The sequence below is a fragment of the Henckelia pumila genome, chromosome 4 (assembly GCF_033568475.1).
Source record: "Henckelia pumila isolate YLH828 chromosome 4, ASM3356847v2, whole genome shotgun sequence".
Taxonomy (NCBI): domain Eukaryota; kingdom Viridiplantae; phylum Streptophyta; class Magnoliopsida; order Lamiales; family Gesneriaceae; genus Henckelia; species Henckelia pumila.
Genome location: NC_133123.1, coordinates 70,232,145 through 70,293,813, shown reverse-complemented (window position 1 = coordinate 70,293,813; position 61,669 = coordinate 70,232,145). Strand labels below are relative to the sequence as shown.

At 33.2% G+C, this 61,669-nt stretch overlaps 1 protein-coding gene and 1 long non-coding RNA gene across 8 annotated transcripts; both read left to right on the top strand.

The window, feature by feature from the left end:
* The first annotated feature begins 1,890 nt into the window (after positions 1-1,890).
* LOC140866279 (TIP41-like protein) lies at positions 1,891-6,334 on the top strand. Its single transcript, XM_073271240.1, has 8 exons — positions 1,891-2,053; positions 3,283-3,468; positions 4,326-4,413; positions 4,871-4,984; positions 5,089-5,148; positions 5,234-5,275; positions 5,510-5,638; positions 5,903-6,334. The coding sequence occupies exons 1-8, from the start codon at positions 1,914-1,916 to the stop codon at positions 5,996-5,998; spliced, it is 855 nt and encodes a 284-aa protein (XP_073127341.1). The 5' UTR covers positions 1,891-1,913; the 3' UTR covers positions 5,999-6,334.
* A 1,914-nt stretch (positions 6,335-8,248) lies between these two features.
* Positions 8,249-57,314, top strand: LOC140865632 (uncharacterized). 7 transcript variants are annotated; one of them, XR_012144667.1, is made up of 9 exons: positions 8,249-8,740; positions 8,853-8,960; positions 9,067-9,192; positions 9,276-9,381; positions 9,477-9,634; positions 9,952-10,076; positions 10,724-10,821; positions 11,175-11,268; positions 57,295-57,314. It is a non-coding gene; the product is annotated as an uncharacterized lncRNA (long non-coding RNA). The 7 variants fall into 7 exon arrangements; XR_012144666.1 differs by lacking the exon at positions 57,295-57,314 and adding an exon at positions 44,862-44,887; XR_012144665.1 differs by lacking the exon at positions 57,295-57,314 and adding an exon at positions 20,688-20,801.
* Positions 57,315-61,669: the final 4,355 nt, after the last annotated feature.

Below are 61,669 nucleotides of genomic sequence, written 5' to 3'. Positions count from 1 at the left end.
ATTTAAAATATCAAGGTGATCATTACAATTCCAAATGAGCATAATATTTAGTGAAATCCCTTAAACGTCTTATAAATACATCAACGTTCACACATAAACTATTAGTAGTATAAAAATAATCACACTTGCGGATTTTATCGCTTTGTTTCCCAAATCTTAAACCAATGCATTAATAATCCAGTGAAAAGAAATCAATTTAATAAATGTCAATAACCATTTGCTTTTTCTAAATTTTTTTATGGCTATAAAAAAGTTAGCATTTCAATCATTAGCACCATCAAACATTTTCAAAGAAGCAAATTAAACATGCCAAGTGTCTCCTCTCTCTCTCTTACTTCTTATTGGGTTCTTGGTTTTTTTAAGTCCATGCTTCGCTCAAATTATAAATCGAGATTTAACATTTTTGGATTCTACTAAAAAAAATATCAAATCGAAGAAAATGATGATATAATGTGGAGCATCACTAATGGTGGACACCACCATTCTCCGTCGCCTCACCACCACAGCCACCATGCTCATCCGCCCCATCACGGCCACAAAGGGCACAATCCTTTTGCCCCTCCACCAGCCTGCCGAACCTCCGAAATATAAGCATCACCATGCTCCTCCACCACATCATTATGCTTGAGCATTTCAAAACTAGCTAGCTAGATAGCTTCTATTTCATATATATGATTAATTCTCTTGATATAATAATATAATTTCATATGCAATATGTTTAAGTGGAATATTTATATATTTCGTTGGTTTTCTTATTATTCTATGATTCATCATCCAAATATATATCGATAAGCCTGTGGTTTCCCGGCCCCCATCAATTAGTGGTATATTTCCGGTAGTTGTTGACGATGGAATTAATATAAATATTTTTCTTTGTTTGCATTTATTGTTGTGTGTTCTTAATGCATTGATGATTTATCTTATATTTGTTGGCAAATGTTAGAAAATATGAGGAATATCATTCAAACACAGGTTATCAATTAAAAATCGCGATCGAGATTTGTCATGAATTTTTATTTTTATTTTTTTGTGACGTGGGAACCCGCAGCCGCTACCTAAGATGCGCACTGGGTAAACCCCCAGACTAACGCAATAACCTGCAAACTACGTTAGTTAGGTAAACCACACTAGACAAGTCATGTGTGACAGGCTAGTCCAAGAAGGTGTTGGTAGGGGAAATCGAACTCCTGACTTCTGGCCAAGAGTTCACCTACTCCACCAATTTGAATACCCCTTTAGGGGCAAATTTGTCATGAATTTGTATATATATATAATCTAAGTGTTACTTTTTATCATATACACACAGAACCAAAAAAGAAAACTCACATAAACATTTATAATATAATTTAGTATATATCTCAAGATATTCTCGATGCATAAATTAATGCTAATGCAATTGTTTTATTCGGGGAAGATAGTTTGTTTAGTGATTACAAATATTCGCTTCCTAAAGCACAACTACGTTTCAAAACAGGGATTTTTTTTTTAACAAAAAAAACATTGAATGGATCTAAAAAGTGCAAATTGCTCAAAAATCTCTAATGCAAACATGTTTTGTTCTGCACTCCCTAGCCACTTTTTTGTACCATATTTTTTTGTTAATTTGTACCATATCTTGTATGGTTTTGTACCACATATTGTATTGTTTTGTACCACATTTTATGACTAGGAACTCCAAAACAAAACATGTTTGCATTTGGGGATTTTTGAGCAAATTGCCCATCTAAAAATCAACAAAATTAAAAATTACAGGACTAAATAACAATTTTGACAATCCGGGCCAATCGGATCCGAATACACTGGACCAGATTTTGTCCCGAGGGTCCCGGGTACGGGTTGGGCCACGAAGTCAAAATAGAGTTGGGAGTTTATCAAAGACACAGAAATCACTTAGCTGAATATATTTGCCCGATATGGAATGGCAAAGCGACGACAAGGAGCTTAAGGCCGCCGGCGCCGAGATTCTTGGCGGCGGACGCGTCGGAATTCGCCTCCGCGGCTGGGAGATCGAGTCCTTCAAGCGTTCGATTCTTAGCTCCTCCCTGGCTCAACAGTACTAATTTGTCTTCCCTCCCTTAGTGTTTGTACATATGATTAATATTACTGATTTTGTAGTGTGTTTGCTTGTTTGTGTGATTAATTGCGTATGTTGGACCACTGGTTTAGAAAAAGTAGTTTGTATGACTGCTGATGAACTTTTAAGGATGAATTGGAAGTTGGAACGTGATTTGTTGAGAGATAATTATTTATCTGCTATTGGAATCCTCGGAAAAAAAAAGTAGGGAGATTATTGACGGAAATAAACAAAAAAATAGTCTAGTTTTGTTATCTGTTAGCTGATCTTATGTCAATGCCGAGGGGAAAAGGTTCAGACTTTGATTCCTCAAGGTGCTGTTTTTCTACAGAAAAATAATCTTGTTGCAGTTTCTCATCCATCTTTCCTCGGCTGGAAATAAATGTTAAAAAATTTAAGGGATGTAATACTGATACACTTTGTTTGGATGACATGGGGTAAACTTAAAAGGGATAACTCCATACGAAGGGAAACAAAGAATAGTTAGATAAAGGGGTTCGAAAGTCATGCTCTTTTGTTGGATGTTAGAATAGGAAGGAACATCTTTGAAAAGAAATCTTTTCTTCTCCTGATTCTACAGTTTCCGTCGTTTGATCTGCCTGCATGCCAGATTTCAGTTATTCTAAATTCCTTTCATTCCTCTGCAACCCGTTTGAAGTTTGTTAAGTGTTTCTTGTTAGTAAGCAGCTGGAAAAATTGCAATGTTCACGGATATTGGTTTAATCTAGTGTAACTGGTATAATATACTTCGATGTTCTGCTGAAGATCATAAGCCTAAGACATTTGATAGTTAGTTAAAGGCCCCGTTTGGTTTCAAAAGCTAGGCCAAAAAAGCACTTTTTTAAGTGCTTTTCAGTTAACAAGGTGTTTGGTTGACCAAAAAAGTGTTTAAATAAGCACTTTTTAAAGTCAAAATTAGAGCTTTTTCAAAAGCAAAAAATTGTAGCTTTTAAAAGCTCTTATTTTAAAAAATCTCTACAAAATCCAAACGGGCTCAAAGTATCCCTTCATGCAATTTTTTTCTATGTGAATTCAATGAAGTACTCTCTGATCCTCGTCGTGAAATATAATTTGCAACCAAAACTTCGTATTCTTTTGCGGCTTACTAGAAGTTTTTTTGTTTCTTAATGAGTTGAAAATAAATTGGTCGTTTAGCTATGCCTAATACTCTGTCCAGCTTTGTAACCTGTGTATACGTATACCTGCAGGTGGGAAGAGAAGCTTCAAACATCCCACTTGCCAGAGATGGTTTTTGGGGAGAGTTCTTTGGTTCTTAAGCATGTAAATAGTGGTATTAAAATTTATTTCAATGCATTCGATGCTCTATGTGGATGGAAGCAGGAGGCATTACCTCCGGTTGAAGTTCCTGCAGCTGCTCAATGGAAATTTCGAAAGTATTATGCACCAAATTTTTATCATTTTTACTGAACTTTATTACTAATGTGTAAATTGTTTGACACTAAAACTTCAACAAAATTATATGATTTTGTATTAGTTTCTGAGGAATGTGGAATTTGAAGTATGTGTATTACCCTAGTGACTTGTGGATGTTAAAAATGATTTAAGCATACTATTCTTATGCTGGTGGGTACGACAGTTATACGCACATATGCACGATCATAAATTTTTAATGGACGTGTCTCACCGTTTTATTTTAGTTACCACCCTTTAGTTTGTATGCATTCTTATATGTCAGTTACCTATTCGTGGTTCAGTCAAAAATAATATTGTTTTCTCACAATGTTAATTTAAGATAGAAGATATGATTTCTCAAACGACGTCTTAAATCAAGGGCATTTCCTCTAACCGAGTCTTGTTCTAGAAAAGAAGCTTATTCATGGGTACAAGTTTTCCTTTTTTATTTTTCTCTAATTTTTCCTCGCTACTTTTAATATTTCGATGTCAGTATTTTAGAGTCGATTCTGTGTTTTTCCCTGTTTCCAGGAGAAAATCACACTTTTAAGGCATATTCTAGTATTGTGGCTTGCAGCTCTGATTTTCTAGCTGCACCATTCAACGCCACCAAATCAAGATGTATGAGATTTTTCAATACTAGTAGGAATCCACCTTGTGCCCTTTGGCGGTCCAATTCTATTTTCATATTCATTAACTTTTATCTTTAGGAGTTGTTATTATACAAAACCATACTTTTTCATTCTTTGGAGGGAATCATATTATCCATAGTATTCGACTTTATCTCTCACCTTCCCTACACCTTTCTCTGATTCTTTTTTAATTTTTAATCTTGCAGCAAGCCTACCGATCAGGTGATACTGGACTATGATTATACCTTCACAACGCCATACTGTGGAAGCACTGGTATCGAAATGAATCCTGAGGTGTGTCTTCTTTCTGTGTTGCGCCCAAGTTTAGTAATAGTTGTTGATAGATCATTTGAGATAAAAGGGTGATCATGTCCAGTGGCTTTATCTTCCCACCCCTTAGGTAGTGTTTGGGAGAGTTTCTAGAAAGCACTTCTCAGCTTCTCGTTAACAAAATTTTGAAATTTTGTTAACGAGAAGCTGAGAAGTGCTTTCTAGAAGCTCTACACTACCTTAATCTGCTATGACTTGACATGTTTGATTTATTGCCCAACTTTTGTTCTACTCTTAACAAAAGTTGGGCAATAAATCAAACATGTCAAGTCATAGCAGATTAAGGTAGTGTAGAGCTTCTAGAAAGCACTTCTACTCTTAACAAAATGAAGGTTTCCACAAATCATGTGTAAGCTGTTTTAACTTTGTTCGGTTGCTGTTTAATTTGAGGTCCTAATGCATGGTTTTATTCATTTACAAGACTGGGAGAAGAGCTTCAGAGGAAAACAACCGCAGCCTGCATTGGAAAGACTGCCAAGAACAGATCGACATGGTTGCTTTGGCAGCTAAAGAGCCAATTCTTTTCTATGATGAGGTTTGTAATCTGTTAATTGGTGATTCCTGAGGCTTTAAGGGACAATCCATTGGTATGCATTTCTTTACCTGGTTTACTTGTTTATGCCATATTTAATATGACAGATCGTGTTGTATGAAGATGAATTGGCTGATAATGGCATCTCTCTTTTGACGGTCAAAGTGGTATATCTTAATTTTTGCTATTTATTTTCTTTTTTCTTGAATGGACTGAGGGCAAAACTTACTCTGTGTTCTGATGATTGTCCAGAGAGTCATGCCCAGTGGTTGGTTTCTCCTCTTGCGCTTCTGGGTGAGTCTTTTGAGTCTCTCTCTTTAAGATATTAATTTTGACAGTTGACATCACTGCTTCCAAATTTTGATCATGATTTTTTCTAATATAATTATATGAAAACCTACCAAAAGGTTATGCATATACTTGATGTTTCCTTATTTTAGTTTTGGAATGTGACAGCGGAAGAGTGATTTTACTCATGTTACAAATCTTTACTTACTACGAGTATTCCTTGTTTGATGTCTCTCACAGCTCAGAGTCGATGGAGTGCTAATGAGACTGAGAGACACCCGAATGCATTGCATTTTCAGGGAGAGTACGAAACCGATTGTACTTCGAGAAAGCTGCTGGAGAGAAGCAACATTTCATGCCTTGTCATCTGTATGTTGTGCATATTATTTCATTTGTCAGATAATTATCCATCTTTTTCCAACTTGGCCTCTAAATTTGGAAATTCCTTAATTCCTAGTCGCTTCATTTTTTCCATCTTTATAGGTTGTTAATTTGTTTTATTTGATTTTTGAGTGCAATTCTTTGTTATACTTGGGTTGTCATCCACATCAACCTGCTACATCTATCAACTCTTTTTCCTCTAAGATCGATTAACTCTATTGATGTGCCTTATATCTTTATTTAATTTTGCAGAAAGGATATCCCAAAGATTCTGCTGCATACAGTGATCCTGGTATCATCAGTGAACGGCTCCCAATTGTGAGGCGCGAAACCCAAAAGCTCCTATAACTGTATATTATTTAAAGAATGGTAGCAATTTGTTATGTGAATGTTATACTGTCATTTCTTGAACCTGAGTAATAGGGACCAAAACAAAAAATGCTCAAAGAAGACGGGAACAAGTTTTTATGTGAGAACTTTGAGTCTTTTGAGACCCATAACTTTGTTTGATTTAATTTTCTAGCCACACCAGCCATCACAAAACTGGATACTTCTCTACCCATTTCAAGAAATTATTGAAAACATGAATCGTTTCAGACGAAATGTTTAATGTCTTGGTAATTCCCCTGTAATGAAGCCTCTTAATAATGCTGGGATCTTTTGACCAAAAACCAACTTGGTCAAGATTTTCATCTCTCCAGCAAACGCTTGCGGTAACACCTCCACGAGCCTTCAGGCCATGAATGATGCCCAACAGTTCTGAGTTTGCTACGATAGCAAAATATGTGAAGCAGAGTTGACTTAAAAATATGCAAGATTGGGTAGGTACTCCTGTTCTTGGCTGGTAAGGCTCTCTATTCTATGGGTACACTTTGTGATGTAAATAGGAAGTGGAATGATGGATATCGTTTGATTAAATGCACGTAAATAGTACTTCAAAACAAATGTACAATGCAGATCCGAACATAAAGGTTTTGGAAATGTTACTCTCGTGCACAAGATGAGTACGAAATCATCGAAATGGCCTGTCAAAACCAGGAACATTCATCCACAAAACACGAGTGAAGGATCTCGTTAGCCCTACGCAAGTATGCAAGAAAAGGTCGATACTACGACCCATAATCCAAACTTGAAGTTTCGAAACTGTATGATCGCATAAATGATTTTGTTCACCTAAATATTAAATGTTGCACTTTTATTTTGCTCTTTTTGACTGCCAGAAAAATATTTAGGAGTTATTGCTTAATTATTTTTTCCTATTGAAATATTTTAAAAAATATTATTATTATTATTGAATATGCCCGACAATTTACCAAATGACCCAATAACTTTAAACATCACCATATTACAATATTTGCAATGTCAAAATAATTTCTCAAGAAATAAAAATGTAAGAACAAGAAACACAACGATATAATTCCTCATATATTAACTAGAGCAAACATAATGCTCTCAAGAAATTAAATTTGCATATAATGATATAAACTATACCAATATTAATATAGGAATACCTTTTTGGTTCAATATATTTTTCTTATTTAAAAAATTCGCATGTGTGTGCGCTGGTCCAACTTTTCACGAAGACGAGGAGCAAGTGCAACATAGAAAATTTGTCGACATTAAGCTTATTGTAAATACTCCATCTCTCCATGCTACAAGAAATCTAGATTTTGTGATAAAAACAAAGTAACTTTTAGATGCCAGTTCTTATGGTACTAGCTGCATCCACTGCATTTAATAAGATTTGCAATGATTGTTGGTTACGATTGAATGGATGTTCTTGAAGTTCATGAATTTACATTCTTTTGTTAAACTCCATGTCAAGTTTAAGATAACAAGAACTTTGTTGAGATTCAAATTTTTGCTTCATATCAACACATTTTTGGGCCACATTTAGGTTGTATTTGAGAGACATGCAAGATTTGGATGGGTAGCGTGATTTGAAGAGGATCTAACTAGCTACAAGGAAATTTTCTTAGTGCATTATATATATTTCACCTTTAGCAGCCTGAAAAAATGATTTCCATGTTTTATAATTTCAGACTCTGAAAATAATTTTTACTCTTTTGCCTTGTGCAGACATAATTGTGATGTAAGGTTGCAGATCCCAATCGTGTTGGACTCAAAGGTTTCAAATTCCTTTTATTGTGTGAAATCGAGGACTAGGTTGATCGTGATGAATGATGATGACACAAACATGGTGAAGATGTTGAAGAAGGAACTGGAGAAGGTGGTGTAGAAAATAGCAAAGAGCACCACAAGTGATGATGGTAGGAAGTATGATTCTTCGGTCCGAGAAATATCTAAATGATAATAGCTCCGAGCATATGGAAGATGTAGAAGACTCTGGATCAATATCGTGAGAAAATAAAGCATGATTCGGATCAAATTTGTCCTAAAGACATTTGTCACGGACCGAAACTTGACACGCCAGTCAAAGAACAATGTTGCACTTAAAGGAGGCTAGAAAGTTCCAATACATTTAAGAACTCAACACAAGGATGTAAACTAATGTCTCTTGCGCATTCTAGCTAGAATTGTGTAGAAAAATTTAAAATATTTTACGCATAACTAGCTAATGCTAGAATAATCTAGAGTATTTTAGCAACTTGCAATACTTTAGAATCATAAAGTTAGTTGTATATGAAAAAAAATATAGTAGAACACACTATAATATCCTCATTTGTGATAAATCTAGAATACATTAGAAACTTAGAATTAGTAGTATAAATAAGCTCGTATACTTAAATAAGTTTCTCAAGTTATATTAAGAACACATTTTCTGACAAAAGCCATTTTTAAATTCTCTTGTGCTTTTGTTTGATTTGATAAAAGTTTATATAATTGATGGCGCTGATTTCTAAAAAGCTATTTAAGCTACATACATATACTTATATACACGTTTTTACCCACACCCCAATCCAAATCCCTACACCTCTCCAAGTTGCGCGACACCTCCCTGCACTGTCGGAAATGGGTCGGTCGAACCACTCACCTAGCCCAGGACCTGTAGCTTGCACTTAGGTTTCGAATCGAAGAAAACGATCTTGATTCGAGGTTGTTCTCGCGAACTTTTCCTGTTCGAGTTAGGTAAGCTTTTCTCTTTCGATTCAGCTGATTTCGGTCTTCTAGATGTTGTTTACTTTGGGTTCTTAGCCTTAGTTAGTACTTGAGGGAGTCCGAATCTTTCCTGTCATTTCAGCTGCTTTTTGGGTTATCCCGCAAGCTGCCGCCGCGCTACCACCACCTCGGAAAGTAGCTGGTCATATTCCAGATCATCTTGGCTCGTTTTCCAGCTAGTTAGTTTGAGGTATAACAGGCTGCCCGGAAATGGGGATTTTACCCGCTTTGATTTTAATTCGATTTCGTCGATTATATCACACCGTTATTGATATATTATGGATTTAATGTTGTAGGTTTGACAGTTGAAGGAATTCGAGTTATATCTTCGTCGACCCATAAATTATGTCGAATTGTTTAGTGCGATAATTGGAAGATGTTAGGGTTGTTTGTCATCGTTGGGATTAATTTAAGGATTTAGAGTAAGTTGTTACTTAATGCAAGTTATTCATTGTCTATTGGTTTCAGTGTTTTCCTAACTTCTCATATGCTTTTCACTTAACAGAAAAAGAAGGGGGAGTGAAGATGGTTCTACTAGAGTTGATAAGAAGGAAAGAACAATCACTATCAGGCCACTAAACATGGAAGATTTTAAGGAAGCCAAAAATCAGGTATGGTAGTTCTAAGTTATCTATTAAAAGAACTTTGAATATATTGTGTGAAATTCGAAAAAGAGCCTTATCAAAACCTGTTGCACCAAACACAGTTTTCATTGCTGCAATTGGGCCTGGCAAAGTTGGTAGTGTCAAGTTTGAGACCCATCAGTAAAGTGTTATTGCCTATTGTGGAGTTTAAGAAAGTGCTTCATGGCAGAACTCGGCCATTCATTCTCCTGTCGTCAATCACCCAAGAATTGGAATTTGTGTATGGATAGTTTTTACATTGTTGATGATAGTATATGAAAAGTCTAAAACTCCGATCCTGAAAATTTTGATATTGTATGCATAAGTTGTTGAATATTGCAAAGATAGATATCCTTCCCTATTCTTTCAAATTTTAGATTGTTCTTACGTACTAGAATCCTTATCAATTTATTTATTTAGTCTGTAAGACTAATACTTTAAAGTTTGAAAAACAGCATAAACCAGTGATAGGAAGCATCTATTCCAGTGTCCAGATTTCTTGATTCCAATTTGTTTTTCATGTGTGATGAACTTTCTACATATTGCCATTTGCCACAGGGTGCAACTATCTTTGCAGCTGAGGGTTCCATAATGAATGAATTGGAGCAATGGAACGAATGCAACGGCGAAGGTGGTTCGAGGAAGAAGGAACAACTATCCTACATCCTGTAATATATGGCCAGGTACAATTTCCTCTCTTCCATGCATGAATGGACATTTTGTTGTGTATTTCTAGATATCTTTTAGGATATGGTTATGGAGATGCCATAATAGTGGAAATCCTGGAAAGCATGTCATCCAAGTCCCTAATAGAAGTAGGTTACTTCTGAAATAAGTAGCGCCGCTGCACTTCAACCCGAAAATATGTTGGTAATTTTGTTTTGTAAAGAGTGCTAAAAACTGTGTACCAAATGTTTGTATGTATTTCACACACCAAGTGCCATGGATGGCATATATCTATAGATGTATAAAGATACTGACAGCAGGGTATGAATTACAGATTTGATTCCATATTTATTCTTTTATTTTCGATGATAATTGTCTCTGCTCAACTACATGAACAATTTCGTGGCTGATTTAGCCACGGAAGTTGCAAAACCGTGGCTAAATTAGCCACGGTTTTAATTACACGGAAGTTGAAAAACCGTGTCTAATTTAGCCATGGTTTTAATTACAGGAAGTTGACAAACCGTGGCTAAAGTTAGCCACGATTTAGCTACGGTTTCAAAAACTGTGGCTAAAACTGAAAAATTCTTCTTGTTTTACTTTTCGAGGTCAATAATTTTGAAAGTTATAAAATTGTGTCTTGATAATATTCTGTGTCTTGTAGCTACATATTCGAGGGATGAAAGTAAAGATACTAGTGGAAGCATCAAGCAAGAGCTTTGCTTTTGTAACCTTGAAAACACAGAAGAAATTATGTAACAGGTATAAGTTGAGACCTTCTATCTTTAACATTATAGAAATAGGTTTGTTTTGGCGGGTTTGTTTTCGTGGTGTAAAGTGCTATTGCATTTGAAAATTCTAATTTGTGGTTTGCTCTTCTTTCTTAATTGTAATTTAACGTTAATTTCGGAAACTAAATATAGAGATTGTTTATTGGTAATGACATGTACCTAAGTTAAAGCCAGAAAAATCATTTAGAGCTCATTAAGATATAACATGGGTTTTTAATAATTATAAACATGTGTCCATTAGTTTGTGAATGCGAATTTGTTTTCTAGTTTATTATGGTTTTGCGTTGTTGATGACAAGAAGCTGGTACTTGTTCATATCTGCAGCACTCATAGCTTTGTGAATTTGCTGGACTGAGGGGAAAAATACCAAGCACTTCTTCCACAAAGAATTCATCATTTCCGTCTTGATTGTTACCTGGTAGGTGCTATTATAAGGAAAATACTAAATCAAAATATACACAATTTATTGTAGTTTGTTTGCTTGCCTAACAAATAGGATTTGGATTTTAAATCTATGGAATTGGAATATGCTACAGGTTGCCAAATAAATTAGATCAAACTACCTGCTTTTTCCTTTCTTAATACAATACCTTAAATTTACTTAAATTACTAAACTCATGTTCATATAAACTTTTATTAGATATCCTACATGGTTGAAATTTCCTTGCTTAATTCACGTGCGCTCTTCGTTGAAGAACGATAGCCCAAACTTGAGAAAGTACTTAGGGTAGCAATCTTGCTTAAAAATGGACAACCTTAAGACCCAAAAATCTAGGAAATTATGCAGTTCATAGTTGATATGACACAGGTAACTAAAAATAATACAATAAGGAGAGCGGAAGGAATTCTTGGATTTGAAAAGGATTGAAAATCAGTTACCTTGCAGAAGTGTCAGCGACCGTGAACCATTGGATCGATATGAAATTTGGTCCGTACATTTAGAAGAGAGAGAACTCGATTGTGAACGGTGGAGATCGGGTTTTGATGACAGAAGCCGATGATTTCTCGCATGGAATATGTACCGTCTGATTTTAAAGTTGTGTTTCATAAATCTAATCGTTGAATTATTAATCAACACTAAAATCCGATAAATGAACATGGGATAAATTAAAGGATTATTATAGTCGATCAGATAAACAATTAATCAAAACTCTAGCAATTAATCAAAACTAAAGCTCGATCAATGAACAAAGGATAATAGGATTATCATAGTTGATCCAATAAACAATTAATCAAAACTCTAGTAATTAATCAAAACTAAAGCCCAACCAAATAAATAGAGGATTATAGCACACGACATGAACAATTACTCGAAATCTTCAGCCCAATCGAATTCAATTCAAAACCGTCGAAAAAATCAACAAATTAAATGATTATTATAGTCGATCCGACAAAAATTAATCAAAACTTTAAGAAATTTATCAAAACTAAAGCCCAATAAAAATAAACAGAGGATTATAGCACAATTACTCGAAACTCAATTAATTAAAACTAAAGTCTAATCGAATCTAATCTAGAACTAAAATCGACGAAACTTAAGCAGATAGTTAGGGAGGAAACTTGAGAAGAGGAGACTTTGCTTTCCGCCAATTTTTTTTGAAATGTTGGATCGGTATATATATATATCCTTATCGATCCAACATTTCAAAATAAATTATATATATATATATATATATATATATATATAAAACAGCTAAGTCTCTCTCCTCTTCTCAAGTTTCGTCCCTACGGATCGACTCTCTCCTCCAAGTTTTGTCGTTTCAATTCTGAATTAAATTCGTTTGGAATTTATTTTTGATTAATTGAGTTTTTGAGTAAATGTGCTATAATCTTCTGTTTACTTTGATTAGGCTTATTTTTTTTATTAATTTCCTAGAGTTTTGGTTAATTTTAATCGGATCGACTATAATAATTATTTAATTTGTTGATTTTTTCGGCGGATTTGAATTGAAGTAATTATAAATATAAAAAGCAAACTTCAACAAACACTACGAGAAATTTAGTTTCTTTTGAGTGTTTTTGCCCAAGAGGGTTGGGTCGTAAGTCCTCGAGTGAAGGCTGTAAATCCTACGAAGTGCTTGGGATTGTAGGGAGAAAGTAGGTTTCAAAAACAAATTTTTTTTATAAATATGGATTCAAGTTTCAGTAGATCTACTTCTTTAAACTCTGCTATTACGAGCTCATATGATTCTAAAAGGATAATTAATACTGAAAAAATTATTATAGAAAATTTTGAAAAATCTATAGATAATTGGGAAATCCCTAGAATTAATAAAGATCAAATTTATAAGCATTCAAGATTTCAACTTTTTAAAACCGACTTTTCTATTAAAACTGAAGAAAGAGATATACAACTTACAAAACCTTTTGAAACAATTAAGTTTATATATGATGGAACATAAAGAAATAATTATAAAGAACTTTAAAAAGTAAACAAATAATGAAAAACACAATGATCAACAAAGAAACATAAAATAATATGATGGTTCTTTTGAAAGGACACCACAAAGCTAGTAATATATATATATATTAAAGCTTAAAATGGTTCCTAATGAAAGGAATCCAATGATAATATATATATATCATAAAATAATATGATGGTTCCTTTGAAAAGACACCACAAAGCTAGTAATATATATATTAAAGCTTAAAATGGTTCCTAATGAAAGGAATCCAATGATAATATATATATATATATATATATATATATATATATATATATATATAATATAGTGCGGAATTTAAATACTGAAATTTAAATATAGTGGGTTTTATAACACCACTGATATATACATATATGTATATATTGCTGGAATTTAAATTGCAAAAATTAAAAGTTGAAATTTAAACGTCTCAGATAATATTGTGGTTCCTCCAGTTTCTGATACATATAATCAAAGATTATATGCAGAGCATACTTTTGCAAAGAACACCACGAATATTAACGGACTCGATTAGGCGGTATAACCGATCATATAATATTTATAGCTATAAGTATACATATAAATATATTTATAGATATATAATATATTTATATATTACTTAGGCGGTAAAACCGTCCATGTGTAATATTTATATAGGTATTTAAATAGATAATATAAACAGCACAAAAATATTGATTAAAAATTCATTACAAACCTTGGAATTTGTACAACACTTGGAATCTTCAAATATTTACAACTTTATTCAAGATCCTTGAAGAACTTGATGCATAATATAAACAAGTTTTTAAAGGTATTTAGAAGGTTGAAGAGATCAAAAAGGTTTTATGAAGAACAAGGATGAGGAAAGAAAAAGAAGAAAGGAAAAGGTATTGAAGAAAGGTTGAAGGAATTTGGAAGAGAGGTTTGAGAGGAATTTAGAAGTGTTGGAGTGTTTTCAAGTGTCTCCAATTTTTTCAAGTGCTTTGTAATGGGGTGATGAGTGCCCTTTTATAGGCAAAGTAAGGGGATGTAGTATAATATTTTATATTATTTTATATTATTTTATATTATATTATATTTTATATATATATATATATATATATATATATATATATATATTACAATTACATACAATTATAAGAAATCAAAATTACATAATATACAAATATTTAAACTTTGCTTTTTTCAATGATCGAGCATTTCTTGTATGAATTCTTCTAAATCGGAATCCACCTTTTCTGGTTCATCACTGTTATAGGGATTAGCTTCATAACCAACCTCTAATTTATCTTGTATGTGTGGTAAGAGGATCTTGAATTTATCCGGCCCAAATATTTGGGTTAAATATGTCTCCGAGATTAACCTGTATTCTGACCAATTAACGAAATAATTATATGGACGTGCTCCGAGTATTTCATAAAATTCATGGCATTCTATATGATTGTATTGCAGCTCTTTTATTGGGAATTGATATCTTCCTCCAACAGCACTATCCATGAATATCCTGTGTCTTGCTGGTTTTATTGAAAACCCTTTTACAGTAGGAATTGTAGAATATACTCTGCAGAGTTGAGTTTTTTGATTTTTAAGGTATGTCGCTTTGTGATATTCATTTAAAACCAATTTAGTTCTATCTCCCAATGATCCAACTGAGAGATATTACTAAATCTAAAAGCATGGACTACTCCGAAGTCCATTAGACGACCAATAGTCATTTTTGAATGATCATAAATAGATAAATCAAGATCGACTGTTAATAGTCCCATAATTTCGATTTTCTCACTGTTTTCAAAATAATATTCATTGAGATCTTGCCAAATGGAAAGTCCGGGAATAGGACTTGTGGCTGCTGAGGCTATGAAATTTTGGATCTCAATTATATCCGAAAAGAAGCTATCAACGAGTTTATATTGTATAACAGTTTTTAATTCAGGCTCGAAAGAAAAGAGTGGATTTAGGGTATCATGGGTTTTTAATATCATTCTGGTTTTTAGATGCTTTTCAGGGATGATTTGTTTTTCATAATTTCCTTGGGCAAGAAGGGAATTATTTTGGGATTTTAAGTATTGGTTCTTTTCATTGAGTTCAGAATATTTTTTGGTTCAAATTTTCAAGTTCTTCACTCAATGATTCAATCTCTTTTTCAAGAGTCGATACCTTTTGGAAAGTATCTTGAGTGTGTGATGTGGATGCACAATCTGTGCTAGCTAAATGATTTTCACAAATTTTTTCTTTACATCTTGGCTGGATATAAAAATTTAAACCAATGGTTTTTCTGCAAGCAGCTAATGCTTCGCTGTAAAAATAGTATCCTTTATATAAAGGATTAGGATAATTTTTTATATTTTTGGCTATTGCTTTCCATTCATGAAACATTCCTAGAATATTTTCAGAAAAAATCACATAATGGCTGAAATTTATTCTTGGAGGATTGTTACTAATTCCATTATATTCTCCAATCATAAAATAATTTGTCAAAGCATTACAAACTTGGAGTTTTGCTGTTCTTTGGTTATCCAAATTCCAAATATTATCCAATATATTTTGCTGAAAATGATTTACGTTTTGTCCAAGACGTAAATTAAATTTATTTTGCTGAAAAATAGGTAATCTAATATCGCATAATTGAATGAAATTACCTCTTCTACCTGGTTGGTAAGGTTCGGCAGTTTCCAATGATCTCATAATTCCTTGGAAAGGAGCTATGTAAGATTTTTGCTTTTTTGAAGGAATTCAATTTTTTGGATTTCTGTGCTGGTCTTTCATCTGTGAATCATTTTTCAAATGATCATTGCTGGTTTCAATATTTTTGTTATTTCTAATTACATTAATACTATTTTTATAAATTGAACAAGCTTTAATTAGATTTACATTTCTAAGTTTAGGTTTTTCAAGATTTCAACTTTTTAAAACCGACTTTTCTATTAAAACTGAAGAAAGAGATATACAACTTACAAAACCTTTTGAAACAATTAAGTTATTATCTCAAAATTCCTTACAAAAATATAAAGATAAAAATTATAAATATATTCATATTGGATTAGTCCAAGTAGGAATAAAACTTTTAACTAAAGAAGGATTGAATACTTCGATCCTTGCTATTTTATGAGATGCCAGATTCACAAATTTTGAAGATTCTTTACTAAGTTCAGTTGAATCTAGTATGTGTACTGGACCAATCTCTTTTGATTGGTATCCTAATTTTTCAGTTTCTTTAAGCGACAAAAATATTTTAAAATCTTTAGTTTTACAAATAAAAACTCACAATTATAACATGCTTAAAGGATCAATTCCAGTGGCAATAATTTTTAGAATCCATTACAAAGATATGATTTTTGATTTTGCTACAAAAGTAAAAAATCATAGTAAAAAAGGTGAAACCCTTTTATTACAAACATATTTAACTAGATCTAATATCGTAATCCCCAAACCAATTCAATGGAGTGATATAAATTTACCAGAAGAATGAGTTTTAGAAGGAGTTGCTAAACCTGAACCAATAGAAGATCCAGAACCAAATACCCAACTAAAAGAAATAACTCAATATCTAGATGTAAAGTTAAAATTTCTTTTGAAAGAAAAAATAATAGTGAAAAATCTGAAAATTCTTCTACCTCAGATACTATAGATTTAGGTAGAGTTTCTCAAATCCCTTCAGTAGTAAACACTCTTGTAAAACTAAACATAGACATTCCACTTCAGATATACCAAATTCAATTATAAGAAATGTTGATTATACTTCAGAAATTCCTAGACCAGTCTATAACAACAGTAGAATAAAAACTTATTCTACTCAAAATAATAATCAAGATCTAGAACCTACTAGCCCTACATTTTCTTCTATCACAGAAAATTTTAATGAATTAAATGTTATAGAAAAAGAGTTTGAAATAAATAAAAACTTCCTGCATAATGATTTTTATGCAAAATATAATTTAAAAAGGAGATTATGGTTTTTTGGAAATTTCCTAGATTCTAGAAAAATTATACAAAAATAGTTTTATGAATTTGTTAATTCAAATAAAATACACATACTTTTCTTTGATTGGTTTGAAATATATGCTTCAAAAAATTTCCTAGATTATCCCTTTTCAAAAAATATAAATCCTCTTACTAAAGAAACAGAATAGGAAACTATTTCTGATTATCGAAAAATTCAATCAAATCATCCTCCTTTACAAGGAATAAAAATAAATATTCAAAATCAACAAATTGAAGCTATTCCAATAAAAACTCCAGGAGATACCGATAAAAATAATATTAAAAATATCATAAAACAAAGTAATTTTACAAATACAAATTTAAATACCATAGGAAAACAATTAGATAGAATAGAAAAACATCTACAGAAACAACCTATAGTTAGTATTGAAAATCTTAAAAAGATGGATATTAAAAATCCAGTTTTTAAACCATTTCAAATTTCAAAAACCAGTGTTAAAAATATTCAAGATAATAAGTCTGAATTTATAAAAATCGTTCAAGATCAGTTGAGTAGAATGACCGCTACAACTAGTAGCTCCAATGAACCAACAGATCTTGTAGCCCCTGATATCCCAATATCTAATCTTAAGAGTAAATGCTTTAAATAATGAATCTGATATTAGTGAAGCTTTAGAACAATTCCAAAATCCTACAAATGTTAATAAAATAACTTGGGATTTATCCATACAACAACCATTACAAATAATCCCTGCTCCAGATCTTGAAATAGTTAAACCTTTAGCACAATATCGCTTCAATGCCTCTTCTGTCTATGATTGGAACATAGATGGAATGACCGAGTATAATATCCTTAGTCTTTTACAACAAATGACTATGGCTGCAAATGTTTATAAAACCCAGATTGGGACTCATGATAAAACCATTGCAGAACTCCTCATAGCAGGATTTTCTGGTCAAATAAAAGGATGGTGGAATTATTATCTCACAAACCAACAACAAGAAGAAATTTTAAATTCTATAAAAATAGATGAAGAGGAAATACCAGTTCTTGATGAAAATGGTAATCCTCAACAAGATGCTGTAGCAACTTTAATTTTAACAATTTTTTTACATTTTATTGGTGATCCTACACATTTAAAAGATAAAAACTCAGAATTATTATCAAATTTAAAATGTTAAAAATTAAGTGATTTTCAAAGGTAAAAAATACTTTCTTAACAAGAATAATGTTAAGAGAAGACTCTAATCAACCTTTTTGGAAAGAAAAATTTCTTGCAGGATTACCCACTCTCTTAGGAAAAAAGGTAAGAAATAAAATTAGAGAAACTAACAATAACCATATAATATCTTATGAAGATTTTTTACTTATGGACAATTAATAAGTTTAACTCAACAAGTAGGATTAAAAATCTGTCAAGATTTAAAATTACAAAAACATTTAAAATGGGAAATGAAAAGAACAAAACAAGAGTTAGGAACTTTTTGTAAACAATTCGATATAAATACCAATAAACCATCTTCTTCAAAATGCATAGGAGATTGTCAAGAAACCTTTAAAAACTCAAATAAAAAACCTTTTAAGAAAACCCAAAAGAATTTTGATAAACCAAAAGAAGAATATTATAAAAAATCATATAAAAAAATTTATAAAAAACCTTTCAAAAAACCAGACAATTCTAAACAAAAAACATCTTTTAAAGATATTGAATGCTATAGATGTCATAAAACAGGTCATACAGCAAATTATTGTAGATTAAACAAAAAACTAAATGAATTAAAATTAAGTGAAGAAATTTTAGATAAAATCTCTAATCTTTTAATAGATTCCTCTGATAAAGATACAGAATTTGAAAATTCTAACCATGATGAATGTTTACAAATTGATGATTTAATCACAACTAGTGAAGAATTTGAAAATCAAATTAATATGCTTTCAAAAGATCAAGTACTTCTAGATGTTTTAAAAAATATTGATGATCCAAATATTTAAAAAGGCTATTTAGAAAAAATTCTAAAAACATTAAAAGGTAAAGAAGAAAATAAAATTTTACCAATTACTACTAAGAAAGCTTACGACTTAACTAATATTTTAGATAAGAAAATAAAAAATAAAAATGTGTCCATTCAAGATATACAAAGAGAGATAAAAAAAATTAAATTAGAAATAAAAGAATTAAAAGAAAATCAAGTTCAAAATACTGATGCAATAAAATTAATTCTTCAAAATATTAATACCGACAATATTTCTGAAACTAAAGAAGAAACACAAGATATTCAAAACATTGAAAAAGTTCCAGAAGATTTTCTTTTTGTATTAAGAGAAATAACTTCTAAAAAATATTTCTTAAAAATAAAAATCGTTTTCTCAGAAAAATTTGAAATTGATACTATAGCTCTTTTTGATGCAGGTGCAGATTTAAATTGCATAAAATCAGGAATTGTGCCTAAAAAATTCCATGAAAAAACTCATGAAAAATTATCTACTGCTAATAATTCAAGATTAAATGTAAATTCTAAAACAGAAGCGTCGATAGTAAAAAATGGTGTTAATATAAAAACTCATGAAAAACCATTGGTTTAAATTTTTATATCCAGCCAGGATGTAAAGAAAAAATTTGTGAAAATCCTTTAGCCAGCACAGATTGTGCATCCACATCACACACTCAAGATACTTCCCAAAAGGTATCGACTCTTGAAAAAGAGATTGAATCATTGAGTGAAGAACTTGAAAATTTGAACCAAAAATATTCTGAACTCAATGAAAAGAACCAATACTTAAAATCCCAAAATAATTCCCTTCTTGCCCAAGGAAATTATGAAAAACAAATCATCCCTGAAAAGCATCTAAAAACCAGAATGATATTAAAAACCCCTGATACCCTAAATCCACTCTTTTCTTTCGAGCCTGAATTAAAAACTGTTATACAATATAAACTCGTTGATAGCTTCTTTTCGGATATAATTGAGATCCAAAATTTCATAGCCTCAGCAGCCACAAGTCCTATTCCCGGACTTTCCATTTGATAAGATCTCAATGAATATTATTTTGAAAACAGTGAGAAAATCGAAATTATGGGACTATTAACAGTCGATCTTGATTTATCTATTTATGATCATTCAAAAATGACTATTGGTCGTCTAATGGACTTCGGAGTAGTCCATGCTTTTAGATTTAATAATATCTCTCAGTTGGAATCATTGGGAGATAGAACTAAATTGGTTTTAAATGAATATCACAAAGCGACGTACCTTAAAAATCAAAAAACTCAACTCTGCAGAGTATATTCTACAATTCCTACTGTAAAAGGGTTTTCAATAAAACCAGCAAGACACAGGATATTTATGGATAGTGCTGTTGGAGGAAGATATCAATTCCCAATAGAAGAGCTGCAATACAATCATATAGAATGCCATGAATTTTATGAAATACTCGGAGCACGTCCATATACTTATTTCGTCAATTGGTCAGATTACAGGTTAATCTCGGAGACATATTTAACCCAAATATTTGGGTCGGATAAATTCAAGATCCTCTTACCACACATACAAGATAAATTAGAGGTTGGTTATGAAGCTAATCCCTATAACAGTGATGAACCAGAAGAGGTGGATTCCGATTTAGAAAAATTCATAAAAGAAATGCTCGATCGTTGAAAAAAGCGAAGTTTAAATATTTGTATATTATGTATTTTTGATTTCCTGTAATTGTATGTAATTGTAATATATATATATATATATATATATATAATATAAAATATAATATAATTTAATATAAAATATTATACTACACTCCCTTACTTTGCCTATAAAAGGGCACTCATCACCCCATTACAAGACACTTGAAAAAATTGGAGACACTTGAAAACACTTCTAAATTTCTCTCAAACCTCTCTTCCAAATTCCCTCAACCTTTCTTCAAAACCTTTTCCTTTCTTCTCTTTCTTTCCTCATCCTTGTTCTTCATAAAACCTTTTTGATCCCTTCAACCTTCTAAATACCTTTAAAAACTTGTTTATATTATGCATCATGTTCTTCAAGGATCTTGAAGAAAGTTGTAAATATTTGAAGATTCCAAGTGTTGTACAAATTCCAAGGTTTGTAATGAATTTTTAATCAATATTCTTGTGTTGTTTATATTATCTATTTAAATACCTATATAAAATATTATACATGGACGGTTTTACCGCCTAAGTACTATATAAATATATTATATATCTATAAATATATTTATATGTATACTTATAGCTATAAATAATATTATATGGTCGGTTATATCGCCTAATCGAGTCCGTTAATATTCGTGGTGTTCTTTGCAAAAGTATGCTCTGCATATAATATTTGATTATATGTATCAGAAACTGGAGGAACCACAATATTATTTGAGACGTTTAAATTCCAGCTTTTAATTTTTGCAATTTAAATTCCAACAATATATACATATATGTATATATCAGTGGTGTTATAAAACCCACTATATTTAAATTTCAGCATTTAAATTCCGCAATATATTATATATATATATATATATATATTATCATTGGATTCCTTTCATTAGGAACCATTTTAAGCTTTAATATATATATTACTAGTTTTGTGGTGTCCTTTCAAAGAAACCATCATATTATTTTATGATATATATATATTATCATTGGATTCCTTTCATTAGGAACCATTTTCAGCTTTAATATATATATATTACTAGCTTTGTGGTGTCCTTTCAAAGGAATCATCATATTATTTTATGTTTCTTTGTTGATCATTTAGTTTCTCCTGAGTGTTTTTGCCCAAGAGGGTTGGGTCGTAAGTCCTCGAGTGAAGGCTGTAAATCCTACGAAGTGGTTGGGATTGTAGGGAGAAAATAGGTTTCAAAAACAAAAATTTTTATAAATATTGTGACGACCCGAGTTCTAATCTCTCATTAATCAAATAATCATAAATAATAGCCAAGAATCAAAGAACTAAATAAAATAATTTTTTTTTAAAGGAGCACCTCGCTCGATCGGTTAAGATCACCCGATCGAGCGAGCCCTACAGCTCAAATTCTCGGGTTAATCAAGTTTTGGCCTCGCTCGATCGGTCAATCTTCACCGATCGAGCGAGCCAAATTTGCTCACTTCTCTGCCTCAGAAATGAAGGCCTCGCTCGATCGGTAGTAATCACCCGATCGAGCGGGCACTTGTCCAGAAGAATAAAAACAGATGTTGTTTTGCTGTCAACTCCTTGCCAATCCTTCTAACATGATCTAGTAATTTCATGGTATAATTGTATATCAACAATTCAATCTTGTAACCACAACTAACATACATCCTAAACATGATATAGTTGAAGAAGAACAAGATCACCATATACTAGAATAAAATCTCATGCTAGAATCACATATCATAAAAGAATCATTGATATACAAGAAGAATTAGACTACAACATGTTGTCTTAAGGATTTACATACATCATCTCAATATGAACATCAACAAGACAAATACTTAATAACCAACAAATCTTGGCATAAGTAACTACAACATGATCATGTCTTTGGACTCAACACAAACATTGACAGCTCAATAAGCATCTAAACTCGGATCACCACTCTATTCTCTCATTCCTTGTTCTTCAAGCTCTCTTCTGCCCTATTCCACTCCCGTCTATTGCCATGACACATACAACACAACAATAGCCGGATAACTCCGGTGAGAGCAACTAAACATGCATATCAATTATATATCAAACTCATGATATAAATTAAAATACAATGCATGTTTTAAAACAAGGTTCACTAAAGAATTCTATCATTTCATCGGTTGGGATCTCGAGAAGAAGATATCATAACTAACCACCGACTCTTCCGATCGAGGTGGAGCTACTTATCTTGCTTCTCTAGACTTTGAAGCCATTATATATGTAAATCAGACGATAGGCTAACTCAACCACCCAGGCCATACATCTATAATCCCTCAAATCATCTAATCGAACGTTTTCGTTCATTTCAAAATCAAAGAACAAGTCTTGCAAAATGAATGTAACATATATCATCATAATAGCATTAATTAACATCAAAGACTCATTCCATAATTCATAGAAAAGCATATAAAAGCAATTAAACAAATAAGTATGTGATTTAGGGAACTCGATACAAACCATCTCGAGTTATAATCCCAATCGAATAATAGTTTACTTTTACCTTTCGATTGTGATGTTTAAGAACAACTTCAAGCTATCCACTGCATTCCAAACTAATCAAACTCTATTGATGAATGACTTCAAACCTTGCTTCAATCTCTATTGGTTCGAAGGCGATGTTCTTGAGATCGATGGTCTTTAAGCATAATCTGAAATGAAGTTTAGAAAGCTCACAACATCAGCTAAGACTCACCAAAATCACAGCTCAATACAAGATAACAAAACAGACTCGAATCACAAATTCGACGGCGTAACGGAATAAAGTCGGCAACCGAAACTCAACTTCAACAGTTCTAACAATCAAATATATCTCATATCCACCAAAACCAGCAATAAGTCCTCACATATCAGCAGATATACTATCGAATAATAAGCTGGAATCATAAGAACACAATCAATAGCCACTCTTCAACCCAACTTCAATATAACCAAAAATACAAGCTCATCAACCATAGTTCAACACAAATATGATCTCTGCCATTTTCGAATTCTCAAATCATGATGAACTAAAAGAAAACTTAAATCAAATCGAAGGTCTCATTGCAAGGATTTCAGAACACTTTTCGGAATCGAAATCGGATAATCGGAACTCAAAATATTGGCATTTAAAGATAAAGAAGAAGCTTGGGGTTTCTTGATCTTTTCTCTCGGTTCCTTCTCTAATGTTTCTGATGAAGTATGGTCACACAGATGTGAATACCTATTTTGCATACCAAGTGTCCACCAAGTTTCAAGTATTTGCATTTTGGCCCTTCAAGTCTTCAATAATTGCAATTTGGTCCTCAGTCTTTCATTTTATTCAATTTCAATCCTAAATAATTTAAGAATATTAGAATTTAAATCAAAACTCTAAATATTCCAAAATTAAATATTCTCAGATTAAAATTAAATAATTCCGGGCGTTACAATTCTCCCCCACTAAGACACGATTTCGTCCTCGAAATCTCAAGTACTAACAGCACATAAGATATATCAGACAACAAAAAGACTAAAGAAGAACTCACATCATTGAAAAATCTCTGGAAATCGTTGCCTCATGTCTGATTCTGTCTCCCAGGTAGCTTCTTCAATACCATGATGACTCCACTGAACTTTCACAAGCGGAATAGTCTTTGTTCGAAGTTGCTTGTCCTTACGATCAAGAATTTGAATTGGCTTCTCAAAATAACTCAAGATTTCGTCGAGTTCAGCCTCATCAGATTGAAGCACGTGAGATTCATCAATACGATATTTTCGAAGCATCGATACATAAAAAACATCATGTATTCCAGATAAAGATGGAGGTAGAGCTAATCGGTAGGCAATATTGCCTATTTTCTCAAGAACTTCATATGGACCGATATAACGTGGAGACAACTTCCCTCGCTTGCCAAATCGTACAGTGCCTCTGAACGGAGAAATCTTCAGAAACACCCTATCCCCCTGTTCAAAAGACAAAGGTCGACGTCGAACATTGGCATACTTCGCTTGTCTGTCTTGAGCTGTCTTCATCCTTCTTTGAATAATCTTCACCTGTTCAGTCATATCTCAAATCATGTCAGGTTCAATGTCAGGTACCTCAGAAATATCATCCCAATACAAAGGAGATCGACACTTTCTTCCATATAAAGCTTCAAACGGAGCCATTTCAATACTCGATTGATAGCTGTTGTTGTACGAGAATTCACAAAGTGGAAGTGAATCTTGCCAACTAGTGCCAAAATCAAGCACTACAGCTCTCAACATGTCCTCCAAGGTCTGAATGGTACGCTCAGACTGTCCATCTGTCTGTGGATGATAGGCTGTGCTCAAGTGTAACTGAGTACCCAAAGCACTCTGTAAACTGTGCCAGAAGTGAGATGTAAATCGAGGATCACGATCTGATACAATAGACTTCGGCACTCCATGCAATCTGACAACTTCTCGGACATAAATCTCTTTCATCTGGTCGTGTCTATACGTCATACGATAAGGAATAAAACATGCCGATTTCGTCAATCTATCAATAATCACCCAGATAGCATCGCAACCTCTGGAAGATCGAGACAGCTTTGTCACAAAGTCCATGAAAATATGATCTCATTTCCATTCAGGCACTGATAAACTCTGTAACAAACCAGGCGGTTTCTTCCTTTCAGCCTTCACCTGTTGGCAATTAAGACATCGAGAAACAAAATCAGTGATATCTGACTTCATTTGTTTCCACCAGTATTGCATCTTCAAATCATTGTACATCTTCCTACCACCAGGATGAATGCTATAACGACTACAATGCGCCTCTTTCAGTAGTTGTCGCACATCAGAAATATCAGACACTACAAGGCGATTGTTTACATATAAAAGATCATCTCGAACCTGGTATTCAGATACATGTCCTGATCGAACTTTTTCAATCGAATTCTGCACATTCTGATCAAGTTTCTGAGCTTCTTTAATTCGCAACAATAACGCTGGTTCAACTTGAATGTGATAAATTCGAAGAGGCTGACAATTCATATCAAATACTAATCCCAAAAAACAACAGTCTTCAATCAAGTGGGATACACCAATCGTCGATAGAGATAAAGAACATACCTTTCGACTCAGTGCATCCGCAGCTGCATTCGATTTTCCCGGATAGTATCTAATCTCACAATCAAAATCTTTAAGCAAATCAAGCCATCTCCGCTGTCTCATATTCAGTTCTGACTGTGAAAACAAATATTTCAAACTCTTGTGATCAGAATAGATCTCAAACTGTTCCCCGTACAGATAATGTCGCCAAATCTTCAAAGCAAATACAATGGCGGCCAATTCAAGATCATGAATCGGATATCTGGTCTCTTGAGGCTTCAGCTGTCTTGAGCCATAAGCAATCACATGCCCTCGCTGCATCAATATACATCCCAAACCTCGATGAGATGCATCACAATAAATAGTGAAACCACCAGTACCTGAAGGAGTCGTCAAGACTGGTGCACTGGTCAGTCGTTTCTTCAACTCAAGAAAACTGGATTCACAAGCTTCAGACCAGATAAAAGGAGCATTCTTTTGAGTTAACTGAGTAATCGGCTTCGCAATGCTGGAAAAATCTTTAATAAACCGGCGATAATACCCAGCCAAACCCATGAAACTACGTATCTCAGGAACAGATGTTGGTCTCGACCAATTGATCACTGCCTCGACTTTACTTGGATCAACAGATATACCATCTCCGGATATGATATGTCCAAGAAAAACAACCTGTTTAAGCCAAAACTCACATTTCGACAATTTAGCATACAGTTTCTCAGATCTTAGAGTCTTCAACACGATTCTCAAATGTTCAGCATGATCAATCAAATTCTTCGAATATATCAGAATTTCATAAATAAAAATTATCACGAAGTCATCGAGATATTTTTGAAAAATACGGTTCATCAAAGCAATAAACACCGCTGGAGCATTCGTCAGACCAAACGGCATAACTATAAACTCATAATGGCCATACCTGGTTCTGAAAGCAGTTTTCGGAATATCAGAATCTCTAACTCTCAGCTGATGGTCAGATCGATCTTGGAATACACAGAAAAACCCTGCAACTGATCAAATAAATCATCAATACGAGGCAAAGGATATTTATTCTTTACCGTTGCCTTGTTCAGTTGTCGGTAGTCGATACATAATCTCATTGAACCGTCTTTCTTTCTAACAAATAATACTGGAGCTCCCCAGGGAGAAACACTGGGTCGAATATATCCCTTGGCCAGTAAATCTTCCAACTGATCTTTCAACTCTTTTAATTCCACTGGTGCCATTTGATAAAGTGCTTTAGAAATCGGTGCAGTACCTGGCATCAGTTCTATGTTGAAATCAATCTCACGATACGGAGGTAGTCCCGGAATCTCATCAGGAAAAACATCTGCAAATTCACTAACCACTGGCAAATCAGCCAGGTTCGGGCTAGCTTTCAGAACATCAACTGTATAAACAAGAAATCCCTTTGCTCCTTTCTGCAAAAGTCGAGTCATAGATAATACTGAAATCAGAGGAATCTTAGCACGTGAACCCTTACCATAGAATTTCCATTCTCCAGCCATCTCAGGTCTGAACCTCACTATCTTCTGGAAACAGTCTACGGTAGCTCTGTACTTGTTTAGCATATCAATCCCGATAATGTAGTCAAAATCAGACAAACCAAGCACAAAACAATCTATTTCTATCTCATTACCATCATACTGTAGCAAACAATTCTTAACTATCTGTATGGAACTAAGACCTTTCCCCAAAGGTAAAGAGACAGATACTACAACAGGTAATGATTCAACATGCAAAACAGGTAATGATGCAAATCGTGTAGAGATAAACGTATGAGATGCACCTGTATCTATCAGTACATATGCAGGATAACCATAAAGAGAACAGTTACCTGCAATAACATCATCTGGTGCTCCCTGTGCCTGTTCCTCCGTCAGTGCAAAGATATAAGCTTGTTGTCTCGGGGGTTGACCACCTGCCTGACTCCCTCCTGGGCTTGACTGTTGCTGTGGATGGGATGGTTGGAAGGAATGGACAGAAGAGGCTTGTCTCGCAGGTTGAGCCACTGATCGGGATGACTCTGCACCTCGTGATTGTTTAGAACCTCTCTGAGGACACACCCTCGCAAAATGGCCAGGCTGATGGCATTTATGGCAAATCCCAAATACACCTCGGCACTGATCCGTCGTATGACATCCACCACAACTGTTACAAACCACTCTAGACTTCGGTTTCGAACCACTTGAACTATATGAACTGCTCCCTGATCTCTTAAATTTTTTCCTCGAGCTTGCCAAAACTTCTTTTTACCACTGCTGCTACCACCGCTTTCAAATCGAGAAGATTGTTGTGAGATTGGAGCTGGAGGTTGTGACTGTCTCGGAGGCTGAGCGATATACGAAGCTCCTTGCTGCTGTATCAAACCAGCTTCCGCTCCTTTGGCATTGTTCAAAGCCTCAGCAAAAGTATTCGGTCGCTTTGTGTTTACTAGAGTAAAGACCTCTAGAGTCAGTCTATTAATGAACTGATCAGCCATTGCCTCGTCACTATCGACAACATGTGGAGCAAAACGTAGTAACGTTAAAAACTTTGCGGCATATTCTTCAATGTTTAAGCTTCCCTGCTTCAGATTAGCAAATTCAGCACCCTTGTCTTTGCGGTAAGACACCGGGAAGAAGCGTTGGTAAAAATCAGTTTTGAAGACTGTCCAGGTGAGTACAGTTCCTCTACGCTCCAAGGCCTTCTTGGTAGTGAACCACCAACTCTTTGCAACCTCATGCAGTTGGTGCCCTATCAACCGAATTCTCCGCTCATCTCCATAATCAAGTGAGTCGAATAACATCTCCATATCATCAAGCCAGCCCTCACATTCAACTGCATTCTCAGTACCCTTTAATGTCGGCGGTTTGTAGGATTGAAAGCATTTGAGCAAAGTTTCCATTGGAGTAGCTGTCATATCTGTCATATCTCGAGAAGTACTTCCCTGTTCATTACTCGGAATCGCAGCTTGAGGCACAGTCGGTGTTACTACTGTCTGTTCTGGCAGAGGAGTATGAACTGTCTGCTCTGGCATAGGAGTAGGAACCTGTGGTCTAAGAGGAGGTCGTCCTGGTCGTCGAGACAGATCTGATTATCAAAATGGTTAGGATACCATAATCATCAAATCTATCTCAGTCTTCCTCCGATCATTTTACCTCTGATCAAGACTCGGTTCTGATTTAATCGTAAATAAATAATCGAAGTACTCATACAAGACATGCTTCCAATCAATTCAGATAATCAGGTAGCATGACATTAATAACAGAACACATGCTCTAATCGCGTCAGATAATCCAAGAAGCATGTGTCTTAACCAATCGTAACAACATACTTTCAAATAAAATTACCAAAATCAATAATTACGTACTTGAAAGTAAAACATGCTAGCACTTAGAACATGTAACTCAATCAGGTAAATTACTCAAATAAATAAATCATATCATGCTAACATACACAAGCAAGGAAGATGACTCGATCTACCCCACTTACTATCTAACTCAATCCAGAATTTTCTCGCTCTGATACCACCTGTTGTGACGACCCGAGTTCTAATCTCTCATTAATCAAATAATCATAAATAATAGCCAAGAATCAAAGAACTAAATAAAATAAATTTTTTTTTTTAAAAGGAGCACCTCGCTCGATCGGTTATGATCACCCGATCGAGCGAGCCCTACTGCTCAAATTCTCGGGTTAATCAAGTTTTGGCCTCGCTCGATCGATCAATCTTCACCGATCGAGCGAGCCAAATTTGCTGCTTCTCTGCCTCAGAAATGAAGGCCTCGCTCGATCGGTAGTAATCACCCGATCGAGCGGGCACTTGTCCAGAAGAATAAAAACAGATGTTGTTTTGCTATCAACTCCTTGCCAATCCTTCTAACATGATCTAGTAATTTCATGGTATAATTGTATATCAACAATTCAATCTTGTAACCACAACTAACATACATCCTAAACATGATATAGTTGAAGAAGAACAAGATCACCATATTCTAGAATAAAATCTCATGCTAGAATCACATATCATAAAAGAATCATTGATATACAAGAAGAATTAGACTACAACATGTTGTCTTAAGGATTTACATACATCATCTCAAATCCTATGAACATCAACAAGACAACAACTTAATAACCAACAAATCTTGGCATAAGTAACTACAACATGATCATGTCTTTGGACTCAACACAAACATTGACAGCTCAATAAGCATCTAAACTCGGATCACCACTCTATTCTCTCATTCCTTGTTCTTCAAGCTCTCTTCTGCCCTGTTCCACTCCCGTCTATTGTCATGACACATACAACACAACAATAGCCGGATAACTCCGATGAGAAATATATTTCCCAGTAAGAGCAACTAAACATGCATATCAATTATATATCAAACTCATGATATAAATTAAAATACAATGCATGTTTTAAAACAAGGTTCACTAAAGAATTCTATCATTTCATCGGTTGGGATCCCGAGAAGAAGATATCATAACTAACCACCGACTCTCCCAATCGAGGTGGGGCTACTTATCTTGCTTCTCTAGACTTTGAAGTCAATATATATGTAAATCAAACGCTAGGCTAACTCAACCACCCAGACCATACATCTATAATCCCTCAAATCGTCTAATCGAACGTTTTTGTTCATTTCAAAATCAAAGAACAAGTCTTGCAAGATGAATGTAACATATATCATCATAATAGCATTCATTAACATCAAAGACTCATTCCATAATTCATAGAAAAGCATATAAAAGCAATTAAACAAATAAGTATGTGATTTAGGGAACTCGATACAAACCATCTCGAGTTATAATCCCAATCGAATAATAGTTCACTTTTACCTTTCGATTGTGATGTTTAAGAACAACTTCAAGCTATCCAAATCTGAACAATAAACAACCACAAGCCTTGTCTAAATATCTGCATTCCAAACTAATCAAACTCTATTGATGAATGACTTCAAACCTTGCTTCAATCTCTATTGGTTCGAAGGCGATGTTATTGAGCTCGATGGTCTTTAAACATAATCTGAAATGAAGTTTAGAAAGCTCACAACATCAGCTAAGACTCACCAAAATCACAGCTCAATACAAGATAACAAAACAGACTCGAATCACAAAATTCGGCGGCGTAACTGAATAAAGTCGGCAACCGAAACTCAACTTCAACAATTCTAACAATCAAATATATCTCATATCCACCAAAACCAGCAATAATTCCTCACATATCAGCAGATATACTATCGAATAATAAGCTGGAATCATAAGAACACAATCAATAGCCACTCTTCAACCCAACTTCAATATAACCAAAAATACAAGCTCATCAACCATAGTTCAACACAAATCTGATCTCTGCCATTTGCGAATTCTCAAATCATGATGAACTAAATGAAAACTTACATCAAATCGAAGGTCTCGTTGCAAGGATTTCAGAACACTTTTCGGAATCGAAATCGAATAATCGGAACTCAAGATATTGGCATTTAAAGATAAAGAAGAAGCTTGGGGTTTCTTGCTCTTTTCTCTCGGTTCCTTCTCTAATGTTTCTGATGAAGTATGGTCACACAGACGTGAATACCTATTTTGCATACCAAGTGTCCACCAAGTTTCAAGTATTTGCATTTTGGCCCTTCAAGTCTTTAATAATTGCAATTTGGTCCTCAGTCTTTCATTTTATTCAATTTCAATCCTAAATAATTTAAGAATATTAGAATTTAAATCAAAACTCTAAATATTTCCAAATTAAATATTTTCGGATTAAAATTAAATAATTCCGGGCGTTACAAATATGGATTCAAGTTTCAGTAGATCTACTTCTTTAAATTCTGCTACTACGAGCTCATATGATTCTAAAAGGATAATTAATACTGAAAAAATTATTATAAAAAATTTTGAAAAATCTATAGATAATTGGGAAATCCCTAGAGTTAATAAAGATCAAATTTATAAGCATTCAAGATTTCAACTTTTTGAAACCGACTTTTCTATTAAAACTGAAGAAAGAGATATACAACTTACAAAACCTTTTGAAACAATTAAGTTATTATCTCAAAATTCCTTACAAAAATATAAAGATAAAAATTATAAATATATTCATATTGGATTAGTCCAAGTAGGAATAAAACCTTTAACTAAAGAAGGATTGAATACTTCAATCCTTGCTACTTTAAGAGATGTCAGATTCACAAATTTTGAAGATTCTTTACTAAGTTCAGTTGAATCTAATCTATGTACTGGACCAATCTCTTTTGATTGTTATCCTAATTTTTCAGTTTCTTTAAGCGACAAAAATATTTTAAAATCTTTAGTTTTACAAATAAAAACTCACAATTATAACATGCTTAAGGATCAATTCCAGTGACAATAATTTTTATAATCCATTACAAAGCTATGATTTCTGCTTTTGCTACAAAAGTAAAAAATCATAGTAAAAAAGGTGAAACCCTTTTATTACAAACAGATTTAACTAGATCTAATACTGTAATCCCCAAACCAATTCAATGGAGTGATATAAATTTACCAGAAGAATGAGTCTTAGAAGGAGTTGCTAAACCTGAACCAATAGAAGATCCAGAACCAAATACCCAACTAAAAGAAATAACTCAATATCTAGATGGAAAAGTTAAAATTTCTTTTGAAAGAAAAAATAGTAGTGACAAATCTGAAAATTCTTCTACCTCAGATACTGTAGATTTAGGTAGAGTTTCTCAAATCCCTTCAGTAGTAAATAACTCCTTGTAAAACTAAACATAGACATTCCATATACCAAATTCAATTATAAGAAATGTTGATTATACTTAATAAATTCCTAGACCAGTCTATAACAGCAGTAGAATAAAAACTTATTCTACTCAAAATAATATCAAGATCTAGAGCCTACTAGCCCTACATTTTCTTCTATCACAAAATTTTTTAATGAATTAAATGTTATAGAAAAAGAGTTTGAAATAAATAAAAACTTCCTACATAATGATTTTTATGCAAAATATAATTTAAAAAGGAGATTATGGTTTTTTGGAAATTTTCTAGAGTCTAGAAAAATTATACAAAAACAGTTTTATGAATTTGTTAATTCAAATAAAATACACATACTTTTCTTTGATTGGTTTGAAATATATGCTTCAAAAAATTTCCTAAATTATCCATTCAAAAAATATAAATCCTCTTACTAAAGAAACAGAATGGGAAACTATTTCTGATTCTCGAAAAATTCAATCAAATCATCCTCCTTTACAAGAAATAAAAATAAATATTCAAAATCAACAAATAAGCTATTCCAATAAAAACTCCAGGAGATAGCGATAAAAATAATATTAAAAATATCATAAAACAAAGTAATTTTACAAATACAAATTTAAATACCATAGAAAAACAATTAGATAGAATAGAAAAACATCTACAGAAACAACCTATAGTTAATATTGAAAATCTTAAAAAGATGGATATTAAAAATCCAGTTTTTAAACCATTTCAAATTTCAAAAACCAGTGTTAAAAATATTCAAGATAATAAGTCTGAATTTATAAAAACCGTTCAAGATCAGTTGAGTAGAATGACCGCTACAACTAGTAGCTCCAATGAACCAACAGATCTTGTAGCCCCTGATACCCAATATCTAATCTAAGAGTAAATGTTTTAAATAATGAATCTGATATTAGTGAAGCTTTAGAACAATTCCAAAATCCTACAAATGTTAATAAAATAACTTGGGATTTACCCATACAACAACCATTACAAATAATCCCTGCTCCAGATCTTGGAATAGTTAAACCTTTAGCACAATATCGCTTCAATGCCTCTTCTGTCTATGATTGGAACATAGATGGAATGACCGAGTATAATATCCTTAGTCTTTTACAACAAATGACTATGGCTGCAAATGCTTATAAAACCCAGATTGGGACTCATGATAAAACCATTGTAGAACTCCTCATAGCAGGATTCTTTGGTCAAATAAAAGGATGGTGGGATTATTATCTCACAAACCAACAACAAGAAGAAATTTTAAATTCTATAAAAACAGATGAAGAGGAAATACCAGTTCTTGATGAAAATAGTAATCATCAACAAGATGCTGTAGCAACTTTAATCTTAACAATTTCTTTACATTTTATTGGTGATCCTACACATTTAAAAGATAAAAACTCAGAATTATTATCAAATTTAAAATGTAAAAAATTAAGTGATTTTCAATGGTATAAAAATACTTTCTTAACAAGAATAATGTTAAGAGAAAACTCTAATCAACCTTTTTGGAAAGAAAAATTTCTTGCAGGATTACCCACTCTCTTAGGAGAAAAGGTAAGAAATAAAATTAGAGAAACTAACAATAATCATATAATATCTTATGAAGATTTTACTTATGGACAATTAATAAGTTTAACTCAACAAGAAGGATTAAAAATCTGTCAAGATTTAAAATTACAAAAAACATTTAAAATGGGAAATGAAAAGAACAAAACAAGAGTTAGGAACTTTTTGTAAACAATTCGATATAAATACCAATAAACCATCTTCTTCAAAATGCATAGAAGATTGTCAAGAAACCTTTAAAAACTCAAATAAAAAACCTTTTAAGAAAACCCAAAAGAATTTTGATAAACCAAAAGAAGAATATTATAAAAAACCATATAAAAGAATTTATAGAAAACCTTTCAAAAAACCAGACAATTCTAAACAAAAAACATCATTTAAAGATATTGAATGCTATAGATGTTATAAAACAGGTCATACAGCAAATTATTGTAGATTAAACAAAAAACTAAATGAATTAAAATTAAGTGAAGAAATTTTAGATAAAATCTCTAATCTTTTAATAGATTCCTCTGATAAAGATACAGAATTTGAAAATTCTAACCATGATGAATGTTTACAAATTGATGATTTAATCACAACTAGTGAAGAATCTGAAAATCAAATTAATATGCTTTCAAAAGATCAAGTACTTCTTCTAGATGTTTTAAAAAATATTGATGATCCAAATATTTAAAAAGACTATTTAGAAAAAATTCTAAAAACATTAAAAGGTAAAGAAGAAAATAAAATTTTACTAAGTACTACTAAGAAAGCTTACGACTTAACTAATATTTTAGATAAGAAAATAAAAAATAAAAATGTGTCCATTCAAGATATACAAAGAGAGATAAAAGAAATTAAATTAGAAATAAAAGAACTAAAAGAAAATCAAGTTCAAAATACTGATGCAATAAAATTAATTCTTCAAAATATTAATACCGACAATATTTCTAAAACTGAAAAAGAAACACAAGATATTCAAAACATTGAAAAAGTTCCAGAAGATTTTCTTTTTGTATTAAGAGAAATAACTTCTAAAAAATATTTCTTAAAAATAAAAATCGTTTTCTCAGAAAAATTTGAAATTGATACTATAACTCTTTTTGATACTGGTGCAGATTTAAATTGCATAAAATCAGGAATTGTGCCTAAAAAATTCCATGAAAAAACTCATGAAAAATTATCTACTGCTAATAATTCAAGATTAAATGTAAATTCTAAAACAGAAGCTTCGATAGTAAAAAAATGGTGTTAATAGAAAAACTGCTTTCATTCTTGTTAATGATATCCACCACACTGTAATCTTAGGAACACCTTTTATTAATTTAATTACCCGTATATAGTAAATAATGATTCCATAACTTTTGAAATTAATCATAAAAAATTAAATTTTGATTTCTTAGAAAAACCTAAACTTAGAAATGTAAATCTAATTAAAGCTTGTTCAATTTATAAAAATAGTATTAATGTAATTAGAAATAACAAAAATATTGAAACTAGCAATGATCATTTGATAAATGATTCAAAGATGAAAGACCAGCACAGCAATCCAAAAAATTGGATTCCTTCAAAAAAGCAAAAACCTTACATAGCTCCTTTCCAAGGAATTATGAGATCATTGAAAACTGCCGAACCTTACCAACCAGGTAGAAGAGGTAATTTCATTCAATTCTGCGATATTAGATTACCTATTTTTCAGCAAAATAAATTTAATTTACGTCTTGGACAAAACGTAAATCATTTTCAGCAAAATATATTGGATAATATTTGGAATTTGGATAACCAAAGAACAGCAAAACTCCAAGTTTGTAATGCTTTGACAAATTATTTTATGATTGGAGAAAATTGTGAAATTAGTAACAATCCTCCAAGAATAAATTTCAGCCATTATGTGATTTTTTCTGGAAATATTTTAGGAATGTTTTATGAATGGAAAGCAATAGCCAAAAATATAAAAAATTATCCTAATCCTTTATATAAAGGATACTATTCTTACAGCGAAGCATTAGCTGCTTGCAGAAAAACCATTGATTTAAATTTTTATATCCAGCCAGGATGTAAAAAAAAAAATTTGTGAAAATCCTTTAGCCAGCACAGATTGTGCATCCACATCACACACTCAAGATACTTCCCAAAAGGTATCGACTCTTGAAAAAGAGATTGAATCATTGAGTGAAGAACTTGACAATTTGAACCAAAAATATTCTGAACTCAATGAAAAGAACCAATACATAAAATCCCAAAATAATTTCCTTCTTGCCCAAGGAAATTATGAAAAATAAATCATCCCTGAAAAGCATCTAAAAACCAGAATGATATTAAAAACCCATGATACCCTAAATCCACTTTTTTCTTTCGAGCCTGAATTAAAAACTGTTATACAATATAAACTCGTTGATAGCTTCTTTTCGGATATAATTGAGATCCAAAATTTCATAGCCTCAGAAGCCACAAGTCCTATTCCCGGACTTTCCATTTGGCAAGATCTCAATGAATATTATTTTGAAAACAGTGAGAAAATCGAAATTATGGGACTATTAAAAGTCGATCTTGATTTATCTATTTATGATCATTCAAAAATGACTATTGGTCGTCTAATGGACTTCGGAGTAGTCCATGCTTTTAGATTTAGTAATATCTCTCAGTTGGAATCATTGGGAGATAGAACTAAATTGGTTTTAAATGAATATCACAAAGCGACATACCTTAAAAATCAAAAAACTCAACTCTGCAGAGTATATTCTACAATTCCTACTGTAAAAGGGTTTTGAATAAAACCAGCAAGACACATGATATTTATGGATAGTGCTGTTGGAGGAAGATATCAATTCCCAATAGAAGAGCTGCAATACAATCATATAGAATGCCATGAATTTTATGAAATACTCGGAGCATGTCCATATAATTATTTCGTCAACTGGTCAGATTACAGGTTAATCTCGGAGACATATTTAACCCAAATATTTGGGCCGGATAAATTCAAGATCCTCTTACCACACATACAAGATAAATTAGAGGTTGGTTATGAAGCTAATCCCTATAACATTGATGAACCAGAAGAGGTGGATTCCGATTTAGAAGAATTCATACAAGAAATGCTCGATCGTTGAAAAAAGCGAAGTTTAAATATTTGTATATTATGTATTTTTTATTTCCTGTAATTATATGTAATTGTAATATATATATATATATAATAATAATAATATAATATAATATAATATAATATAATATAATATAAAATAATATAAAATATTATACTACACCCCTTACTTTGCCTATAAAAGGGCACTCATCACCCCATTACAAGACACTTGAAAAAATTGGAGACACTTGAAAACACTCCAATACTTCTAAATTTCTCTCAAACCTCTCTTCCAAATTCCCTCAACCTTTCCTCAAAACCTTTTCCTTTCTTCTGTTTCTTTCCTCATCCTTGTTCTTCACAAAACCTTTTTGATCCCTTCAACCTTCTAAATACCTTTAAAAACTTGTTTATATTATGCATCAAGTTCTTCAAGGATCTTGAAGAAAGTTGTAAATATTTGAAGATTTCAAGTGTTGTACAAATTTCAAGGTTTGTAATGAATTTTTAATCAATATTCTTGTACTGTTTATATTATCTATTTAAATACCTATATAAATATTATACATGGACGGTTTTACCGCCTAAGTACTATATAAATATATTATATATCTATAAATATATTTATATGTATACTTATAGCTATAAATATTATATGGTCGGTTATATCGCCTAATCGAGTCCGTTCATATTCGTGGTGTTCTTTGCAAAAGTATGCTCTGCATATAATCTTTGATTATATGTATCAAAAACTGGAGGAACCACAATATTATGTGAGACGTTTAAATCCAGCTTTTAATTTTTGCAATTTAAATTCCAGCAATATATACATATATGTATATATCAGTGGTGTTATAAAACCCACTATATTTAAATTACATCATTTAAATTCCGCACTATATTATATATATATATATATATATATATATATATATATATATGTATTATCAATCCTTTATTTTCTAAATCTTGTATTTCTTTTTTGGAATGACCTTCTAATTCAAAATTCATTTCAAAGGAACCATCATATTATTTTATGTTTCTTTGTTGATCATTGTGTTTTCCATTATTTGTTTACTTTTTAAATTTCTTTATAATTATTTCTTTATGTTTCTTATCCCCTTAGTATCCTGTCGTGTCTTCATGGTATCAGAGCATAGTAATATATATACATTAAAGCTTAAAATGGTTCCTAATAAAAGGAATCAAATGATAATATATATATATATCATAAAATAATATGATGGTTCCTTTGAAAGGACACCACAAAGCTAGTAATATATATATTAAAGCTTAAAATGGTTCCTAATGAAAGGAATCCAATGATAATATTATATGTATATATCAGTGGTGTTATAAAACCCACTATATTTAAATTCCAGCATTTAAATTTCGCACTATATTTATATATATATATATATATAGAGTTCTTTTATGGTGCCCAACTCATATGCCCAACTCCATGCCCACCATGTACAATATGTGAGTTGACCAACACAATTGATGAGTTGACTTATCACATATTGTACATGGTGGGCATGGAGTTGGGCATATAGAGTTGGGCACAATAAAAGAACTCTATATATATATATATATATATATATAAATATAGTGCGAAATTTAAATGCTGGAATTTAAATATAGTGGGTTTTATAACACCACTGATATATACATATATGTATATATTGCTGGAATTTAAATTGCAGAAATTAAAAGCTGGAATTTAAACGTCTCAGATAATATTGTGGTTCCTCCAGTTTCTGATACATATAATCAAAGATTATATGCAGAGCATACTTTTGCAAAGAACACCACGAATATTAACGGACTCGATTAGGCGGTATAACCGACCATATAATATTTATAGCTATAAGTGTCACGCCCCGAAATCGGGCCTAGTTGACATCGACGTTGTTTAACAATTTAACATTGAAACAACAAGCCTCATAGTACAAGTCTTGCCAAAAACCAGTCTATTTCATAAACCATAACTGTTTTTACAGAGAAAAAAAACACAAGTGCAACAATGTAGAAGCGAAAATGAAATTTAAAGTAAAAATATTTCTTCAACTTGAACTGATCCATCCTCACCAACCTCAGAACTTATTCTGTTCTTCGTCATCTAACTCATCTTCATTCTTATCTGGGGAGCAAAGTAAGGGGGTGAGTATTTTGGGAAACACTCAGCAAGTGGGGGCCGATCGAGCACGATAAACACCAAAATATATTTACATGTACTCATGTATATTTTATAATCTCGAAACAAAATAAGCATGCTGAATTCGAACAAATACGAAGCAAATATTGCACTGTTAATTATCTCATTTTCCGTGGTTTTACTGATCAGTCCCCTATATGTTACTCCTCTAAGGGGCGAGGCCAAAGGAACGGTTATTATTACCCACCGCATCAGGGCCATATCAAATCAAATCGTCGGAAATTTCTTAACCATTTCTAAATCGACTCTTAACAGTGCATCTCAAATATTTTCAAATAATTCTAACATGCTTCAAATAATATCACGAATAGCCAACAAATAATATATATCAAAGTGAAACGAATATTATCATGCCGATCGAATTTTCAAAAGTATAAGTATTTATTTTATAAAATTTAACTCACACACAAAAATAAATATAAGTGTAGAAACTTATATTACACAAAAGAAAGGTAGAAGCCCACTTACCCGGAAAATCTTGTTGAATCGATAACTGATATAAAATTCTTCTAAAAGCTTCATCTACTCTTTGCCAAGCCCAACTCTTTGATGCCACAAGAACTTAACTCTTAGAAGAAATATGCATGTCTTCCATATAATTTATCTCTCTTTCTTTTTATGAATATTATGGTTTGAAATGAGAATGTGACTAGTGTAGTATATTTATACTAATATTTCAAGAAACTCAAAGGGTCACATTAAATGTAAGGAATTGAATTTGGTTTAGTGGGTAGTAAATTGAGAGGGGAAACATGGGTTAGTGGGTAGGAATTTGATCAGTCATGGTGGTTTATGACAAATAGTAAGTATGGTATAATGATTGATTTAAAGACTAGTTAATAATTTTTAACACATGACAAATAAATTATCTATATTGACAATTTGGACACAAAAATGGATTTTATGAACTTTATAATGGATAAAGATATATACTTGAACGTGTGTTTTCATGGTTGAGAATTTTAAAAGACAATCAATTGAGGCATTAAGCCTAATTAATAATCAAACAATAATTATATAAAATAATTAGATATAATGTCACTCTTAAAATTTTAAACATTAATAATTCCACCTCAACATGACAATTAAGATAAATCATTATTTTGAAAATAATACTAGTCAATAAAAATAATAAGTTTTCTTTACATGTAAAATAATAAGTATAATATGAGAACCGAGATTTAGCCAAAACAATTGAAATTAGAAATCTTAGTTTTTATTTCACTAGTAGGTACAAAAATATATTTAAATATATTTTCTTTATTATACCATGAATTTGGTCACGGTTATCACAATAAGTATACATATAAATATATTTATAGATATATAATATATTTATATAGTAAATAGGCGGTAAAACCGTCAATGTATAATATTTATATAGGTATTTAAATAGATAATATAAACAGCACAAGAATATTGATTAAAAATTTATTACAAACCTTGGAATTTGTACAACACTTGGAATCTTCAAATATTTACAACTTTCTTCAAGATCCTTGAAGAACTTGATGCATAATATAAACAAGTTTTTAAAGGTATTTAGAAGGTTGAAGGGATCAAAAAGGTTTTATGAAGAACAAGGATGAGGAAAGAAAGAGAAGAAAGAAAAAAGGTTTTGAAGAAAGGTTGAGGGAATTTGGAAGAGAGGTTTGAGAGGAATTTAGAAGTGTTGGAGTGTTTTCAAGTGTCTCCAATTTTTTCAAGTGCTTTGTAATGGGGTGATGAGTGCCCTTTTATAGGCAAAGTAAGGGGATGTAGTATAATATTTTATATTATTTTATATTATATTATATTCTATTATATATATATATATATATATATATATATTAAAATTACATACAATTACAGGAAATCAAAATTACATAATATACAAATATTTAAACTTTGCTTTTTTCAACGATCGAGCATTTCTTGTATGAATTCTTCTAAATCGGAATCCACCTCTTCTGGTTCATCATTGTTATAGGGATTAGCTTCATAACCAACCTCTAATTTATCTTGTATGTGTGGTAAGAGGATCTTGAATTTATCCGGCCCAAATATTTGGGTTAAATATGTCTCCGAGATTAACCTGTAATCTGACCAGTTGACGAAATAATTATATGGACGTGCTCCGAGTATTTCATAAAATTCATGGCATTCTATATGATTGTATTGCAGCTCTTCTATTGGGAATTGATATCTTTCTCCAACAGCACTATCCATGAATATCCTGTGTCTTGCTGGTTTTATTGAAAACCCTTTTACAGTAGGAATTGTAGAATATACTCTGCAGAGTTGAGTTTTTTGATTTTTAAGGTATGTCGCTTTGTGATATTCATTTAAAACCAATTTAGTTCTATCTCCCAATGATTGCAACTGAGAGATATTACTAAATCTAAAAGCATGGACTACTCCGAAGTCCATTAGACGACCAATAGTCATTTTTGAATGATCATAAATAGATAAATCAAGATCGACTGTTAATAGTCCCATAATTTCGATTTTCTCACTGTTTTCAAAATAATATTCATTGAGATCTTGCCAAATGGAAAGTCCGGAAATAGGACTTGTTGCTGCTGAGGCTATGAAATTTTGGATCTCAATTATATCCAAAAAGAAGCTATCAACGAGTTTATATTGTATAACAGTTTTTAATTCAGGCTCGAAAGAAAAGAGTGGATTTAGGGTATCATGGGTTTTTAATATCATTTTGGTTTTTAGATGCTTTTCAGGGATGATTTGTTTTTCATAATTTCCTTGGGCAAGAAGGGAATTATTTTGGGATTTTAAGTATTGGTTCTTTTCATTGAGTTCAGAATATTTTTGGTTCAAATTTTTAAGTTCTTTACTCAATGATTCAATCTTTTTTTCAAGAGTCGATACCTTTTGGAAAGTATCTTGAGTGTGTGATGTGGATGCACAATCTGTGCTACCTAAAAAGGATTTTCACAAATTTTTTCTTTGTATCCTGGCTGGATATAAAAATTTAAACCAATGGTTTTTCTGCAAGCAGCTAATGCTTCGCTGTAAGAATAGTATCCTTTATATAAAGGATTAGGATAATTTTTTATATTTTTGGCTATTGCTTTCCATTCATAAAACATTCCTAGAATATTTCCAGAAAAAATCACATAATGGCTGAAATTTATTCTTGGAGGATTGTTACTAATTCCACAATTTTCTCCAATCATAAAATAATTTGTCAAAGCATTACAAACTTGGAGTTTTGCTGTTCTTTGGTTATCCAAATTCCAAATATTATCCAATATATTTTGCTGAAAATGATTTACGTTTTGTCCAAGACGTAAATTAAATTTATTTTGTTGAAAAATAGGTAATCTAATATCGCAGAATTGAATGAAATTACCTCTTCTACCTGGTTGGTAAGGTTCGGCAGTTTCCAATGATCTCATAATTCCTTGGAAAGGAGCTATGTAAGGTTTTTGCTTTTTTGAAGGAATCCAATTTTTTGGATTGCTGTGCTGGTCTTTCATCTGTGAATCATTTTTCAAATGATCATTGCTGGTTTTAATATTTTTGTTATTTCTAATTACATTAATACTATTTTTATAAATTGAACAAGCTTTAATTAGATTTACATTTCTAAGTTTAGGTTTTTCTAAGAAATCAAAATTTAATTTTTTATGATTAGTTTCAAAAGTTATGGAATCATTATTTACTATATACGGGGTAATTAAATTAATAAAAGGTGTTTCTAAGATTACAGTGTGGTGGATATCATTAACAAGAATGAAAGCAGTTTTTATATTAACACCATTTTTTACTATCGAAGCTTCTGTTTTAGAATTTACATTTAATCTTGAATTATTAGCAGTAGATAATTTTTCATGAGTTTTTTCATGGAATTTTTTAGACACAATTCCTGATTTTATGCAATTTAAATCTGCACCAGTATAAAAAAGAGCTATAGTATCAATTTCAAATTTTTCTTAGAAAACGATTTTTATTTTTAAGAAATATTTTTTAGAAGTTATTTCTCTTAATACAAAAAAAAAAAATCATCTGGAACTTTTTCAATGTTTTGAATATCTTGTGTTTCTTCTTCAGTTTTAGAAATATTGTCGGTATTAATATTTTGAAGAATTAATTTTATTGCATCAGTATTTTGAACTTGATTTTCTTTTAATTCTTTTATTTCTAATTTAATTTCTTTTATCTCTCTTTGTATATCTTGAATGGACACATTTTTATTTTTTATTTTCTTATCTAAAATATTAGTTAAGTCGTAAGCTTTCTTAGTAGTACTTAGTAAAATTTTATTTTCTTCTTTATCTTTTAATGTTTTTAGAATTTTTTCTAAATAGTCTTTTTGAATATTTGGATCATCAATATTTTTTAAAACATTTAGAAGAAGTACTTGATCTTTTGAAAGCATATTAATTTGATTTTCAGATTTTTCACTAGTTGTGATTAAATCATCAATTTGTAAACATTCATCATGGTTAGAATTTTCAAATTCTGTATCTTTATCAGAGGAATCTATTAAAAGATTAGAGATTTTATCTAAAATTTCTTCACTTGATTTTAATTCATTTAGTTTTTTGTTTAATCTACAATAATTTGCTGTATGACCTGTTTTATGACATCTATAGCATTCAATATCTTTAAAGGATGTTTTTTGTTTAGAATTGTCTGGTTTTTTGAAAGGTTTTCTATAAATTTTTTTATTTGGTTTTTTATAATATTCTTCTTTTGGTTTATCAAAATTCTTTTGGGTTTTCTTAAAAGGTTTTTTATTTGAGTTTTTAAAGGTTTCTTGACAATCTCCTATGCATTTTGAAGAAGATAGTTTATTGGTATTTATATCGAATTTTTTACAAAAAGTTTCTAACTCTTGTTTTGTTCTTTTCATTTTTCATTTTAAATGTTTTTGTAATTTTAAATCTTGACAGATTTTTAATCCTTCTTGTTGAGTTAAACTTATTAATTGTCCATAAGTAAAATCTTCATAAGATATTATATGGTTATTGTTAGTTTCTCTAATTTTATTTCTTACCTTTTCTCCTAAGAGAGTGGGTAATCCTGCAAGAAATTTTTCTTTCCAAAAAGGTTGATTAGAGTATTCTCTTAACATTATTCTTGTTAAGAAAGTATTTTTATACCATTGAAAATCACTTAATTTTTTACATTTTAAATTTGATAATAATTCTGAGTTTTTATCTTTTAAATGTGTAGGATCACCAATAAAATGTAAAGAAATTGTTAAGATTAAAGTTGCTACAGCATCTTGTTGAGGATTACTATTTTCATCAAGAACTGTTATTCCTTCTTCATCTGTTTTTATAGAATTTAAAATTTCTTCTTTTTGTTGGTTTGTGAGATAATAATCCCACCATCCTTTTATTTGACAGAGAATCCTGCTATGAGGAGTTCTGCAATAGTTTTATCATGAGTCCCAATCTGGGTTTTATAAGCATTTGCAGCCATAGTCATTTGTTGTAAAAGACTAAGGATATTATACTCGGTCATTCCATCTATGTTCCAATCATAGACAGAAGAGGCATTGAAGCGATATTGTGCTAAAGGTTTAACTATTCCAAGATCTGAAGCAGTGATTATTTGTAATGGTTGTTGTATGGGTAAATCCCAAGTTATTTTATTAACATTTGTAGGATTTTGGAATTGTTCTAAAGCTTCACTAATATTAGATTCATTATTTAAAACATTTACTCTTAGATTAGATATTGGGGTATCAGGGGCTACAAGATCTGTTGGTTCATTGGAGCTACTAGTTGTAGCGGTCATTCTACTCAACTGATCTTGAACGGTTTTTATAAATTCAGACTTATTATCTTGAATATTTTTAACACTGGTTTTTGAAATTTGAAATGGTTTAAAAACTGAATTTTTAATATCCATCTTTTTAAGATTTTCAATACTAACTATAGGTTGTTTCTGTAGATGTTTTTCTATTCTATCTAATTGTTTTTCTATGGTATTTAAATTTGTATTTGTAAAATTAATTTGTTTTATGATATTTTTAATATTATTTTTATCGCTATCTCCTGGAGTTTTTATTGGAATAGCTTCAATTTGTTGATTTTGAATATTTATTTTTATTCCTTGTAAAGGAGGATGATTTGATTGAATTTTTCGAGAATCAGAAATAGTTTTCCATTCTGTTTCTTTAGTAAGAGGATTTATATTTTTTGAAAAGGAATAATCTAGGAAATTTTTTGAAGCATATATTTCAAACCAATCAAAAAAAAGTATGTGTATTTTATTTGAATTAACAAATTCATAAAACTGTTTTTGTATAATTTTTCTAGACTCTATGAAATTTTCAAAAAAACCATAATCTCCTTTTTAAATTATATTTTGCATAAAAATCATTATGTAGGAAGTTTTTATTTATTTCAAACTCTTTTTCTATAACATTTAATTCATTAAAATTTTCTGTGATAGAAGAAAATGTAGGGCTAATAGGCTCTAGATCTTGATTATTATTTTGAGTAGAATAATTTTTTATTCTACTGCTGTTATAGACTGGTCTAGGAATTTCTGAAGTATAATCAACATTTTTTATAATTGAATTTGGTATATCTGAAGTGGAATGTCTATGTTTAGTTTTACAAGAGTGTTTACTACTGAAGGGATTTGAGAAACTCTACCTAAATCTATAGTATCTGAGGTAGAAGAATTTTCAGATTTGTCACTACTATTTTTTCTTTCAAAAGAAATTTTAACTTTTCCATCTAGATATTGAGTTATTTCTTTTAGTTGGGTATTTGGTTCTGGATCTTCTATTGGTTCAGGTTTAGCAACTCCTTCTAAGACCCATTCTTCTGGTAAATTTATATCACTCCATTGAATTGGTTTGTGGATTACAATATTAGATCTAGTTAAATCTGTTTGTAATAAAAGGGTTTCACCTTTTTTACTATGATTTTTTTACTTTTGTAGCAAAAGCAGAAATCATAGCTTTGTAATGGATTTTAAAAATTATTGCCACAGAAATTGATCCTTTAAGCATGTTATAATTGTGAGTTTTTATTTGAAAAACTAAAGATTTTAAAATATTTTGTCTCTTAAAGAAACTGAAAAATTAGGATAACAATCAAAAGCGATTGGTCCAGTACATAGACTAGATTCAACTGAACTTAGTAAAAAATCTTCAAAATTTGTGAATCTAGCATCTCTTAAAATAGCTAGGATCGAAGTATTCAATCCTTCTTTAGTTAAAGGTTTTATTCCTACTTGGACTAATCCAATATGAATATATTTATAATTTTTATCTTTATATTTTTGTAAGGAATTTTGAGATAATAACTTAATTGTTTCAAAAGGTTTTGTAAGTTGTATATCTCTTTCTTCAGTTTTAATAGAAAAGTCGGTTTTAAAAAGTTGAAATCTTGAATGCTTATAAATTTGATCTTTATTAATTCTAGGGATTTCCCAATTATCTATAGATTTTTCAAAATTTTCTATAATAATTTTTTCAGTATTAATTATCCTTTTAGAATCATATGAGCTTGTAGTAGCAGAGTTTAAAGAAGTAGATCTACTGAAACTTGAATCCATATTTATAAAAAATTTTTGTTTTTGAAACCTATTTTCTCCCTTCAATCCCAAGCACTTCGTAGGATTTACAGCCTTCACTCGAGGACTTACGACCCAACCCTCTTGGGCAAAAACACTCAGGAGAAACTAAACTTCTCGACTCAAAATTTTATAAATATAAAAAGCAAATAATTAAAAGCTGGAATTTAAACGTTTCAGATAATATTGTGGTTCCTCCAGTTTCTGATACATATAATCAAAGATTATATGCATAGCATACTTTTGCAAAGAACACCACGAATATTAACGGACTCGATTAGGCGGTATAACCGACCATATAATATTTATAGCTATAAGTATACATATAAATATATTTATAGATATATAATATATTTATATAGTACTTAGGTGGTAAAACCGTCCATGTATAATATTTATATAGGTATTTAAATAGATAATATAAACAGCACAAGAATATTGATTAAAAATTAATTACAAACCTTGGAATTTGTACAACACTTGGAATCTTTAAATATTTACAACTTTCTTCAAGATCCTTGAAGAACATAATGCATGATATAAACAAGTTCTTAAAGGTATTTAGAAGGTTGAAGGGATCAAAAAGGTTTTGTGAAGAACAAGGATGAGGAAAGAAAGAGAAGAAAGGAAAAGGTTTTTGTGACGACCCGGTTCTTAATCTCTCGAATCAAATAATAATCTAAGGTTCATGAATTAAGGCCAAGCATCAAAGCCAAAACCAAAAGAAATTTTTTTTTAATCAATGTGGCTCGCTCTAGCGAGCCTCACCCCTCGCTCGAGCGAGAGCTGCTCGGGTCCAAGACCCCTCTCACCCCTTGGCTCGCTCGAGCGAGTCTCGGGTTCCGCTCGAGCGAGCTGCACTCTGTCCAGCTGCTAAAAACTCTGATTTTCTGCTGTACAATGAAGATTTATACTATATAACCTCTTCCAACAAAACCAAATGTACAATAGAAGGTGATAACATCAAAAACTCAAACCCAACAAGATCATGTGTTATACATCTCAAAGTAGTAGAATCTCTAGACTACAAGTTCAAGTCTAACAACTACAAGATCAATGTCCTTGTACCAACAAAGTTTGACAGCAACTAACAACTACACCGGATCATCACTTTAATCTCTCAAGTTTCGACTCGTCAAGCCCGTCTTTGCCCTGTTTCTGAACCACCTGTTGACATGCACACATACAAACACGACAACAACCGGATAACTCCGGTGAGAAACATATTTCCCAGTAAAAGCAACTAACATGCATAGCAAATTATAATTATCAAACTCATGATAAGAAATAAAATACAATGCATGATTTAAAACAGGCTTCTCTCAAGAAATCTCTCATTTCGTCGGTTGGGATCCCGAGAAGAAGATATCGTAACTAAACCACCAACACTCTCGATCGAGGTGGGGCTACTTATCTTGCTTCCCTAGACTTTGAAGCCACCATACATGTAATTCAGATGCTAGGCTAATACAACCACCCAGACCATACATATATAGTTCCTCAAATCGTCTAATCGCACGACTCCGTTCATTTCAAAAATCAAAGGATAGGTCTCACAAGATGAATGCAATATAAAACATCATATATTCATTCAACAATATCATAAACACAGTCAATAATTCACATAAGAGCAAAGAATCAATTAAGTATGTGATTGGAACTCGATACAAACCATCTCGAGTTTTAATCCCATTCAAAAAGTAGTCCACTTTTACCTTTCAATTGTGAGGTTTCAAAGTATCTTCAAAGCTATCCAAATCTGAACAACAACACAACCCAATCTATATCAAAATCTGCCCTCAAGTTCAATCCAATTCTATTGACAAAATAGACTCCAAACCTTGCTTCAATTTTCTATCAGTTCAAAGTTGACGATATCGAGCTCGATGGCAACCAAACAAATCTGAAATGAAGTGTTGAAAGTCCACAAGTATCAGCTAGGACTCATAAAAAATCACAGCTCAATACAAGATAGCAAAACAGTCTCGAATCCCAAATTCGGCGGCGTAACGGAATAAAGTCGGCAACCGAAACTCAACTTCAACAATTCTAACAATCAAATATATCTCATATCCACCAAAACCAGAAATAATTCCTCACATATCAGCAGATATACTATCAAATAATAAGCTGGAATCATAAGAACACAATCAATAGCCACTCTTCAACCCAACTTCAATATAACCAAGAATACAAGCTTATCAACCATAATTCAACACAAATCTGATCTCTGCCATTTTCGAATTCTCAAATCATGATGAACTAAAAGAAAACTTACATAAAATCGAAGGTCTTCTTGCAAGGAATCCAGAACCTTTTTCGGAATCGAATTCGAACAACCGGAACTCAAGATATTGCAATTTGAAGTTTAGGAATGAACTTGGGGTTTCTTTGTTCTTGCTCTCGGTTCCTCCTCCTACTTTTCTGATGGAATTAATTGAATCACACGTGAAAACTTAGAATAATAACAAGTGTCCCACTAAAAATAAGAATTTTGCACTTTGGTCCCTCAAGTCTTCAATAAATGCAATTTGGTCCTCAATTTTCCATTTCATTCCATTTCAATTCTAAATAATTTAAGAATATTAGAATTTAAATCAAAACTCTAAATATTCCCAAATTAAATATTCTCGGATTAAAATTAAATAATACCGGCCGTTACAATTCTCCTCCACTAAGACATGATTTCGTCCTCGAAATCTCAAATATTATCAGCATATCATATCAAACGAATAACAGAAAAGACTAAAGAAGATACTCACATCAGTGAAACATCTCTGGAAATCGTTGTCTCATGTCTGATTCCGTCTCCCAGGTTGCTCCTTCAATACCATGATGACTCCACTGAACCTTCACAAGCGGAATAGTCTTCGTTCGAAGTTGCTTCTCTTTACGATCAAGAATCTGAATTGGCTTTTCAAAATAACTCAAGGTTTCGTCGAGTTCAGCCTCATCAGATTGAAGTACATGAGATTCATCAACAAGATATTTTCGAAGCATCGATACATGAAAGACATCATGTATTCTAGATAAGAATGAAGGAAGAGCTAATCGATAGGCAAGATTGCCTATTATCTCAAGAACTTCATACGGACCAATATAGCGTGGAGACAACTTCCCTCGTTTGCCAAATCGTACAGTGCCTCTAAACGGAGAAATCTTCAGAAACACCCTATCCCCCTGTTCAAAAGATAAAGGTCGACGTCGAACATTGGCATACTTCGCTTGTCTGTCCTGAGCTGTCTTCATTCTTCTCTGAATAACCTTCACTTGTTCAATCATATCTCAAATCATGTCAGGTCCAATATCAGGTACCTCAGAAATATCATCCCAGAAAAGAGGTGATCGACACCTTCTACCATACAAAGCTTCAAATGGAGTCATTTCAATACTCGATTGATAGCTGTTGTTGTACGAAAATTCACAAAGAGGTAATGAATCTTGCCAACTCGTGCCAAAATCAAGCACTACAGCTCTAAACATGTCTTCCAATGTCTGAATGGTACGCTCAGACTGTCCGTCTGTCTCTGGATGATAGGCTGTGCTCAAGTGTAACTGAGTACCCAAAGCACTCTGTAAACTGTGCCAGAAGTGAGATGTAAATCGAGGATCACGATCTGATACAATAGACTTCGGCACTCCATGCAATCTGACAACTTCTCGGACATAAATCTCTGCCATCTGGTCGTGTCAATACGTCATACGATAAGGAATAAAACACGCTGATTTCGTCAATCTATCAATAATCACCCATATAGCATCGCAGCCTCTGGAAGATCGAGGTAACTTCGGTACGAAGTCCATGAAAATATGATCCCATTTCCATTCCAGCACTGATAAACTTTGTAACAAACCAGGGGGTTTCTTCCTTTCAGCCTTCACCTGTTGGCAATTAAGACATCGAGACACAAAATCAGTGATATCGGACTTCATTGGTTTCCACCAATATCGAGTCTTCAAATCGTTGTACATCTTCCTCCCACCAGGATGAATACTATAACGACTACAATTTGCCTCTTTCAGTATTTGTTGTCGCACATCAGAAATATCAGGCACTACAAGGCGATTGTTTACATACAAAAGATCATCTCGAACCTGGTATTCAGATACATGCCCTGATCGGACTTTCTCAATCGAATTCTGCATATTCTGATCAAGTTTCTGAGCTTCTTTAATTTGCAACAATAACGCTGGTTCAACTTGAATTTGATAAAGTTGAAGAGGCGGACAATCCGTGTCAAATATTAATCCAGAAAGGAAACATTCTTCAATCAAATGGGATATACCAATCGTCGATAAAGACAAAGACATACCTTTCGACTCAGTGAATCAGCAGCTGCATTCGATTTTTCCGGATAGTATCTAATCTCACAATCAAAATCTTTAAGCAAATCAAGCCATCTCCGATGTCTCATATTCAGTTCTGACTGTGAAAACAAATATTTCAGACTCTTGTGATCAGAATAAATCTAAAACTGTTCCCCGTACAAATAATGTCGCCAAATCTTCAAAGCAAATACAATAGCGGCCAATTCAAGATCATGAATCGGGTACCTGGTTTCGTGGGGCTTCAACTGTCTCGAGGCATAAGCAATCACATGCCCTCGCTGCATCAAAACACATCCCAGACCTCGATGAGATGCATCACAATAAACAGTGAAACCACCAGTACCTGAAGGAATCGTCAAGACTGGTGCACTGGTCAGTCGCTTCTTCAATTCAATAAAACTGGATTCACAGGCTTCAGACCAGATAAATGGAGCATTCTTCTGAGTTAACTGAGTAATCGGCTTCGCAATACTGGAAAAATCTTTAATAAAATGGCGATAATACCCAGCCAAACCCATGAAACTACGAATTTCAGGAACAGATGTAGGTCTAGACCAATTGATCACAACCTCGACTTTACTTGGATCAACAGATATACCATCTCCGGATATGATATGTCCAAGAAAAACAACCTGTTTCAGCCAAAACTCACATTTCGACAGTTTAGCATACAGTTTCTCAGATCTTAGAGTCTTCAACACAGTTCTCAAATGCTCAGAATGATCAATCAAATTTTTTGAATATATCAGAATATCATCAATAAATATTATAACAAAGTCATCGAGATATTTCTGAAATACACGATTCATCAAAGCCATAAATACAGTTGGAGCATTTGTCAGACCAAACGGCATAACTATAAACTCATAGTGGCCATACCTGGTTCTGAAAGCAGTTTTGGGAATATCAGAATCCCTAACTCTCAGTTGATGGTACCCAGATCTCAGATCGATCTTGGAATACACAGAAAAACCCTGTAACTGATCAAATAAATCATCAATACGAGGTAAAGAGTATTTGTTCTTTACCGTTGCCTTGTTCAATTGTCGATAATCGATACACAATCTCATTGAACCGTCTTTCTTTCTGACAAACAAGACTGGAGCCCCCCAACGAGAAACACTGGGTCGAATATATCCCTTGGCCAGTAAATCTTCCAACTGATCTTTTAACTCTTTCAATTCCATTGGTGCCATTCGATAAGGTACTTTAGAAATCGGTGCAGTACCTGGCATCAGTTCTATGTTGAAATCAATCTCACGATACGGAGGTAGTCCTGGAATTTCATCAGGGAAAACATCCGCAAATTCACTAACCACTGGCAAATCAGCCAGGTTCGGGCTAGTTTTCAGAACATCAACTGTATAAACAATAAATCCCTCTGCTCCTTTCTGCAAAATTCGAGTCATAGATAATACTGAAATCAGAGGAATCTTAGCACGAGAACCCTTACCATAGAATTTCCATTCTCCAGCCATCTCGGGTCTGAACCTCACTACTTTCTGAAAACAGTCTACGGTAGCTCTGTACTTGGTTAGCATATCAATTCCGATAATGCAGTCAAAATAAGACAAACCAATAACAATACAGTCTATTTCTATCTCATTACCATCATACTGTAGCAAACAATTTTTCACCATCTGCATAGATACAAGACCTTTCCCCAAAGGTGAAGAGACAGATACTACAACAGGTAATGATTCAGCAGGCAAAGCATGCAATGACACAAATCGTTCAGAGATAAACGTATGGGATGCACATGTATCTATCAATACATATGCAGGATAACCACAAATAGAACAGTTACCTGCAATCACATCATCCGGTGCTCCCTGTGCCTGTTCCTCCGTCAGTGCAAAGACATGAGCTTGTTTTCTCGGGGGTTGACCACCTGCCTGACTCCCTCCTGGCCTTGGCTATTGCTGTGGATAGGATGGTTGAAAGGAATGGACAGAAGAGGCTTGCCTCGCAGGTTGAGCCACTGATCGGGATGACTCTGCACCTCGTGATTGTCCAGAACCTCTTTGAGGACACACCCTCGCAAAATGGCCAGTCTGATGGCATATATGGCACCTCCCAGATACACCTCGGCATTGATCGGTTGGATGACCTCCACCACAACTGTTACAAAACACTCCTGACTTCTGTTTTGAGCCACTGGAAATCGAAGAACTGCTCCCTGACTTTTTAAATTGTTTCCCTCGTGCTTGCAAATACCCCTTCTTTCCACTGCCACTACCACTTTCAAATCGAGAAGATTGTTGTGGAGTCTGAACCGGAGGTTGTGGCTGTCTCTGAGGCTGTGCGGCATACGAAGCTCCTCGCTGTTGGATCAAACCAGCTTCCGCTCCCTTGGCATTATTCAGAGCCTCAGCAAAAGTATTCGGTCGCCTTGTGTTTACCAAAGTAAAAACGTCTGGATTCAATCCAATAATGAACTGATCAGCCATTGCCTCATCACTATCAACAACATGTGGAGCAAAACGTAGCAAGGTAGAAAACTTTGCAACATATTCTTCAATGTTTAAATTCCCCTGCTTCAAATTAGCAAATTCAGCTCCCTTATCTTTGCGGTAAGACACCGAAAAGAAGCGTTGGTAAAACTCAGAATGTTCCAGGTGAGTACAGTTCCTCTACGCTCCAGAGCTTTCTTTGTTGTGAACCACCAACTCTTTGCAACCTCATGCAACTGGTGCCCTATCAATCTGACTCTCCGCTCATCTCCATAATCAAGTGAGTCGAATAACATCTCCATATCATCAAGCCAGCCCTCACATTCAACTGCATTCTCAGTACCCTTTAATGTCGGCGGTTTGTAGGATTGAAAGCGTTTGAGCAAAGTTTCCATTGGAGTAGCTGTCATATCTGTCATATCTCGAGAAGTACTTCCCTGTTCATTACTCGGAATCGCAGCTTGAGGCACAGTCGGTGTTACTACTGTCTGTTCTGGCAGAGGAGTATGAACTGTCTGCTCTGGCATAGGAGTAGGAACCTGTGGTCTAAGAGGAGGTTGTCCTGGTCGTCGAGACATATCTGATTATCAAAATGGTTAAGATACCATAATCATCAAATCTATCTCAGTCCTCCTCCGATCATCTTACCTCTGATCAAGAATCAGTTCTGATTTAATCGTAAATAAATAATCGAAGTACTCATACAAGACATGCTTCCAATCAATTCAGATAATCAGGTAGCATGACATTAATAACAGAACACATGCTCTAATCGCGTCAGATAATCCAAGAAGCATGTGTCTTAACCAATCGTAACAACATACTTTCAAATAAAATTACCAAAATAAAATAATTAAGTACTTGAAAGTAAAGCATGCTAGCACTTAGAACATGTAACTCAATCATGTAAATTACTCATATAAATAAATCATATCATGCTAACATACACAAGCAAGGAAGATGACTCGATCTACCCCACTCGCTATCTAACTCAATCCAGAATTTTCTCGCTCTGAACCACCTGTTGTGACGACCCAGTTCTTAATCTCTCGAATCAAATAATAATCTAAGGTTCATGAATTAAGGCCAAGCATCAAAGCCAAAACCAAAAGAATTTTTTTTTAATCAATGTGGCTCGCTCGACCGAGCCTCACCCCTCGCTCGAGCGAGAGCTACTCGGGTCCAAGACGCCCCTCACCCCTTGGCTCGCTCGAGCGAGCCTCGGGTTCCGCTCGAGCAAGCTGCACTCTGTTCAGCTGCTAAAAACTCTGATTTTCTGCTGTACAATGAAGATTTATACTATATAACCTCTTCCAACAAAACCAAATGTAAAAGAGAAGGTGATAACATCAAAAACTCAAACACAACAAGATCATGTGTTATACATGTCAAAGCAGTAGAATCTCTAGACTACAAGTTCAAGTCTAACAACTACAAGATCAATGTTCTTGTACCAACAAAGTTTGACAGCAACTAACTGAAAGAGTGGGTGCCCGGTTAGCCAACTTGTGGCTAAGGGCTTTTATGACTCTATGTAAAACAATCTTTTGTTTAATATAATTTACACTTTTATAATGACATTGACTTTATCTTTCTTCATATTGTTATATTATGATATACTATTGTTGTTTTGATAAAGACCTTGAATATACTATAGTGTATGTGAGATGTGGTAGCACATGGGGATTACTATCATGAAACACATCTTATAGTCACTATATATTCTAAACTGTTCCTAGTCAATTGAGCCGTCCGCAAATAAGGATAAGGATCGCTCGAGATTGAGACTAGCATTTGCGATGTCGAGTACCACGTTTCATTGGTATGGAACATAGAGATGTTCAAAGCATGCAAATGGATATTCATATGATGAATGATCGAACTTGTAACGCCCCACTGTATCAAGACGGGTCTTTTCAGCGTGCTTATGTCCTCACTCACACGCACCCTGGAAAACTTTCCAGGGGGTCACCCATCCTATAATTGCCCCAAGTCAAGCACGCTTAACTTTGGAGTTCTTATGTGATGAGCTTTCGAAAAGAAGATGCACCTTCTTGATATGAGTAGCACATATGAAATCTTTTAAACTCTCCTCAACCATGTTGTCCCATACCTACACAGTCTCAGAATCCCTCTCATTCCGGCACGGGATCGGTTCATTCATGTCTCCCTCCGCCTAGAAGCCTACCAGGAGCCGCTCATTGTCCGTGCAACCTCTTGGCACCGGCGATCACTCCCTCCCTCATCAGCCCCGGGCGTCACAGAACTACCCTATTCGGACTTTCCAAGTGGTTATCACTTATCGAGTGGAAAAAATCCGCGGTTTTGGTTGTACACCATTAGTCCTTATTACTTGAAACATCATTGAGACTCTATATGCTAGTACTGTACTTTGACTCATTTACCGATTCTATTGGAGTTATCAGGTGTCGGGATTGGGTACAGTTACGACATATATAGGAGTCAATGCTTTGTTGTCAAGGATTCACCACATACTTGCAAGTGTGGATATCCTATGCGATCTGAGGAGATATTAGTGTGACGAATCTTTGGCCAGAGTACATGATGTGTTTTAGGTTAATGGGTTTTCCTAGTAACACATGCGATGTCACTATTTGATCTCCAAGAAGTAATGCATAGTTATCGAATCTCGAACGACTCTCGATATACCAATGGTTGTTGATTCGATCGGGATATATGGATGAAGGGACCGTACTGTACGCTAACCAAAATCTACGGGTTCTTGCAGGCATTATCAGTAATACCTAGGGAATCATGGGGCGATGTTGCTAGGCGCTCTTACCATGATTCGATGGGTAAGTCGGAAATTGTTGTTCCGAGTCACAAGGAGTTGTGAGCCCACGGCTAGCTATATTCCTGAACCATTGAGGGTTACACAAGTAATGGATTACTAAAACCCCGTAGAGATAGTTAAATTTAAAGAGTTAAATTTAATGAAAGAGAAGTTGGACTTCTTAACTAAAAGGAGTGGGATTTCCTAAAATGACATAGGGATGGACATTTTTGGAAATCACTGAATTCGGATTCAGAAAAATTATCTTGACTCTGAAAGATGCAGAAATGGTTTCTGTGCACATTGGTGAAATCAGTTTATCAATCGGAGTCACGATGAATTTTATATTAATTTTTAGAACAACGGGCTTGGCTTGTTGGGCTTAAGTTATGGATTGTGGGCCCTAAGGAGTTAGAGTCCTAATGCAATTATAACTTAATCTATTCTAGAAATTATCTATAAATATATGTACTGTGTTCGAAAATTACACAAGCTTTCAGTCTAGCAATTTTTGAAAATCAGTCTATATTATTCAAGAGGTTTTTAGAAAATTCCTCTGTCCCTTTTGAGAAAATTCGGACTGTGATTTTTGTAAAAAATTACAATTCGAATTAACAGATCAAATCTGTTTATTCTCTACGTAAAACTTCTAATTGATTTCTAGTGCAGTCAATCAGAGGGTTTCTGTTTTTCGTTCGTGGACCTAATTCCGGTGATTGATCGTGACGCCATCGGTTCCCGGGATTTACAAGAAGAGCAGATTAAGTTCTGTTGGTGTCCATAATCTCGCTTCGAGATTTTAAGGTAAAATATTTAATTGTGATTATTTGTTTTACTTACACATATTTAATCGTAAAAGTTTTGATACCCTTGATATGGAATCGTTCCATATAATAAAATAAAATTTTTAAACTTTCGCTGCACCGGATATCAATTCTTGATTGATCTGAACACGTTTTCCAACAGTGGTATCAGAGCCAGGTTGCTCAGATCAAACGATTAAATTAATCGATTGTACAAAATTTTTAAGCCTCGATTTTTGAAACAAAACGAAAATTTTAAAATTGAATTTTAATGGGCAAATCGGGCAGCGATTGGATCGCTGCCCAATAAGTTCATTTTGTATGCGTTAGTTTGTGTTAGTTGTATTTATATTTTGTGTGAGTTCATATTATTTTTATGTGTTTTTTATGTGTTTTAGTTCATGTGTATGTATTTCACTTCCCCGGTTAATTTTGTAGGAAATTGGATTTTTGAAGAGCGAATAACAGAGCAGCCTTGACATAAAAATCATATTTAATTTTTGAGAGATCCAAATCCGATCTCCACCAGTCAGATTAAAGTTCAAGATGTTTTGAAGCTGCAGTCCAAGTTTCAGGTCAATCCGACGGCTAGATCTTAAGATATGAATTTTTCAAAATCGTCGCTCGGAGCAAGAAAAAGTTGCGCTGTTGGTGGGAGTTTAGCGCCTCAAGGGGCGCTAACGCGCTAAGAAGGTGAGGAATAGCGCATGAGGGAGCGCTAACGCGCTAAGAAGGTGAGCAATCGCGCTGAGGAGGAAGCTATCGCGCATGTTCAGCAAGAATAGAGCGCGCGCGCGCGAGATAGGGAATTATCTCGCGCGCGCGCAAGAGGAATTTCCAGAGAATTTTGAGAAGAACGCGCGCGGGCGAGCTTTTATCTCGCGCGCGCGCGAGAGAGGAAACCTGAGTCTCTGTATTTTAATGAAGCGCGCGCGCGAGGACTCCAAGGCGCACGCGCGCGTGTTGACGGGCCAGAAAATTCCGAAAATTATATTTCAACTAGGAAATTAATTTTTAAGGCTTTCCAAACACTATAAATAGGAGTTTTTATTATTTTACAAGGGTTCCACAATTTTTCTGAGTTGGAGACGGAGGCAGAGACGGCTACACGCTTGGGAGAAGAATTCTTTTCTCTTTTCTTTTATTTTTCTTTTATCAATTCATGATTAAAACTTGGTTTTGAATTATGAATTGTGAGTAGTTTTTTTTTTTCGATCAAGGCCAGGTGATTGGGCCAGACAATTTATGTATAAAACTCGTTTGTTTATTTGGGATTTTTAGACTTGATTTGAATTTATTAATTATCGAATTTATATTTGTCTTACAAATTTCTTGGCCAGTTATTTGTTTGCTTGTTAATCGATTCCAAGTCGACAGAGGAGGTCTCGATTTTGATCACTTCGATAATCAACATAGTTTAAAACTGACTAGAAATAGAATTCGGTTTCATTATGCGGTTTAGGTTTTTACTGAATTTTCACAGCAATTTATGCATTCAAATTTGATTAGAATTACGAAAGATTAGTTCATCAATATTTGAATAGGTTGATTGTTCTAGAAATAGTCCTTCGAACAAATTAGGAAAATTCCCGTGAATTACGATTAAGTCTGATATCTTAGATTTACTGCTTGTTACATGAATTGTCTGGTACCTACGTGAGTCCTTGATCGAACTTTTCCAAATTTAAGTTAATCCAAAGTTTCCAGCTGCGTTTTAATTAATTTGATCTTTATTGCAATTTTATTAATTTTTATAAAATATGAAATCATCCTTTTTAATTAGTCTAGATTAAGTAAAAATAAATATATTTTGGTAATCATTTTTATACAATCCCTGTGGGTTCGACACTTGGACCTTTGTCCACTATATTATTACTTGACCTGGTACGCTTGCCAGTTGAATTTATTCACACCGATTAACGCGGTCAGCAGCGCTGGGCGCTGCCCAAGGGGCAGCGACGGGCTGCCCTGCCCGGGACCCTTTTTGCCCGGGCAGCCCGGAAAAATTATTTTTTAATTTTTAATTAAAATTTTAATTTTTTTTGAAATTCTAGTTTTTTGATCCGATCAAAAATTGTTTTTGATTGGTTCACGAGGCATCGGATCGAATTGTTCGAATTCGAAAATTTTAAAATTGATTTTTGGATAAATTTGAATTTTTGGAAAATTTATAAATTTTATCTGTTAAATTAAATTTTATAAAATTAATTATTTTGGTACAATTGATGATAAGATATGATCTTATGGATGGATAAGATAAAATATGATTTTATCTTTTAAATAATGATGCCTTTGCATGTTTATCCAATTATTTAATTATTGAATTAATTATTGGATAAAGGATGATCGATTGCCATGACCAATGTTTTAGGTGTATGTTAGGTAATTTACATTTGTCTTATTGTTGTTGGATTTTATTAATGGGCTTGGTTTATAGCCCAATATGATTGTCATTTGTAATAAAAAATGGGCCTGGTTTTTGGCCCGTTCCCACCCCTAAAAATTTATCCCATATTTGTCATCGAAATTTATTGTAAATTTATGAGACTTAGTGGGAGACAAAGATTTGAAGACAAGGTGGGCCCAGCAGACAATGAAGACCGAAGAAATGTAAATTGGAAGCTCAATGTAATAGGATTGCATTGCATACTTGCATATCACCTAGGATTGGATTTAGACTCGTGATTGGCAACCCCGGGTCGATTAGTTAATGGGATCAATCATCCTTAAATAATATATGATATTATTGATGTATGCATGTTTAGACTAAATTGTATGAATCCCGCAAGCATACATAAATTGCATGATGAGACAAATTTTCAAAATTAAAATCCCTCATTTTAAATATGATTTAAAATTGATATCAAGATTAATAAAAAGGGAATTTAAATATTGTTTAAATGTTCCTACCTTCCATCAACGATCAATGTATGAGATGCTACCCGCGGATACGGTCCGACTCATATTATTGGGGGGGCCCGTTCGTCGAAAAGCTGTACATTGGATCGACACATGTTGTAAGTTGGGTGGAACTCCCATGGGATTGGCTCATATTATTGGGGGATCCACATGGCGACCGTCCATCACAACTTAATATTGATGGGTTATCTTGACATGTCACAATAAACGGCGTCATATTATTGGGCCCTTATTGGACATGAGGTAAAAACATGGGGGTTGCTTTGGAAGCAATTGGGCTTTACCTTTTGAAAATTATGGTTGGCTGATATTATTCGGGACTATGACTTGTCAATTGGACTCCATGTTCCCACTAAGGAAAGAGTTTCCCGTTTTCACTAGAGGGTAGTGAAATCGTTAAAATAGTGGGAGTGTAATTCATAAAATTAAAATTCGCCATATTTTATGTCTTAGTAAATTAATTAAACAAATCACTGATTATTGTCTGTTTCCTTTTCAGTATTTCATTACGATGAATTCGCGAAATCCACTATACTCAATTCTCGAACAATACAAATTGACTGGCGCAAACTATACGGAATGGTTCCGTAAATTAAAAATTGTTCTAAACTCGGAGAAAATTTTCTACGTGTTAGAAAAGAATCCTCCAAAGGAAGCACCGGCTAAATATAAGTCCGGAAGAATTGACAAAACTTGATCAATGGCGGGACCATGATATCAAGGCTAAATGCTATATGCAAGCTTCAATGTCTGATGAACTCCAGAGACGATTTGAGGATGCCGTGAATGCTGCTGACATACACGTGCACCTCAAGGAACTTTTTGGAGCTCAATCAAGGTCGGAAAGGTATGCCACCGTCAAAGAGCTCATGAAATGCCGCATGCGAGATGGGACTTCGGTCCGTGAGCATGTGGTACACATGATTGGGCTCATTGAAAAGTTGGTAACACTCGATTTGACATTGGAGCATGAGCTAAACGCGGACTTATTACTTCTTTCACTTCCTTCGTCGTTTGACGGATTTGTGGTGAACTTCAATATGAACAAGATAGAGGCCACCCTTGAAGAGATGGTCAATATACTTGTGTCTTATGAGGCCACATTAAAGAAGGATAAACCGGTACTCTTGGTTGACTCCTCTTCTTACTCCAAGAAGGGGCCAAGTGGAAAGGGTAAGAAACGTTCTGCCCCGCCCAAGAAGATTGTACCAAATAAGAAGGGAAAGGCCAAGGTTTCAAATGTGAATAAAGATGATAACGTTTGCCACTACGGCAAGAAACCCGGTCATTGGAAACGTAACTGCAAGGAATATCTCAAACAG

What these genes read in the sequence shown, in the direction of transcription:
- LOC140866279 (XM_073271240.1), top strand. Translation starts at nt 1,914, where the DNA reads ATGGAATGGCAAAGCGACGACAAGGAGCTTAAGGCCGCCGGCGCCGAG. An exon ending in CAATTCTTTTCTATGATGAG is followed by an intron (nt 4,985 to 5,088) that starts GTTTGTAATCTG and finishes TTAATATGACAG; the next exon opens with ATCGTGTTGTATGAAGATGA. An exon ending in CTCTTTTGACGGTCAAAGTG is followed by an intron (nt 5,149 to 5,233) that starts GTATATCTTAAT and finishes ATGATTGTCCAG; the next exon opens with AGAGTCATGCCCAGTGGTTG.